Source organism: Ammospiza nelsoni, chromosome 1 (assembly GCF_027579445.1).
Source record: "Ammospiza nelsoni isolate bAmmNel1 chromosome 1, bAmmNel1.pri, whole genome shotgun sequence".
In the NCBI taxonomy this organism is placed as follows: domain Eukaryota; kingdom Metazoa; phylum Chordata; class Aves; order Passeriformes; family Passerellidae; genus Ammospiza; species Ammospiza nelsoni.
The window spans coordinates 118,921,166-118,993,254 of NC_080633.1; the positions used below are offsets into that span (position 1 = coordinate 118,921,166).

General features: G+C 39.0%; 1 pseudogene; it reads right to left on the bottom strand.

Moving 5' to 3' along the window:
• Positions 1 to 7,995: 7,995 nt before the first annotated feature.
• Positions 7,996 to 18,129, bottom strand: LOC132072133 (uncharacterized; annotated as a pseudogene).
• Between the last annotated feature and the right edge of the window lie 53,960 nt (positions 18,130 to 72,089).

The following is a 72,089-nucleotide window of genomic DNA, read 5'->3' on the forward strand; positions in this document are numbered from 1 at the left end:
TTGAGGTTAGAGAAGCTTACCTCCACTTGTTCATTGGACCGAACTTCCTGGTGTTTGGAATCTGTTTTTTCCCTTTTGCACCTACTGAAGCATAAGTCTGTATGTCCAAGAAGAGGCCAAGAGTGCCATTTTCATTGCCCTAAATTACACCCATGTACACACAGCCATGGATTCTACAGAGAGCTGTAAACAGAAAGGTTATTGAAAAACAGGCAAGAAAGACAGCTTTGGTAGCACCTGCAATTCTGATACCAATTCAGACAAAAACCTAGGACAATATTCAGTCCATTTTTAAGATAGGAGATTGTATTTACTGGGTTGCTTACTCATTTTCTCTACAGTACAGTCAGGTGTTTGTCCTTGTTTTCTTCAATCTGAGAGCAGGTTTTGCTAATCTTTGTCTGTTAACCTTCCAGCTGATTGTAGTAGCTCTACAGCTTTTCTATCATTCATACTCCAGACTCAGAAGATCCTCTGAATGATTGATCAAGTGTCCTGGCTGGGTTGTTCCGTGGTGCCTTGTTATCCCTCTCTCAGCTTAAACTTCACATGAGCTTGATTTTGAAAAGTCTAAACATGAGGGACCAGAACTTCTCTGCAATAGAAGTCATAATTAATTGTATGAAAAATTCTGTTTTGTTCTCTCTGTTGCATTTCTGCTTTGAATATAAAATGTGTATGTCTATCAATGATGCCTCTGACACTGCCTCAGTCTTAATCTGAAGCATGCCATTTATCTGAAATGAGTTTTTTAACTCCTGATAAAATTCTTGTATTCTTTTCCATGACCAGAAACCAGCTTCAGCAAATGTTGGAGGATCACAGGCCTGGACTCTGTTATCTTCTGTAACATATTACATAACATTTTGATTTTTCAAATTTTCAGATATAATTTTATACATTCAGATTTGCAATCTAAGAAGAAGGTAAATTCTTTGAAAACCAGTTAGCTGCAGTGAACAGGTCAGTTGTTGGGGTTTCTTTCCTACTTAGAAACATAAATTTACTGGTAGATACTAACTGCTTGCATCAAATATGCCTTTCTTTAAAAAACACATGTATGGAATATTCCAAATATTGTAAATATTTTAAATATTGTAAGTACTGTAAAAATATCATGGGTGACAAAAAGTCCTAAAACCACCCAAGGATGTTGTCGTCATTGAAAATCTCACAATTTTGTCTGCAAAACTAACAATAACTGAACTATACAATCTAGTTAAACTCACCAGCTCTTTCTACCCTATACAAAAGCCAAAGAGCAAAAGTGCTGATTTTGTGCTTCTAACCTATTAGGCAAGAATTTACTAAAACAATAATTTTATATAAAAAATCATTGAATAGATATGAAGAATTTTTAACAATGGAGAAAATTATCCTCCATTTAGTTCTCTTGGATTTTAGTAGCACTGTTATGCATAATTTGGCAACATATCCTATACTCCATGACAGAGAACTCTTCGTAAACATTAGTTTGGAGTAGATGTGATACCTTCAATTGTAAGTGCTGGAAAGGAAGGCAGAAGTTAATTCACCACAGCTTTCATTTCATCAACCTCTTCTGAAATGTTCTTGCTCTCCTTTATTCTTTCTTATATTTCACAACAGTACTGGAGGCTATAATAAAAAAAAACAAAAACTTTTTGAATGGTTTTTCAGTCTTGTTTGGTTGAGTTCCAGTTCTTTGATGTTAATGAGACTGCATATTTTAATAGTGATTATGACAGTCTTAAAAGCCTGTAATCTGTCAAATCCTGTAATCTCTTTTACCTAAGGTTTCTTACATAATTGTCTGGTTTGCTTATTTACTTACTTAATTATTTGGACTTAATGCCTTCTTGTAACATCTCAAGAAATAAAGCTGGCAATCAAAATATTTTTGATGACTAATCTCAAGATCTTTGAGGTAGTCAAGCATAAAGTTGTAAATATCATCTGAGGAAGGCAAACAAGCAGGTAACTATGCTGCCTCCGTTACTGTTATCAGAAGATGATAGTCCTTCTTTTTCTTTTTTGCAGTTATTTGGATTTTTTTTTTCTCCAGACAGTCTACAACAGGGTAAATTTTCAACTCAGCATGAATAAAGTCTGTGGTACTTTTTTCATCAGTTTCTAAATCGATGTAAATGATCTGTAGCCAGAATCTTAATGCAACCTGTTCACACCCAAGCATAAGTCTCCCCACTTACATTAAAATTTTGTTGTTTGAGGAGTGCCAAAGATCTTTTATTATTTATTTATTTTGGACTACCTACCCACAAAGAAAATAAAAAATGGGTGCGTGCCACAGACAGTTCACAGCCTGGCTCTCTGAAGAGACAGTACAGATGATGGAAAGATACAAATAGTTTGAGTAAGTGAGGAAATGAAAAAATGAAAATGTTTTGTTGCATAAAAATTAGACACCTTTCTCTCTGCTTAGTCACTGTCAATGGGCATTCTTCTGCTGACACTGTGTTAAAAACTAATTGTAAAGATGTAATTACAGGAGCACTACATGGCAGAACTCTGGATTTAGACAGAAACTTTTTCCCCCAAGCATAACAAGTGTTATTAAGAAGAGTAATGATGCTCATTGTCAAAATCACTAAATTTCTGAGTCAATATCAGTACTTTCAATGTGGTAGTCTGTGATTACCTTTTCAAATCCCAAAGTATGAATTCCTTCAGATAGCTTCCAACTTAAGGAAATATTCCCCTGTAACTATACATGTGATAATTCTGCAATTTAAATAAGGTCAAAGCAAATGTCTTTAATTATTCCTTCACACCCTTCTAGTCCATTTCCAATTTGCAAAGGGAAAAATCAGTATGAAATACATCAAATAATAACTTGGGTTAGTTTGTGCCCATCAATTTTTCTTGCATATTATGCCTCTTCCTTTTTTTCTCCCAGCTTTGTGACAGGCAGAATATGAAGATGACTGGCTTTCCCATGAGAAGATGCTTTAAGGTCAATCAACTGCCAGTGGATGTAGCAAGCTGTTTTAAAAACCTCCAATTGCAGGGGTACTCTAGGACTGCAAAGTTTCTGATGTTAAAAATCAAGTGCTCGCCTAGTTTTGGTGTTTGCAAATGGGGTGGCACAATTGTACCTCATTGATCTGCAGGAGTTAAAAGCGTGCAAATTGATCATCAGTAATACAAAGATGTTACACAAACCTACATTTCACTTGGCAGCAACTGAACCAAAAAAGTCATTAGAATTCAGCAAACATGCTAAAATAGTCTGACAAATTCTGTAAATTAACACATTAGAGGTCACAGTAATAACAGCCAATGTCATAATCTTACTTCAGAATAGTACCTTGTCCTGCTAAGACACCAATGGAAGGAAGAAAAATCTGTATGTTTTTAAATCCTCACCTATTGGGGATCTTTTTAACTACTTTTTAAGACCTCAAGAAATCAGTGTCCATGGGTCAGTAGAGTGAAAACTAAAATGTTCAGGAATGACTGCAAGATGTAGAAGGTATACTTCAAAATTATTTGGAAGGAAAATAGTGTGCTGCTTGCAGAAAACTCTAATCATTTTACAATAGCTTTTTAGCATGTTTTCCCTACCTATACCCTTTGGTCATTTCTTTATGAATAAAAATACTAGCATTCAGCTATATTTGTATATGAGTGCCATTATTAAGAAGCTAGTGATAAATAATACCTTTGTGTATGAATTTTTTGCTCATCTGATCAGAGAGAAGGAATAATTCAGGACCATGAAGCCCCCAAAGAGGGAAAAGACATTTCAAATAATTTGCAGTTAAGCAAAATAACTTTTGCTGTTTGCAGTATCAGGATACAGCATTTCATGTGCTGAAAAAAATCTAGAAAACATCAACTGTTTTGAGGAAAGCCCTTAGAAAAGAAGGGTGAAGTCTGTTGAATACATTTTCAACATAAACTGTTCATCCATTTCTATTTAGGATTTATTTCTTAGCACCCTGGTTTAGAAGGCTACAAGCCAATACTTGGTTGTAGTCCAACAACATCCCACATCCCCCAGGCAGATGATTTTACATTATAATAAATTAATATATTTTAAAACCAAAGCCACATATGAACCTAAAAAAAACCATCTGCCAAATAAGGTGCCCCTACTCCTATGGCAGTTTGGAGCCTTGCACAAAAAGGTAAAGGGAACATTAATTTTAAGGAATACACTTAAATTCAGGATTTTCTGGATTATCAGCACCTGGCACAACCCCAAATTTCTGAAAGCTGCATCTTCAGAAAAATGGGCTCCACAGCACTGACAGCGGGAACAAAGCCTCGTCTCCAGCCTGCGTAACGCAGTGTCCATCTGGACAGTGGCCACGGCAGCGAGTGGCGGGGGCCGGTGTGGGAGTGGGTCCAGCTCCAGGTCCCCACTCCAGTGAGCCGGTGGTAGCACACCTCAGCAGAAGAGGCGAGGCTCGGGCCAGCCAATCTGCCTCTCTGCAGTTGTATGGGCTACATACCATGACACCACAAGCTGCCAGGCTGCTGCCCGCAGTGCTCTTCCCCGGCCGCGCGTGCCCGAGCCCTGCCACGCCTCTGCTCTGCGGATTCACCCTCACCATGGAGGGGGAGCAGGGGCTTTGTCCTAGAAAAGGACAAAAACCCTCTCAGACCTGTTGGACCTTTTGTTACCAGCTGTAAAAAATGAAAATAGGGAATGAAATGCAGACATCATGGAGCAGTTCCACAGTTAGGATAAAAAGACATTTATACTGTGTCTTAAGACAGGCTCAGTGTCTAAATTCTAAATCTGCCTGGTGACCATGACATTCCCCAATCCAACGGTGTGCTGGGGACATATCTGCCACACAATCACAGCGTTGCTCCCTCTGACAGGGAGCACTGTTAGATTTGTCATATGTGCAATAATTGGCTTTTGTTTGAGCTACTTGGACCAGAAAAAAAACCCCAACTTCTCCTGCGCTGACCCTGGGCGCCAGCCATATTGAAGAGTGAAGGGTTGTTGGCCTGCGGTGCCAACATACTCCACCTTCACGGGGAGGCCGTGCCCCTCACGCTCCAGCAATGCCAGACGGCGCTCGGATGAGGCGGGCTGGGTCTGGCAGGTGGCGGCACAGGAGGTAGTAAGTGAGAGCAGCACAGCATAACTGGCTGAAGCGAAGAACTAGAATAATATTCTCGTGTCCTCAAAACTGTAGGAGTGTTTTTTACTTTGACTGCTTCCAATACCTAACAAATATGAGATCATGGCTTCTGGCATAAAAAGGACGAGTTCGTTGCCATGCCAGCGAGACTGCCAGTGGTGGGAGGAGGTGTCACCTACCCTGTCCCAACAGGTAGTCCATTGACTTCAAATCAACATCAACTCCTCCTCCTAATGCTGCCCCAAAGTGCTTTGTATCCACCCAGTCAGCACCCATGCAAGCCAGCAGCTCCCCCAGAGGGATCCTTCATGAAGCAAATCCCTCTTCCTTTTGAAGTGGATAGGGCAGTGTGCTATGCAACCTCCTAGTCTGGCTTTGTTTGCTGTTTTAACTCTTTGAAGCAAATAACTCTTTGTTTTCAAAATGTGCTCCTTCTAAGGAAACAGACCTACAGAAGCAAAAGAGCAAAAATTGAAATGTGAGAGTGCAGGCAGATGAGCTGACAAGCACTGGGCCCAAACAGCCAGCAAACTTCACTATGCAATAAAAATCCATGAATAATTGATTTCACTAGCTGAAATGAAGATTCGTTTTTGAAAAGCTGGTTTTGGTACAAAAATAGAAATATACTGGACAGAAAAATCTTGCAGTGCAACCTTTTAACGAAGTCATTCTCCAAAATGTGTACAAACACCCCATTTTCCAGTTCTAAATATTTCAACACCTGAATTTTTTTGCCAAAAAATGCTTGTTATTGCCAGATAATTTAAAGGAGAACAAGTTTGAAGCAGGGTTTAGCACTCTGGAGGATCTATATATTCCATCAGTAGCTGTGTCTGTGATTCATGGATGGGACTGCCAAGGTAGGATAAAGGGAATGGCTCTAAACTTCAGTGACACATATTGTTCTGTTGAATGCCCAGAACCAGAAGAGAGAGAGTACGTGCATGTGTGTAAACGTGTGTGTAAAAAATATCACAAATTCATATCATCATGCTGATATTCTGGGCTACCATTAGAAAATAGGATATATTTGAATGCACTGCAGTTATAGTGAGATTACAGTAATGACCCGTGCTTTATGAATCCTCCAGACCAATTTGGCCTTTCGTCTGGCTAAACATTTGGCCAACACGGTTCTGAGATGCTGAGGACAAGGACCCTGGTCAGAAATGTGCAGGCACAGTAATAGCACAAAGAGTGAGACATCCTGTTTGCATCAGGAAGAGCATCAGCCAATTAGGATTTTGGATGACTTCTATATACATCAGCTGAATCAAAGGGGGTGATTGAGGGGTCTGAAACTGGGGGGGGGGGGGGGGGGAAGGGAAGGGAATGAGGGGGGTGGGTCATTCTGTTATTGGTGTCTAAAGCAAAGAGAGAAAATAACATTGATCGGAAAAGCCAATTTCTTATTGTTCTTTCTGCAAAGAATTCACCCACCAATGGAGTTTGGTCCAGGCACAAGAACTACAAGTATGCCAATGGAAGGTAATCTGGGAGTTGGCCAGAAAACCAATAAAGGGCCCACAGGAACTTGATCTGGAGAAATTTTGGGTTGTCCTAAAAAAATACTTGCAAATCAGAGACTCGTCGCTGCTTTCATGGATTTGCTGCTGATTTGATCCATTTCCACTTGCAAGCCTTCATTGGTATTGGCTGGACTGATGTTTGCCTCTGAGATAAAGGTGCACAGTCCTTTCCTCTCACATCTCGCTTGGGAACATTTAGCAGGAAAGCCTGAGGAATTGTTTTGCACTTTAAGGGAGAACTAAAGGAAAGAGAGGAAGGATAAAGTAAATCACAGATAAAACCAATGAGATGCATCTGTTTTGGAGAATGAGTCAAATGCAAACAGAGGAGAAAAAAGGTTAAAGTCTGCAAAATGAGAAAGCTGATGTGTAGCTACATTTCTTGCACTTTATGCTTCTGTTATCTGAATCCTTCTGCTGGTAAGTGTCATGCATTATGGTCAACTTCTATGTTACCATGGAGAAAAAGAGAGACGGGGAGAGAATGGATGTAAAACGACAATGATGAAGAACAACTTATCTAAAATAACAATAAAAAAAAGGATAAAAACTTTGCTTTTAGAGATACATTTCTTTGAAGGTGCAGTAAAATCACTCAAAACCAGCTCTTTACCTTTAATGGAAAACTGTTGCTGAAGAATATGTTTAAAGTAATACCACAGCAGAAGGGTACTTCTGAAGCAATTCCTTGCAACTATTGAGCTATGTAATTGTAGTTTTGGTCAAACTACACTTCTGTTCTGGGGAAATATGCTTAAAAAGTACACAATGATTTTCTGGGGTTTTCTTTTTTAAGAATTGTCAACTGAATTTATTTAGTTCCTATGGAAGAAGGCACCAGGCATTTGTTGCTGATTATAAATACAATTTCTGCAAATGTTATCTCAGATCTGATAAGAAAAAGATATATTCTTTCTGGATTGAGTATCACTTCAAATGGCAAAAGGCTCGAAAGGCATATTCTGTTCCTAGTTTACCTCCATGCAGTGCAACAAAATTCAGATAATCTAGAATGCAGGATGAAAACAAAAATCCATTTTGCACTGATATCTGTGCTAATTCATCATTGACTATGAAAAGAAAGAGAAATCAAAGTGCACCCTTCTTTTTGATAAAATATGTATTATTCTGATTCAAAGCATGCAAAGATGTGATGCAAAAGAAGGTTCTTGATTTAGAATGGAATCAAGTTTTATGGTGCAATGAGATTACCAGGTCAGAAGCTTCATTATTTCCCAATGAGAATAATGTCTTCTCTTGTCAGCATATTTTCAGATTATAGAACCATGGAATCATTTTATTTGGAAAAGATCTTTAAGATAATTGCATCCAACCATTACCATAACAAACCAGGTTCACTATTAAACCATGTCCCTAAACACCACATCTACACGTCTTTTAAAATACCCACAGGGATGGTCACTCTATCTCTTCCCTGGGCAACCTATTCTGATGCTGAGCATATTTTCAGTGAGAAGTTTTTCCTAATAATCAATCTAATCCTCCCCATGTGCTACTTGAGGCCATTTGCTCTTGCCCTATCTCTTGTTAGTTGGGAAAAGAGACCAACCCCCACATGTCTACAGCCTCCTTTGAGGGAGCTGTAGAGAGTGATGAGGTCTCCTCTGAGCCTTCTCTTCTCCAGGTTAAACAACCCCAGCTCTCTCAGCCACTTCTCACAGTACTTGTTCTTTAGGCTGTTCCCTAGCTCCATTTCCCTTCTCTGGACACTCTCCAGTGCCTCAATGTCCTTCTTGTAGTGAGGAGCCCAAAGCAGAGCACAGGATTCAAGGTGCGGCATCACCAGTGCCTCGTGCTTGGGAACAATGTCTGCCCTGATCCTGCTGGCCATGCTATTGCTGACACAAATGTTGGCAAGTACTTGCATTTTCCTGAAATTCTGCACCAATATATATTTTTTTTCTATTTATAATATTGCATTTGGAATAATAACTATTTTATTGGGAAATAAGTTCTGCAAGTTTGACTCGATCATTTTACTAAGGTTGGGCCAAGGAGTGTACATTGGTTATCATGCCACACACTGGAGCTTATAGATCTGGTCTGGTATTTTTTTGATACACTAAATTCATTGGGTGATGAGGCCCTGCAATAAAGAGAAACTAATGGAAGCAATTAGGAAAGAACACCTGTCAGTAGAAGACTGCAACCCCTACATTGACCATAGCCAGAAATTGCTCCCAATTGTTATTCACAACAATGGAAGACCTCTGGACTGTGAATGCAGGCAATGATGGACTGCAATAAAATTTGCAAATGAGTTTTCACAGTGTCCCATAAAATTCTATGACTTTGTGAATCTGTGTTGATACAGACCAACACATGGCTAAGCAATAAAATGATGTAAGAAAGGTGATGATCACTATTTTTGGTGAAAAGTATCTTTGCACTTCTGAAGGATCTGTGACCAAATGTTCTGTTGTTCACAAAAAAGTCTGAGGATATTGTTTCTGTCCTAATCATTCCTAATCATTGGTGGCAATTTAGCCTTATGAGCAGGCTAGGTCAGCTAGCATTCTCCATTCCACATCCACAATAACAAAGTTATTCGTCAGTCAGCCAGAGCAGCAAAGCTATAAGGAAAATGCCTTTCTGCACTGCATGGTTTAGCCAGCAGATGACACAGAGCTGCTCATTTTACTAGAAATACACATAGACATAAACTATCCACAAAAGGATCCATTTTTGACTTTAAGAACTAGAGAGATTGTTAAAAGAAGTTATTCATGTTATTCAATGCATGCTTCTTTTGCAGTTCAAAGTTGGACAATAAATATTTGACACACATTTTAATTACTCAGTTTTCCCTGTGAAAATAGGAAAGTGAAGAGGAGGGAAGGGGAGGAGATCCAGCAGCAGTACTGGAGAGTGAGGAAGAGGTGTGGGAGAAAAGAAAAAGGGTTGCTAAGAGGAGTCTGTTTGCAGTGACATCCATGGACTCAGCACGCTGTGTGTGAACCACATGCATTTGCATGAGAGCCAAGGAAGACCTATGACCATCAGATCTTCATGTCCTTCAAATGACCAGGGTGTAGCAAGGGACAGACTGGTAGGATTGACACAAGATATCCAGTAGAAACCTGAGAAGTCAATCAAATGCTACTTTTGCAATTCTTGTCACCAAAATGTCCGAGAAAAATATTCTTCCTAGTTTATAATTGTGCAACTGGTTTTCAATTATTATTATTCTCCTAAAACATGTATATAGCATGTAAAACATGTATATAGCAATTGTTTTAAATAGAACAGGCTGTTCGCTTTCCCTTGCATATTCTTCCCCTTACTGCTGTAGTGTAACTAAATGAGACTATTTCATGCCTCCAAAAAAGCCCAACCACAAAATGAACATTTAATCAATAGACTTAATTTAATTCAATAACGATGAGCTGACTCTCTTCAGGGCCTAATTTTCTGTTCTCTACAAGATAGCAGGACCAATTTTTTTTTTGTTACTGCAACTGTTTACATACAATGAGACATAAACCTGTATATAGAAATTGATTAATTAGAAAATTATTAAAGAACTATAAATTGTAAAATAATTATAATTAAAACAATGCTGATTTTTTCTTGAGTAGAACCTTGCACCCATAATTTAAATGTGATTTTTCAGAAGGCAGATAGTTACTGCCACATTTCATTCTCTCTCCTCTTTTCTTCATCTTCTCTTCTTTAATTTCATTTTTCAGGAACCAGGTACAGAAAAGGGCTTCTGCAGATGTGCTCATAGCCTGATATATTTCACAGAACCTTGCAGTTCAGAAGACTACTACTGGGAATAGCTTTTGCTCACAATGTAGAGCAGCATCAGAAAGAGACTGTTCTCTCTGTCTTATCTGTTCTTTCTTAATAATTTTTTCAAATCCTAACAAACAGTGACTTGTAGAAGAAACATACTCTTAGTTCTAACCAGTCCAAAGTAAGCATATCAGTCTACACCTGTCTGGTAATTGTATAATTGTCACACATAGAAATACATTTTACTGAATTCATCCAAAACTTTGTCTTAAATTCCCACTCATAGTGAAGAGGAAAACAAAAAGTTACTTGGAATAAAAGTTTTCAACAACAAAGAATTCAAACAACAGATTACTGAATGTCCTGTAGTACAAATGAAGAAATCTATAAGTTTTTTGTGTTTCCTCTATAAGGTCTTTGGGTTTCCTCTGCCTTAGTCTTTATTTGTTGCAAGCTATGAAAGTGGTAAATAGTAGAAGGGAAATTAACATGTTCAGCTCCTTCTCCAAAATGGGGAAATTTGTCACACATTTTCTGAGATGAGACAAGTGCACAAACACTCAGCGCTGCACCCGTTCTACAGAGGTTCAGCCACACACAGTCTGGAGAACAGATCTTAACAACACACAGAGTCAGCACTTGGGCAACAGGCGGAAGCTGTAACAAGGAATGCTGAAATGAGATCCCAGGAAACAATGATTCACTGTGTAGGAGGTCAAACACTAGGAAAAGTTAGCAGAGAAAATGTGAAAACTCCATCCCTGGAGATATTCAGACTTGCCCAGACACGGTGTCTGATGCAAATAGTCTTGTGTTGACTATAAGTAGTCTGGGCTTTAGACCAGATAGGCAGCCTGATTTTCTTCCTAAATTGCTCTATGACTTTGTGACCCTGTAGAGTGACCTTGCAAGTTGCTGGAAAGGGGAAAGCCCTGCTCCCATACTTCTCATAAAATTTCTTTTAAAAAGCCAGTAATATCTTGAGTCACTGTGAGACAAATAAAAATTGTGTTCATAATGGAGCAATCTGCCTATAAACTGTGGTCAGATCCACAAATTTTGTTGTAGTTAGGAGGAAGATGAAGCCAAATTACTTACTGCTAATTCTTGAAATAAAACTAAGACTGAATAGGAATCAAGAAAAAAATACAATTCTCCCTCTTTTCCAGGAAGAGAGATCTATCACATATCTCTGGACATGGAGCTCTATAATGAGACCATGGTGAGAACACAAGTCATGATTAATATCACTGGGATTCATTTTTTTGTGAGAATGGTTCCCAATCTCAGATAAAGGCAATCACATTTAATGATAATTTCACTAAATTGGACATTTTAACCTTTTTTGTGTCTTTTTATTTTTCTTTAGGGAAATTCTCATGAGCAAATAAATATGAAAAATAGATGGATGTATGGATGGATGGATAAAAGACTGCATGATAAGGTTAATATAACCTTAAAACAAAAAATAACCATTGAAGTTATAGGTGGTTGTTTTACCTAGGCCACATGAGACATAATTGTTCCTCCTGGGAAAGTTTCCAGCATAAGCCTTATTCTGAGACATTCTTGCCTTCTTTGCAGCCTGGCTCTTTTTTCTGATAAAGTGCTAATGAGGAGCATGGATGGGTCTGTTCACCTGGAGGCTGTTGGAGGTCATGTAAGAATTTCAGTCTCCTCTCTTAGGTTTGTATCTTCCTTGGCTTAATCTAGGTTACAGCTGAACAACTGGGAATAGTTTCTTTTTAGTATCACAGGCTGGCAGCCTGATTCAAATTGAACAGTTCTTTGCTTTCAGCGTGATCCCCTAAAATGTGGAAACTCAGATCATTCTGCACAGGACAAGGTGTGAGGTTAGAGCTTGAGGTGGGACATCTGGCAAGCAAGTGTGGAACACTGCAGTACTCATGTAGAGTAAAATTGTGTAGAGTGAAATTACTTGTGATTTGCTTCATGCACAGAAGTCTTCCTGCATAAAATCTTCAAGAAAAACCTCACCAGGTACTGGAGGAAACAACTAAAAGACTGAGTTTTTATTTTTGTCACATATGTGTTAGTATTTAGAAGCATATGTATTTAGCATGCTAACTGATGCAGAAATTATGGCTAAACTTTTTAGTATTTAAGACAACAGTATCAAACTTACATTTTAACTTTCCACTAATGAAGGGGACTGGATCAGTTACAAGAAGGGGGAGAGAGAAGGGGACAGGGAATATGCAGAAAATCTCAACGAAAAGTATTTCTTAAATAGGAAAAGATTTTGCTAGTTCAAAAGAATAAAGAAATCTGGCAGTTGCACTGCATCTTCATAAGAGATGTATACCAGGAATCAAAATCAAAAATTGTTGGTTATAATAACTGTATGTTCAGTGTAAGATAAGGTATTCTTATGGAAGTAATGGAATTATTGAATCTGTCTGTATTTTGAGTTGAGTATATAAATTTATATGCAAAACATTCTTCCATTTAAATTTCATTAGTTCCTATACTGGATTTCTGAATTTATTCCTTATTCATAATAATCAAGAATTATGTCAAAAAACCTCACAATACTGAGACATCCCCGTAAGTTCCTGATTAGAAAGTATTTACTAGGAGTTGGATTAATCTCATCTGAGCATTAGCCACGTCTAATCAGTCACTCTAGTAATTGGAGAAGATCCAGGTTTTCCAGTGCATGTTTCGTCTGGTCTCTAGGACAAGAACTTTAGAATGAGATGAATCCCACTAAAGTACAATTTACTCAATCTCCTTTTGCTAGGACAGAAAGATTAGTAGTCATCTAGTTGTCTTCAATGCCTTCAGAGGAAGTGTACACAATTATTTGTGATTCAGTGTCTGACTTTCAGGTGACTGAAGTGTATGCATAGCTTAGTAAATATTCACCAAATGTTATTCCAAGAAAATCCCACAACTTACCAGCTGTGGTAAAACCAAGTTCTGTTTCCAGAGCAAAACTCATTATATCCTTAATATAAGCCCATTAGCATAATAAATATGATACAACTGAGCAAAGTAACATTGAGAGAGAAATAATTTAAATTTTGCCAGGAATCACATCCAGGTTTTGCATTACTCTTTCAGTACCCTAATGCATGGAGCCCTTTCCAATACGTCTCCTGTCCCAGTTGCCACCTACTGCAATGACTGGCAGGCAGCAATGGCTCCATATGGCCTTTTCATTTCTTATTGTCATTTCTGGCATGTGTCACAATAATTTTTGGCCCACCAGAAAGGTGTGGCTGTGCTGGCATACAGCAGTAGGACAGGAAGAGCTCACTTTTGTGCATGTTGAAAAGGGCCCTCATTCTGGTCACAGTCACCCTGGGCATCTGTGATTGAGCAGGCTTTGTCAGAAGCCTTGGATCCACTTGCTCTGGTGTCCTATTCACTGTCTTAAAAAAATAAAAGCAAATTATTAGCAGTAGCAGTTCCACTATATTATATATTCATCCCCATAATAGCAAGATATAAATTATCAAAACCAAATTATCGCTCAGGTTTTGAAAATTGTGTGAAAGACTTAATATACTTTTATTTAATTTAGTTCATGCATTTCATTTGACCAAGAATAATTTTTAATATTTAGTAGAATAAAACTTGCTTTTGCAGAGCATGGGAAGAATTTATTCCAGGCATTGACAAACAAAGAAATTTATACAGGATATCCATGCACATGGCAAAATCTCAGCCTGCAGTTGGCCTAGTAAGAGAACTACTGCTGAGAAGTCAAGGTCATTTCCAGTGTGTTAATCTCAAAGCATCAGGACATGACCATGCTTTTAGTTTGGTAAATATGGAAAATCCACGGAGTTGTCTGGGTAATTAAAACATTGGATGCCCCACTGGTCATTCCTAACTCAGTTATCAGCAAGAATCTCACTAATCATAAGTCAGGGATGAGTCTGTGCATGTGCTGTACATGTGGCTTTCTGCATATGTCTGCACATCATTTCACAGGAAACTATTTCACACTACACCAGCTTGGTGAGTAGCTGTTGTTCACACCCACCAAGAAATAAGTACATGTGAGAATAATACCTTTACAACTTTGAAATGTCCTTAGACAGACTTTTAATCTCCAGGCCATCAACCTGCTGTGAACTCTCCTCCTGACTCTTCACACTTACAGAGAACAGGAGTCAAGCAACACACCATAAGGCAATATGAAGAGACAGAAAAATTCTGGGAAGTGCAAAATTAGGTGCAAATAAAAATATGTCATCTTTTAAAAATATGTGGCTGTTTTATCTTATATTTACACATAAGCATGCATATACTGATATAAATTTGATTAGTAAATTAGATTGCAGTGCTCAAAATGCAAGATGATACTGATGTATTCTAACAATAGTCTTCAGTTCCATCTCCTTGGTGTCTGCTCCATATGTCATGGCTGGCACAAAAACACCAGTAGTTAAAACACCTGTGTTTTCACAGATTTCCTACCAACGGTTAAGTTTAACCTCTGAAGGTCTTTTCCTTCAGTCTGCTACTATTATTTGTATATTGAATGAAATATATATCTCAGTAAAGACATAGCACAACAAAGTGCTTGACCTCGGGGTTTTTCAGCTCAAGGCCTTGATATGGTGCTAGTATAAACCTTGGTATCAACATTGATTGATCATTTTTAGAGACAAAACCAAAAGAAAAAATAAGGCAATGCCTACTTGCATGCATCATTCTAAAGAGAGAAAATGCAAAAATGAAGGGCATATCATGCTAAGCAGGAGAGTTAGTATTTAATGATAACAGATGATAATATTTGCAAATCTTGTGTTTTAATTTATCTTTTTCTGGTTTTGTTATTTTCTTGGTGAGAGGTCTACAGTCCATGATATAGAGGAATGGTCACTGGCAGGTGAAAAGCATTAATGTGAGTTAAGGATGAATTTGAAAGGGGAGGGTCTTGATGGTTGGCACGGTGGAGGCAGAAGGTTGTTTCAAGGACATGGAAAAAGCTCACACAAAGGATAATGGGAGGAGAAGGAGAATGCATAGAAGGAGAAATTAAATAGAAGGCACACTAGTAATAGGAAATCAGAAAGAGGAGGAGAGAAAAATCCAACAATTTGAGCATGAAGAATCTTCATCTTGTAAAAGGCAAAGATTTCAAATGAAATGGAAAAAACTTGAACAGTGCTTTAAGGCCTTCAAAAATTGGGATACAGGGAAAGGGAAATGGGGAGCAGAATATTCTCTAGATAAAACAGGAGTGACTACAGTATCAAGAGGTGAAAAAATATGAGGCAATGTATTTTAGCAAGAGAATTACTGAAAGACTCAACTGAAGAGTTAGGTAGCTAAATTTCAAGGAAATTATTTGTGGGAAGTGAGTAGGCACGTATGTCATGTCAGGTTAGCTCAAAACCTAAATTTCTGTCTCTGATGGCAGGGGTTTACAAAACTTATTTTCTTAGGAGGGAGAGTTCTCTGTTCCTTAGTTTACTGCAAGGGAGCTGATCCTTGACCCTAAGACCCTTGATTCTTAATATAATTTGGATTCACAAAACCTGAGGGATAACTTTAATCCCTTTAACACATTAGCATTAAGTTTGCTAGCTGAATGGGGTTATTTTTGGGGGGGGGGAGGGTTTAGTTTATTTACACAAGACAGCAGAAAGTTGAAAATATGATTACCAACCAAGAGCAGCCAGGTAGAACTGTGTTTTGCACACACTGCTAAATGGCCCACATTCTTCAGATTTCTCATTTCCTTTTCCTCTCAAACTGCATCATAACACAAGCTGCATCATGAACAAGCCTGTGTCCCTAGATTTAGCAGATGTATAATACTTTCTAAATTACTCAGTTAACCCAACATTCTGTCTAAAATAGTTCTCACTCTTCCTTGCCACCATTGCCACTTGAATCATCCTGGTCTGGATAGCAGGGGAAGTGAACAGAACATCTCTCTGCACTCAGTGCACAGATGGGACAGCCCATCCAATTTAAAGAAGTCAAAATGGCAGCTGTTTCCACTGGACTTTAGATATTTTCCAAGAATGTCACTTGGTAGGACAGTTTTGGTTTACTTTAAACAACTCACAAAAATTCCACTCTACAATTGCCTGCAACAAAATGTCACCTCCCTGTAAAGAACGATTAAGACAGGCAACACTGAACTTCACAAACAGGCTGTCTGACAATCTTGCTCCGTCAATACATGCTAGGGAATCATCATCCAAACAAACTAGACAAGCTGTCTCTTTTGACATCTGCTCCTGTTTCAGTACATGAATTATACTCTTGGGTTATCCCATTTTCAGCTGCTTCCACACTGGTGCCATCTCACAGCTTACCTATTCCAACAATTTGTCCATCTTTTAAACTGTATGCATAAAGGAATAAATAGTATAGAAAGAAGACCCAGAGACAAATCACTGGCATTTTCTGGGATAAAAATTATATAAAATGGGAGCATAGAGGGCTGTAGGTTGACATGGAATTCTTAAAAATTCTGTATATGTCATTAAGAAAAAATTTTAAGCAGTCAGTGCTAAGAGTCTGTAAATTTGTGAAACAGTGAGATTATTCTGTTTATTGACATTGCATTAGTAATGAAAACCTCCGCCCTCCTTTTGGTACCTTTTTAAATTAAATAGTAAGGATTCTGATCAAGGACAATATCTCTCTACCCTCTTGAACAGATCCAGGGAATGATATTTCAATCTCATGTTAACTTTTAGGTTCTTTTAAGGCCATTGTTAGTTACCTTCATTAATGACATAGACAAGGAATCAATCACCCTCAGCAGATTTCCAGATGGCAGCAGCCTGAGTGGCGCAGTTGAGAACCTGAACAGCAAGGTGGACAAGCTTGAGAAGTGGGCCCATGGGAGTCTCGTGCAGTTTAAAAAGACCAAGTCAAGGTGCTGCACCTGGGTCAGGACAGCCCCCAGTATCAATCCAGGCTGGGGGATAAACTGATCAAGAGCAGCCCTGCTGAGAAGGATGCTGGTGGGTGAGAGCCTGGACATGAGCCAGCAGTCACAGGATCACAAAATCAATTAGGTTGGATAAAACCTCCAAGATCACGGAATCCAGCCTATGATCAAATACCACCATGTCAGCTAGACCTTGGCACAGAGTGCCACATCCAGTTTTTCCTTAAACAAGGTGACTCCACCAGCTCCCTGGGCAGTTCATTCCGATGTCCAACCACCCTTCTGTGAGGAAGTTCCTCCTGAGGTCTAACCTAAGCCTCCTCTGGCACAGCTTAGGACTGTGTCCTCTTGTCCTATCATTAGCTGACTGTGAGAAGAGGTCAGCCCACACCTGGCTACAGGCTGCTTTCAGAGCATTGTCAAGACCGATAAGGTCCTCCCTGGGCCTCCTTTCCTTCAAGCTAAACACTTCCAGCTGCCTCAGCCATTCCTTACTGGACTTGTGCTCCAGACCCTTCACCAGCTTCATTGACATTCTCTGGAGCCATTCCAGGACCTCAATGTGCTTCTTGTAAGGAGGGCCCCAGAGCTGAATGCAGGATTCACTGTGCAGCCTCACCAGTGCCGAGTACAGGAAAAGAATCATTTCCCCGGTCCTGCTCGTCGCGCTGTTCCTGATACAGGCCAGGATGCCCTTGGCCTTCTTGGCCAGCTGTGCACATGCTGGCTCTTGTTCAGTCAGCTGTTGACCTTCACCCCCAGCTCCTTTTCTACCAAGAAAAATACCCCTGTAGTGCTGCAGGGATATTTTGTGGCAAGTGCAGGACCTGTCACTTGCTCTCATTAAACCTCATGCCATTGTCTCAGCCCATCTATCCAGCCTGTCCAGGACCTTCTGCAGAGATGTCCTATCCTCCAGCAGATCAAAGCTCCCACCCAAATTGGTGTCATCTTCACATTTGCTAATGGTAGACTCAATCCCCTCATGCAGATCACCAATAAAGATGTTAAAGTGAACTAGGTCCAAAACTGATTCCGAGGCGACGCCACTAATGACTGGATGCCAACTGGATGCAGCAACATTCACCACCACTCTCTGTGCCCGGCCATCCAGCCACTTCTAAACCCAGCAAAGAGAGCATCTGTCCAAGCTGTGGCCTGCCAGCTTTTGGAAAACGGTGTCAAAAGCTTTGCTGAAGTCCAGGTACACAACATCCCCAGCCTCTGCTTCATCCACCAGGCAGGTTACCTGGTCATAAAAGGAGGTCAGGTTGGTCAAGCAGGACCTGCCTTTCTTAAACTCATGCTGGCTGGACCTCACTCTTTGGTTGTCCTGTATGCACCATGTGATTGCACTCAAGATGATCTATTCCATAACTTTGTAGGGAACCAATGTCATGCTGTCAGGCCTGTAGCTCCCCAGATTTGCCTTCCAGCCCTGCTTGTGGATGAGCATCGCACTGGCCAATCTCTAGCTGTCTGGGAGCTCCCCAGTTAGCCAGGATTGATGATAAATGATGGACACCAGCTTAGTGAGGTCTTCCACCAGTTCCCTCATCATACTAGGGTTAATCTTATCCCGTCCTATCCCATAGACTTGTGAGTGTCTTAGTGGCTCAGCAGGTCAGTAAATGCTTCCTTCTGGATTATGGGAGCTCCATTCTGCCACTTGTCCCTATCTACCAGCTTGGGAGGCCTGAGGATAACCAGTCTTGCAATTGAAGAGGCAAAGAAAGTGTCAAGTAACTCAGTGTTTTCTTCATCTTTGGTGACTATATTCCCCCCTTATATCCAGTAAAGAATGGAGCTTTTCCTTGCCACTCCTTTTGCTATTAATGTATTTATAAAATCACTTCTTATTATCCTTTACAGAAGTGTCCAGATTATGTTCTAATTGAGATTTGCCTTTCTACCATTCTTTCCTCATGACCTAGTGATAGCTTTAAACACTTTCTGATTCACCTGCCCCCTTTCTCCAAATGATACACTCTTTTTTTCCCCTCAGTTCCTGCAAAACTCCCTACTCAGTCAGGATGATCTGCTCCCTTGCCAGTTCATCTTTCCACACAGTGGGATGACCTGCTCCTATGTCTTCATGATTTCTTCCTTAAAGTATATCCAGCCTTCCTGGGCCCCTCTGTTTTAAGGGCTGATTCCCAGGGGACAGTCCAAATAGGTGTCAGAAGAGTGTTATAAAAGAGCAGATTGGTTGTTTGAGGGAACTTCAGTCAGTTGGCTGCTGCAAGGACAAGGAAGAGTCTGTGCCAGAAGAGCTGCCTACAAGAAACATTAAAGAGGTATGAAACTCTTGCACTAATGTGACAACAATATAGAGCCTTTGCAATATAATGACAACAAAGAATGACCAAGATTACTGATCCACAGCTAAGTGAGTTCTGCAGGGCTACTTAACTAACTGGAAAACTGAAAGATCAGGTCTGGAAGCTCAAGTTAGCAGCATCCAAAATTAAAAGCTTATCTTTTCAGCACAATGCAACATGCCTCACAAAAGGTGCTGACAAGTGAAGTTTCCTCTAGCAACTGAATGACACAGCAAGCAGGGCTATTAACAAAATGTACTTTTAACTGGTATCTAAAAGGTTCTTTACCATTTTTTCAAATATTTTTGAATTTGAAGTTAAATGACTAACAAAGGTAGTGTGTTGGTGAGTTTCCATTTTAACATGCCTTAAATTTTCCAAGGGGAAAATGTTCCAAATGCAAGACTGCAAGCAGCAATGCTTGTTAATAACCCTGCCAGGCCAAATGACCCAGCCAGAATATCTTACCAAGAGTGCTCACTATGCAGCAAGAAAAATTTCTTCACATTTAATGACACTCAAAGAAATGACTGATAAGTTATTTTCATTTTTCACTCAGCTTTCAGGCACTAAAGTTTGGAAAACACTGAGAGTTGGAAAAATTTTATTTTATGCTTTTCAGGAGGTAGTTTGTCTTCTTTCTTATTTTCCTTGAAGTAGCACTGCAGGAGCTAAAATACTACAGTTATGTTTTGGCCATGAAGCATGCATGGCTGAATTAAGACTTCAGGAGATGCTTTGCAAAGCAAATCCAATGAGAACCAATATTGGTCTATTATTTTTCAACTCTCTTTACAATGACATCAAATCTATGTAGCAAAACTACTTTCATTTACACACACTTTACTCTCATAGTCATCACAGACCTGGAGGTGAAAATTAAGTTACAGCAAACATTTCTGCTTTAGTATCTGTAAATTAATGCAAATGTAATTAATTCTGCAGCAAAAAAATTCAAGAGACTACAAGGCATTATGGAAAAGTAAAAATGAAAAGCATATCCAATGCACTCACTGAAATTTTAAGTCCCTGTGATGAGACTTTTTAATTTATAGCAACCCATTTTTTAGGGTATTTTTGCTCTTCTTGGGTAATCAAATAATTTTTATACTGAAAGTGTGGGTATACTGCCAGATTTTAATTGTAAAAACTGACCAGATGAATGCTGGTCTTTATTCCCCAAGAAGCGATACAAGTTAGATAAGAGAAGATGTGACTGGCTGGGTGGATGAAAAAGACAAACACTAAAGTTAAATAAAAGCTTGTGCAAAATACTGTCAGTTTCTCAGAAAACAAATGAATATTGACAATGCTTCTTTTCCTGTTTCTAACTTTTTCCTTCATCTCAACAAACTTCAGCTTCAACAAGCAAGATCTACCACAGCCTAGAGCTCATTGTCCAACCACCGAGAAGAGGAAAGGGAGCATTAAGCCTGGAAAGCGTAGCAGAGCTGGCAAACAATCCCCAAATTCCTTCTGCTGAATCCCCAAAACCCAATAATCTCCATAGAGCATAAATGACAGATTCAGCAGGCTCTGACTGCAGAATCATGAAAGAAACATCCTCTAAGAGTGGCCAAAGATTCCTATAAAAAGGGTGTTTTAGTTGTCTAGTAGGAAATATTCCTAAGTGTAACAAAGATTCAAGTAACACACTGTGTAGAGGAAAGGTTCAAAGTCACAGGTGGACCTGGCTTAGTCTGAAACCAATGATGTGAGTTCAAATCCACCTTATGAGGTGGCATTACCGTAAGTTTTGCCCCAATTCTCAAGATGCACAACCCCTGAAAAAGTCTCAACTGCCCGGTGACTGAGAGAAGTGCCATGATCTAAATCAACAGGAAAGGGTCATGGTGTTTCTGAGATGCAGTAACAATACAGGTAATAATCTTAGGTCTGAATGTTATCAGCCTCTCCATTTAGTATTAAATTGTTAAAAAGTGAAGTGTTGCATTGATTTTTTTCATTGTCTGTCTAATTTCTTGATTATTTCCCTCTTGTAGATGGAGAGATTGGGCCAAACAGAACAGTAAAAGTAGAGATCACCTGTATAGAATCAAATTTCCAAAGTCAATCACCCAAAGGGAGCAGAATACCAATACTCCCTTCTTAATTTTCTTAGTACTAAGAGATTTGTATTATTGCAATTACAGAGCAGGACCAATTAATGGAATTAGACTGGAACAAACCCCACAGATAAAACACTCTTTTTTTTTTGTTTTTCTTTTCTACAAGACAGTCAATAAGCTGAGTAATTTTCATGCTCTTTTCTTATTGTTTTTCCCTCTGCAATGGCACGATTCCATCCAACACTAGGTACACCTTACAGCGTGAAATAGGATCACAACTGGAGCTACATGGGATTAAGAGTTCCAATGGAAGGACTGAAGCAAAGAATTTGGGGTTGGCCACTTGTATTTTCGATGGAGGCTGACATTGTCAGATGAGGATTTCACATTAGTGAGAGACAATTTAATTAGACATACACATAGTGCATTATTCCAGCACTGAGCCAGAGTGCAACAAGGAGTCCATTCTGCCCTCGCAAGGAGGAGTACAAATAATAAAAGCTACAATGGAGTTGTACCAGTGCACAAACTATTCTGGGGTCAGAATGGAGCCAGACTTTCATCAATATCTACGGTTTTCCCCTGTTGGGTGCAAATGTTTCTACTGGTTCACATTATCACATAACCTGCTAATGTTCTAGTACAGAGGAGATCATTATTTTCTAGTTTTCTTGGCTCCTGAAAACTTCTGTACTGCTCTCTTGTCATTCAGCACAACTTGAGGTCCTTATTTAGCACTCATTTAATCACCCTGTTGAATAGGTTACAAAAATCAACTCAAGTTTTCTTTTTTCTCTTGAGCCAGAACACAGATTCTTGGACTGCTGCGTGGGTTGAGAGTTTTTCCACGCAGCTATAAATGATGCAGAGCAGTCAGTGTGCATCAGAACTAGTAAAGTAATTCTCTTTCACTGATCATTTTACAAATTACATCAGTCTCTTTCCAGGAGGCTCTGTGTATTTACTTACTTCCAGTTGACAGTCTCTTGAAGCCATTGCATGTGCAGTAGCTCTGGAGCACGTTCTGAGCTGGGTGCTAGCCCATGATTCCAGTGGCAATCTCTCACAAAAAAGATTTCCTCCCTTAGATATCACAATGTTTGTGACAAATCTATATATGTTTTAAATCTTTTACTTGATGGCAATATTTGAGATTGAAAAACCACAAGGTGAGGCCTAATTAAGGTTTGCATGTATCTCCAGAAAGGAAACAAGGAATATGAACAAATAAATGCTCAGGGAGATATATGGGCACAGATATTCTGAATTCAGTCTTGCTTGAACCATAGAGCCAAATACAATGCTTCTGTCCTTAGTATAATTCAAAATCCAGCCTACAAGTCGTGTTAAATTTTATATATTTAATTACTACTTCCTTTTTCTAGCACTGAATTCATCATTAATTTTTCATTCCTCTCAAATTTCTGTTTAGAGAACTTTATAGGCAGTCTTTACATAAAATTAAAGTTTGCTTACCAAAATCTAAAATTATGCTTTTTACCACCTTTTAATATCCAAGTTATATTTTCCCTATTAAGCTGAAAATTTTCTATTTTTATGATTTTAATTTTGATGCGAACAAAGAACATCGTTAATATGAACCTATAAACATGTTATTACAATGGAAAAGGCTACAGACAATAGAAGTTGTTATTCCTTATACCAAAACTCTGCCTTAGGAAGGTTAATTATCATATTCTACTGAATGTGACATGTAGTGTTATAATGAGAGTGCCTTGGTACTAGAGGATTAGAGTACTGTACACAGCTCTAGCAAGCAGAATGAATAATTGAAATCCAGTGCTTTTATGCTTGACTGAAACAAAACAATATTTCATGGCACATAAAGTTATTCAGCTTATTTGCATTAAGGTTGAATGATCACCACTGACCAAAACAGAAGAAATGATGGTACCTTGATGTAAGTGGCAAAGAACATACATAAATATTCTTAGGAAGCAAGATGTACCTACATTTAATCAGTACTTATTAAAATTTTATTCCCTATAGTTATTCAACAGGATCTGTGGTATAAAAACATAATTACAAAAATCAGATTTGAGCTCATTTGACAACAGAAGGGTTTTATGGTGACCTATCTCCAAATGTTCCTATTTGTAATTAAATGCAGCGATCAGCAGTAAGGATTTTGAAGCTGTTTTAGTAGTTCCGCTATTCTGCTTAACATGTGGCACCCGTAATAATTAAAATGATACTAACACATGCACAATTTTATGGCCCTTATGGTGCAACCCATTATGCCAAATAAGGGCCTCTGTTTTCACAGCATACTGCACATGGTCTCATTACACCCACTTTTCTTTTCCTGTCTTCACACTAACAACTGTTAAAGTGAATCAACACACGAAACGTACTATAACAGCTTAGTGTTTATGATATGTGTGCTGTTAGTCAGTGAACAGGAAAATCTAAACATTTACTGTTTATGTAAAGAATAGCGTTAGTGTTAGTGAATTGCTTGGGTCTGCTTCCTTTATTATCTAGATCACAAACATAATGATGGGTGTCAGTGGTACCTATATTTCCCCTTTGCTTTGCTCTCCTGTGTAGATGTCTGTAAGAATTAGAGGAACTTCACATTTACAGTTCTAGAAATGTTTTCTCTTAAGTAGTTTTCCTTTTCTGCATTAAAGTGCAGAAAAAATACTTCTATTACAAACTCCCTCCATATAAAAAATATTTCCATACATTTTCTCTTCCTCTTCACCATATTGCACTTGGACCAGTTTGGTTTATCCAAGGTGTTACAAAGTTACACATTGTTTTTCTGCGGCACCTCAGGAAATTCTACAAGATACCGTGAATTCTAGTTTAGTGCTTTTTTATCATGAATAATTTTGCAATTACGCAGCTACTCAAAGACCTCCTACACTCATTTTACAGTCATCAGTTTGGAATGGCTTTCACTCTCTTGGTCTGGGATTCATTCCAAGGGAAGTCCCATAGGTGGGACACCAATGGATTGGACTAAATCTACCCTCTGCATTTCATATTATAGCTTTGTGTGAACATTAGTTGAAAGTTCATATAAAGAGTAACAACCTGTCCTTTCATTTTCCCCCCTTATCCCCAGAGGACTGCCACTTATTCCTAACAGTTTCAGGAATTTGCTGTATTATCAGTGCTAAGGGGAAACTAAAGCCCCTGAATGCAAATGGCAGAACAACTCTCTTGATTTCAAAGTCATAAAGTGAAAATCATCACAAAATTACAGTGGTTGGGCTCCAGATATCATGAAAACAGAGAAATCAACGAGAAAACACACAGGTATGTAATATGTAGGAGGCACATACACACTGAAGTGCACCTTTTTAAAAAGTACATTTGGAACCATGAGATTTCAAACATGAGCAGCAGTGCCATAATGCAGAAAAATGGAGTAAAAGCCAGCACTGGACTCCTTTCACTGTTGTCTTCATGCCCAGTGGAGAATGATACTGAGCAGAAAACTTGCAGTTTTGTTCTGTGAAGATTCGGGGGGAGGATGTTGTGAAGGATATGTGAGGGAGAGGACCAAGGCAAAGAAAGACAACATCCATAATATTGTAACAACTTCTCCTTGGCCTGTTCTGAAAAAACCTTGCTTAAAAAACCAAATAAAACCCAAAACCCAAAAAACAAAACACCCTTATCACTGACATTCAAAAAGACTAAGAAAAAAACCCACTTGATAATTACCTTCTGTCTGAACTTCAGGAAAGTTGAGTTCCACGATCTCTTTTTCTTTGATTAAAATGAATGTTTGTTATCAGCATTACTATTTACTACCCCATGATCAAAAACAAATAACCCACTTTGTTTGTTTCTTACTGGAAATGAATTAAATTAGACGCCATTAGGAGCACTAGCTGTTTATATCCTTGTTTCAGCAGTGGTAGTATTTGAAGTTTCCTGCGGTAAGTTCATTACTCGTATTTTGTCCAGAATTAGTGAAGCGTGCTGAAAATTGCTAATGACAGATGTTTCTCCACTCTGTCACACTTCTTGTATCATTTGATTTGGAAAGCAACATACGGTGTTCTGCTCTATCAGTATGTCACAGACTGTCTGTAAACAGCTGGTCATAACTCAGTTCAGTGAAAACCATTACTTTCCAATGAAGTGCTGGACACCCTCCAAATTGCGTTTTGGCATGGCCTGAGCTGCATAATGCACAAAGTTCTTCTGTTCTGAGGTTACCTAAGGAAGGATTTTTTCCCCCTTCCACTAGTTTATTGTGTTTCAGGAAAAAAAATATTTTCAAATGGTTAAATAAGGGATAAAAAAGAACAAGAAATAAAAACATTTTTTCTCCTCTCAGGAACCATAAAAGCTGTGACTGGAGCTGTGCTAAGAGAAAAAAATGCAACCCTACCTCACCATTTCTGTTTGTGCCTCAGGTTGAATGGGGTGTATTATCAGGGTCAGGGCACACAAGATGATGACAGATTGAAATGTCTCCTATCAAATAGTTGTGGCATTCTAACATTGCTATGACTATGGGGCTATTCCACAGCTCCTAATCACAATGAATCCTATTAAAAACACCACCCTGCAGTTTATGCATTGGTCAGATGCAAAGAAATCCATTTCACTTATGCATGTGAGAAGCATAAAATGCAGAGGGCAGATTTAATGCTGCACACATGGGGATATAAGGGACAATCTGCTGTTTCTTTCTAACAAAACCACTGCCTTGGTTGTTTTAAGATGATATGATATGTTATTAGCATATATTTAACTGAATATATGTATCATACATTTCATGAATGCCAATATCCATTTCTGAGACAGAGAGAGTCTGGCATAGTTATGTTATTTATAAAGTATAAAGCATTTAGAGAGCAGGTACTAATAACTGTGTTTACTTGACAATAACTACCACTTGTATTACATTTAAGTGAAATCTTTACATAGATCTTCTTGGTTTAGAGCATGACAGTAGGAAAAAACATCAAAGCCAGCTGCAGACCCTGGAGACTTCTTCAATGCTTGTACATTCCCTAGTGAAGAGCATCAGCATCTTTCCAACTACTATAAAATGATGATTTTGACACTTAAATTTAGGACAATGAAACAAACATTTGAAATCAAGAAATCTGAAACTCAAAGATCCCAGTGGAAAGGGTAGAGATAGATGTCTAGACATCCAACCATTACTGGAGCCTATGCCAAGGTTAACATCAAAAAAGATTGGGGAAAAGAAAAGCAACATTTCCAGTTAATCTGGATTTTCTAACATTTGATAAGATAGCATAACATTCTGTCCTATCATAAGATGTTATCAAAAGCTATCCTTAAAGAGGAATCTACTCAGAAAAAAAAGAGTTCTCACGTGAGAAATAAACTTTCCAGAACACTAACACTGAGAAAAAAATTACATCTCAATGTCTCTTTTGTTTCTTTGAAATGTATCAATCTATAGGACAAACAAGGCCATTGTATTAGGTCTGGGTTTTTTCTTTACATGTTGAACACAGATGAACAGATGGGCTTTAGCGAGATATAGTCTTACAGAAAATGTTCAGCTGAGTTTTGTTGAAGAGTATACAGCTTCACTTTTGGTGTAGGAATTTTACTGGGCTCAGAGTATGAGCTTGCTTTGAGAATCTGGAGGACTTTACAGTCAGTAAAAAGAAAGTCACAAAAGTCTCTACCTATTTTTAAGCCTGTCATACATTACTTCGGCAGAGAAATCATGCAGAAAATGTTCCACAGGCCAGCGCAAAACTAAGAACCCTGCCCTTAAAAATTTATTATTTCAACAAAATAGGCAGTATAGGAAGAAAAAGGTCTCACAACAGAACCACAAAAACCGGAGCAGCTCAGTTTTGCCACGTGTTAATATATTGACTAATGCATAGGCTACCAGCAAGTGTTGATTTAAAGAAAAAGTTTTCTAATTACTATTGAATTTAACTCAGTAAGTAGATGAGGCAATTTACAGTATCAAAAATTTAAATAAATAAATCCACTCTTGCTTGTCAATAAGTGGGTACCTGTTGTTCAGATTTACAGAGGCTGCCTAAAACAGGATTATTCACTCCTACAGCTTTTACCTTTGCAGAAAATGTCAGAAGTTTTTTATTTGTCATGGTACCCCATCCCACACAATAGGTCAGACATATTGTTGAACTTATGTTATAGCTTATAACTTATGTTGTATAATAAAATCTAATTAAGCAACTTCATTTTCTTTTACATCTATTTTCCTGTTAATTTTGTGATTGTGCCCTCTGGCCCAAGCAAACTGCTGTAACATTTGTAATCCAAAACCATTGTAATTTCTGTTCATCTTCTCCGTCAAAAATAATTAGTCATATAGTTTTTTGAAGTTCCACCAAAATTTGGGTAGAATATTTAATTCTTGTTTTGGAACTGCAGTGAGTTTTTTACATATGAAAGTCCAGTTGTATCAATTAAAAAAAGCCAAACATTCACAAAATATTACAAAAGCAGATGCCACAAACTCTGTCTTACACTTACCACTCAATGCACACCAGCCAGAAGCACAAATAACCAACCGTGGTAGACTTCTGTGCAAAAGAAATCAAAACCAAGCAAGATCACCCAACTAGAGGTCTCTTATTGCTTTACCAAACCATCCCCTTGTTTGTCCACTTAACCCCTTAGACTTCTGGCATTCTCACACTTATTTGACCCTCCAGGACCAACCATGTTCTCTGAGGGTACTGAAGAGATCTCATTTAATGGCAGAAAATGCAAAAGAACCTGATGGTTGAGCTGTCAAACCATTGCCTGAGATCTCAGCAGCTCTCTCCTCCATGCTACCTCCAAGCTTGACTAAAATAACCTCCAATGCTACAGTACCACTGAGTCTCCATAAGTTTTGATCTAACTAGGCTGAACACATTTAGGTAGCCAGTACTATACATTACTGGGCTGAGTTTCAAGTTCTTTGTTCACCATATGGAGGCAATCATAACAAGACACAAAAGCATGCAGAGTAAGGGGGGGGCTGTCTCATATCTCCAATAAAATTTTGCCAAAGTGTGTCAATCTCAGCACAAGTTGCAAAGACACATAAAAAGGAAACATATTCATGAGTGCACCACAACAAGGCAAAGCTCGGATGATGTTGATACCAAAACAGAGGTCTTTGTTGGGTCTGTTGATCAAAGCAAAATTCTATAACAGATTGGCTTTGTGAAAATGGAAATAACCAGTCAAAGTAAATTTCAAAATAGATACTGGAGCTAAATACATTATCATCATTCTAAGCACATGCAAAATTAAGATTGACCTCCCAGTACTGCAAGCAAAACCAAAGTTTTCCTCATAAAGCAATCACAAAAAGTAGGGCATAGAAAGTACAAACTCATACTGGCACAAGATATCTGTTGAAAGATATAAGATGAAGAGAAGTGGTATAACTGTCTACAAATCAGTGTTCAAAAGCTATTCTTAAAGAATCTGATGAGGCAGTTAGCAATCTGCGAGGCTCTAAGAATATATCACAGTTGCAGAGATTTCAGTGTGCCATGAAAATGCTTGCTCTGTTAGTACTGGGAGATAGAGTCTGAACTTGAGTGAATGATAAAGTGAGAAGTTACTGGGCACATTCACACATCAATTGGCTAGAGTAGCAGTTATGTTGCCATAACAAAACTAACAGTTAAAGATTGTCAAAATCTATAAGATTCCAACATGATTATCAAATATTATCATTAGCCAATAATGACAGCTGATACAGAGTAGACCCTGACACTCAAAAATATTGTGATTTCCAAATCCAAGCCATAAGCAGTTCACACTGAGGAAAAGTCACCAAACTGAGAAACTTCCCATGTCCTCCTGGTATCTGCTTAAACAGAAGACTTTTTTTTCAGACTTCTACCAGTCTTGAAGGTTGCATTCTTACAGAGGCGGATTAAGTCCTAACACTTGTTGTCTGAAGTCTTAATTTATTGATTGTGTTGTAACCCAGAATACTTTATACAAATAATTTTTACAAAAACGTCCCTGACTCCAAAAATGTAAAAGCTTAAGTTTTTGAACATTTAAGTAAGGAGATGCTTGAAATGCTTTAATACAGAAAATAAAGTAATTTTGCATTTGTTGCGTCTTTGTAAGTTTTCATTGTCCAAAGCAGTCACATATTTGACCCAATATTGTGATTCAAACCAGCTTTTTGAATGCTGGACTTTTACCATTCAGCCCTGTAATATGTACAAAAAAAAAAAAAGAATCTAAGAAAGGAGACCAGTGCAAAACAAAAGGTCCAAGAACAATTCAAAAAATGTCATATATATTAGCTTATATTCATGGAACATGTCTAACTATGAAACTTGAAGAAGATTTTGACCTAACCTTGCATTTGTACTAGGAGAACAAACTGCATGTGACAGGTTCTACTCATATTATTTAATGCTCTAGGGGAAAACTCAGGTACCATGGTGTGATATGTGGTAAAGAACCTGAACAGACTACAGCAGCTTTGAAAGACATTTGAATTACTTGTACCTTCATCCATAACAAAAGGCTTTTAGCAGGTCCAGCATATCCTATTTACCTTGTAAATGTGAGTCTTGCCAAAAGAAAATCCAAAAAATGAATATTACACCGTGGGATCTGATTGCTTTGATACTGTGGAGATGTGTGTATCCTTCTTGTACTCTCTCTTGGATTTTTACATGGTCCATTATAAGGAGGTCAGATGCATGAAATTCTCAGGTAGGGTTTTCTTCTGTCACCATGGCATTGTCTGAAACAGGCAACAATTTTCTTGGTCTGAGGAACTAGTGAATTTTCCCATAAATTATTTGTACATTTTATTTAAAAGCTGTCAAATGGTACTTGGCTCAAGAAAGGAACAACAACTCATTTGAAAGTAACTCCTACTCAGAACATCAGGTTTTATCCTTTTATACCCTACATTTTTAAAGAGCAATGGAAAAAAAAAATACAACTTATGGAAGAAAATATGATAAAAAATCTGCTAGGAAATTTTTCTTTTTGCCCAAAAACTGAACACGTTCTCTCATTCCTCCTTACATTGCAGGGTACTGTTTCAAGGACGATTGCATTAGGCTGTTTTGTTCCCTCCTTAATTACTGTTGCATAGAGTTATAAATAGCAGACAGAAGGTGAGCGGAAAATGACAAAACAAGTTTATTCTGAAGTCTAACATAAAACACTACAGGCTAAATATGTACAGGGAATTACACAAACAAGTGTTGAACTATATACACACGTTATAACAGAAGGAAAGACGTTTCATACATGCAAGGAAAATCTTCCCAAAATAACTTCAGTGAAAATGCCTACTTATCCTTAACTAAACTGGTGACTGGGGAGACCAGAGAAAGCAGTCACTTTCTCTGGAGACTAACATCTTCCTGAAGGTGGTCTTTTGGTGGCTTCCCAGCCTCTAGAGGGGTTTCTGCAAGCTCCTCTTCTAATCTACCCTCTCAGTCCTTTTGATACCGTGCAGTACCCAGGCACCTGTACCCAGGTAAGGCTGTCTTGTCTCTGGGTTTGCAGGCAGCATAGATGAGTTTGCCAAGCTGTGCTGGATCCTTCCTCAGACCAACCAGTTGTACCAGCTGGTCTCTTCAGGCGCCTTCCAGGCCCATATTTCAATTATTCTGTTGCCCCTAGTAGAAGATTGTCATTTCAACTCAGTGACTCACAGCAATCAACCAACCTCTTAGGCTGGATTCCTGGTACAAAATAAATGTTACAAGATTTGAACTATCAGATACAATGATGCATGGAATCTGCCATCCTCAGTTTCCATAGAGATGCCATAGGGATGCCTCCTCAGGTCCGCCGGTCACAGCTAGAGGAGCATTCACACTGCAGAAAGAAAACTCTACTAAATTTGCGCCTTGTCTACACAAAAAAAGCAAAGTCACTAGGATCTTTGCTTTCTCTTGTTCAAGAGTGGAAGATCTCCACAGAGTTCTGACTACAGTACAAAATAGAATAGTCATAAACTGGCAGTGTAAAGGTGCAGCACTCAAAAACTATGCAGAAAACCCACTGATTAATTTGACATGAATTATTAAGCTTGGAAAATGCCGTCTCTAAGGCACAAAATGAAATGACAGAAAATTTCTTGACTAGGAATCAACTAGTGACACAGCTTTTGCAATGGCATATGTGGATTCATTTCCTACAGTCAAATTCTCTTTCTAGATGTGATTCTGTAGGTGACTGACTGTACTAGGACCAGGGTCTGGATTAGACACATTTTATACCTTGCCTGACAAAGTTTCCAGAAAACAGACTTCAGAAGAGAAGTTTCATGAAACGGAGTAAAGCAAGTTAGGAAGATACTGGTTTAAAGAAAAAATGTTTTCAAGTTCCATCTGATTTGGTACTAGAGCTGATTTGTCTTAAAGTATGAGAATTTTATCTCTCAATAGAAAGTACTTACTTGCTTAATAGAAGTATTAAGTATTCATGGAAGTATTATCATGTTTATATCTATAAACATGAATAATCTAAAATCCCAAATTTGTACGCCTACTAATATCCTGCACTTTTGTAATACCCTACACTCCGATGTGAGTGATGCAAAGAAGCCTCTTATGTCAGATTTAAATGCATCTCTTTTCATACCTATCTCTTTAAATATCCCTTTTGCTATTATGAGGAAAGGCATATGAATGAATGGCTTGTTCACCTTCTCTTAACCATTCATGACTTACAGATATGTAATATTTTTGCTTCTATTCACAAACCCAGGTACCCATTCCCTCGTCAGACCAAAGCTTGACATACAACTAATAATTTTCTTCATTTATTCCAAGATCTTTTATCTCATATTATTTTATCTCATTTATTCCAAGATCATTTATCTCTTACATCTTTTTTATAACAAGATTTATCCACTACCTTTGTGGTAAGGTGCATCAAGTGGTAGATATTTATATGTGGGTGTAGAAAGTTTTCCTTTTTTTTCTCTCTTACAATTAATTTTATGTGCCACAATTTTCCTTTGCTATAACAATGTATCAATATCATACATTAAAAAGAATTTTTCAGTCATATTTTACATTTTGAGCCTGGATATGCAAATTGAAATTTTTACCATTCTTTGCAGTACATGGAATTTCACATTTACCAACACGGCTCCAAACTGGTATTTTTCATAATTCTTCTCAGATTGGCCTGTACTTGATCCATTTTCTGTATTTGATTATCTAAATATCATCATCCTACTTACTCTCCAAATCTTGCCGCAGAACTCAGATTAGATCTGACCTAGGCATAAGATGAAGCCCAAGGAAAAAAGTGATCCCTATAATAAAAGACTGCATATTAATGCCTGCCCTTGGAGGTGCCACAGCTTGCCAGACAGCTTTAGTTCTGACATTCAAAATTCTACTTTGCTGTGCTAATAAAATTCTTTTAAGCCAGGGGGATTTTCCTGGAACTCTTCCAACCAACTCCCCCAAAATTCCTGAAGCAAATGCCACAGTGTGCCTTCAGAAATGGATCCTAGGAATGGCTGCAGCCCAGGGTACAGACCCTGGTGCAGCTCACTGAGAGTGATGGATGTGAGAGCAGCAAAATCTCCCCTCAAGTGCGCCAGCACAAGGATGGCACTCCAACAGGGGATCAGATCCTTCCCCCACTAGGGCCACAGATTCCTGCCTGTAACACAAACATGGTGACACTCAGGAACCTCACTCCAACACAGTAAAGGAAATGTAATGGGGGCTTCCTCTTTCAATTTCTGTTTTTTTATTATGTTGATTCACCATTTAGCAAATTAGTTGCAAAAAAAAAAAAAAAGTTTGAAAGCAGCTTTTACAAAATATTTGGAAATTATTTCCTGAACAATACAGTATTCAGGGTGAAATAATTTATAGTGCTTAATGTTCATGTTTTGTATTTTTTTATTTATTAAATACTATGTTAAACCATCTTTCCTATATCCTAGATTGTGTCTTTACTCACATTTGTGCTTTTGGGTGGATATCAAAATTCAATTAACAATGCAGAAAATTAACATTGCAGGTTTATGGTAGTTAAATAAAATTATTTCAAATATGCAGTATAAAAATATCAATACTGACTTGCATTTCTAAATGATTGATTTTTTTATAAAAAGTGTTGATGATCTGCAATTAGAAATCCTTCAAGATAAGAGAACTTACTGTTCTTAGACTCTTAAACCAAATTTTAAATCCTCTAAAAAAGGAGTAAATTATAACATTTCCCAGAATTAATTTTATTATATTTTCTTCTTCTAAATAGCTTTTCTAGTTTCCATTCAGTTATTCAAGAATTTTTTAAAATCTGACAATATTGAAGTCAAATTAGTAAAAGCTCCAAAAAAGGGTACAGCTCTCCAAAGCAGGCAATTTTCCCCAATTTCTTCAGAACTCATGATTTCTCCAGGTTTAATAATCTGATTTACTCTAAGAGATATGCTGTTTAAGTTCTACTGATCATAAGCTATTTAAACAGATTATTGGAAGTTATGTCTAAACATATGCTGTCATAGTTTCTAGTTTAAGTTTTAATATGTTTATATTTGCAAGTAGAGATGTATGCAAAGGCAGTCAAATTGCAGTAAAACACATATCTTAAATAAATGATTAATTTATTCTGCTCCACAGTCAGCAGTTATGACACAAGCTTGCAATCATTAGTGCATGCACAGTGATGTATGGAAGGACCTCTACCAAGACACATTTAGTAGGATGGCCTCAGCTGTACATCAACTTCCCTAATGAAAATCTAGACACTAAAAGTATTCTAGCTAACATGCTTAGTATAAGAGGATATACAGCTTACATATCAGCTCAGTTAGTTCTGTAAAAGATAGGCTGTTTATCCAGGTTTTGCTATAAGATCAAAGGGTGTGACTGATAACAAAGCCATCTTGCCAGTTTTCTAAGAGGTCCTCAAAACTATTTCCTGAGAAATACTTACAAATACTGCTAACACCTAAGTATAATGATTTTATGATCTTCCCATTTCAGGACAAGTAGTTACTTTCCCCAAAACTTGAGAATTATATGCACTGCTTACTTAGAACCTTATTTTTGATGTACAAAAGCACCAGAAGTCAAACACAAAGTCCAAAAAATAAACTAGGACAGTAACACTGAAAGAATATAATTCATTTTAATGGCAGGTGATTTGTCCTAATTTATTCTTTCCCAAGCCCACAACATTAAGAAGAAACAGCAGAAATCAAATGTGTCCTATAAAAGGCAATTTAAAGGACAAGTAGGGAGGTGTGGCTTCTGTTGGAATGAAAAAATGATTTATTATTTGCAATGAAGTTGCTCACATTATAGAAGTGCTATGTAGAATCTCCAGAAATAAATAATCAGATTTAGGTGAAAAGAAAATTAAGTTATGGAGGTTTGCCCCACGCTTGCTCAGTACAAGACATTTCTCTATTCAGTACAGATGATTTAACACATAGAACCATGGCCAAAAGTTGAGGCAGGTTGAGACAAGAGCTTTGTGTTTAATGCAGTTGCAAGCACCTTGAGTGTGTCACCTCCTGGGCCAAGCACGCTAAAAGCAAATTGCAGTCACTGTCTCATGAGGCTTCTTAGGAGTTGTTGAAAATAGACATTTTAGCCATTAACAAAAATACCATGGCAAAAATACCATGACCTTGGAGACAAGCAACAGGACTGCAAAAGGTCAAGAATTTAGTTCAGCTTCTTCTAAAATGTGGCTATTCAGCAGCTGCAGAGCTTGCCTTGGTATCAGGCAGCTGCACTGATCTGGTGCCTACAATGGCAGCACAGCAAGTGTGAGTGATTTCATGAGCCAAAATTTGTGAGTGTCTCCATGACCCAAAATGAGAGGGAAGAAGGAAGCAAATCAACACACCTTTTTACCTTTTTCCCCTTCAAGAATCACAAAAGGCTGAATTTGAAAGAGAAGTGTACCTTTATCCACTGGTTTATTAACATATCTGTCATAGCAAGTGGCAGTCAGTATCTGGCAAATAATTGTGCTATCAGCCCATCCATTATGGAAGTGAATGCTCAGCTTATACAACCAAATCCCTTCTGTTTGGGCATGTAGGAAAATTGAGATTGTTGGAATGGTTTCATTCTCTGTGTGACATCAAAGCTAAGAAGCCCTCACCTGTACTCATTACCACAGTACATTTCTGCTTGTCCAAGAACCAAGGGGTGCTAATCTCACCTGTAAAACAAAGCAACTTGTAAAATGAATGCTGCACCCCACCACCCCCTGGAGCCTGGACTGTATGACATCAAGCACACCAATGTGGGGATGGGGTGCTTAGGGCTGAGTGCCAGCTCTGGCAGACCAAAATTGTAACTGAAATTATGTTTGTGATATGTTTGCTGAGGCAAAACAGATGTATTGTGAAGCCCTTTGGTGTCCTTGTCCAAAAATAATGGTGTCACTTCAGAGACATGGTTGACATGCAGAGGAAAACTTTGTGGTCACTGAAAAGACCGACACTCCTAGGATGCTGAGTAATATTAAGCAGGATAGAAGACAAGAGCTTAACTTTTGATACCCTGAAAGCAAATGCATATAGTTTTGGGTGCCCCATGGAAATATTTTTTCATGCCTTGCATTGGACATATGGCCCAGAGAGACGCTGTGCTCCCACGTTGCACATGGAGTGAAGGATAGCCCTGGGTGTTCAGTGACACTCAGCACCCAACTCACTCTAGCTCACATGCTGGGGTCCTGGCAGGCTGAGAAAAAGCTTGAAAGAAAGCTGTGATCCTAGAATAACAAAAGCAGCATCTTCTAGGACACCTATATACGGTGGAAGAGAGAATGGCACAGATACCCTCACCCCATAAAACCCCAACAAAGAAGCCTGTATCACACAGTGGAGCTAAGCAATTGCATCAGCCCATGTCCAAGAGAAATTTAGTTATATTTGTGCAGCTCTGTGCCCAAACCATGAAGCTCTGCATCCCAGTATGACCAGATGGCTGAGAGTAGTCTGCAACCACCAAAGCCTTTGCACACACTTGTTTTAATCATGCTGATGAGATAAGTTCTCCTCAGATTTTAAAGAGCTTCAAATTTGTCTGTATTTCCTGTATCTGCCACTTATCTTTTCACAAGACTATTCCCCCATGCCCTCCAAGGGCTAAATCCATTAAAATATGCAGATGGAATGAACTGATTCTCTGATATTTTATTTTCAAGGAGACTGCAGTCCCAGGTCACCCTGTAGCCATGGATATTCTAGGTTACTGGTGAGCACAGTTTTATGTGATAATGAAGATACCTCTGTTTGTCCAGAGACGCTCTCAAATAATGGAAATCAACACAGATCCTCATTCAATAAAATAGAAATTGTCACCATTTTACTGTGCTTCCGCCAGAGCAACATATGGTAGCACAGCTGACAAATATAATCTTTTCCTTTTTTTTTTTTCCATTTCACATGCACATTTCATTTTGCAGAATACTAAGACTTTACATAAATTGCCTGTTAACCCCTTGTAGTCACAGCATTTGGTGCTTGGGCTCCCTTGAGCTCTCAAATATTTGAAAGATGGAGTTAAAATGCAGTCAACAGTCAGGGAACAGTTCATGCCTTCAACATACAACCCACTTGCACTTTTCATAGGGAAAATCTGCTCTTTTTTACCTTCTACCCTACCCAATCCTTCTTTTTAACCAGAAACAGTATACTCTGGCTACATGAAAGCTTATTGATATAATAAATTGATACTCGATTCCCTTGCTGCTTCCTTAGGTGTTTTTCAATGCCACAGGCCAAGTCACAGGTTCCCAGTGACTTCACACTGATGGCACTCATTTACATGGGTTTTAGGAATTTAGTTGTATAAAACTGAGCAGTGCCCAGTTTCCAGTGCCAGTTCAAGATATTTTCTTTGTTAATCATTGCCTCCACATCAATATCAGGTTTTCCCCATTCCAGGCAGGTACACCCTGGTGCAAAAACCCTCTTGGTGCTCGTTGGCCTTTTCTGCAGTGGAATGCCTGCAAGGAATTCTGCATCTAAAGAAATCTCATAGGCTTTCTTGATTCTTTGCCAGACCTGATTCAATGACTTTACTCATGCCAGTTTGCAGCTCTTGTCCAGCCATCCAGGTGGCAAACTATGAAGGCTCCATTCAAAATTTTCATGGTCACAATAAGATTCACTTGAGTTTGACAAGGGGAGGGAGGTGCCTTTGCTTTTTCACAGGACTTTTTGGCAGCCAGTAATAAGGCTTAGGGCTGCAGAGGGCATTGAGAGAAGGTATTCACACTGTCTCACTGGAAGCAGTGACATGGCTGTGTGAATTTGCCTAAGCAAATTTGCTTCTGCTCTGAATCACTCTATTGAGGATCCTTTCCTCTGTCTGCTAGATATGCAGGGAAACCAGAGAAACTAGCCCCTAATTTCGGTGTTGTACAAGAACCTAAAGCTGAGCTAAATTAATGCCATCTAACAAGGGTGGCTGTGCTCAGAAAAGGTGGTTGGATATGAGGAAAGACTTAGAGGACTTTGAAATGGGCTAGAGTGACTGAAAAGCAGAGAAGACCAACATAAGGTGAAGCGGCTTGCTCCAAGAAGGATGAATAAAACTCTTAAAAAGAATAAAACTCCTCATTTCTTTGGTTTAAAGTCAGATTAACCCCAATTACCATTGTTTTTCTTGGTGTATACTCACATATATTCAAAAAGTAATGTCTTGACACAGATAAGGCATAAATCATATCTCTGACCACTTCTTAAGCACATTTGTGTTCAATTTGCGAGCAGAAAAGAAAAACCTGCTTTTCACAAATGTCATTTGCTTCCTGACAGTTTGCAAAAGCACACTCCAACAAACAGTTGCTTTTAAGGACTGAGAGCACCTGCACAAGCTAAAAGGGAAGAGTGGGGGTTGAATAACAAACTTCTGACATGCATGCTAAGTATTCCACAATTAAAGGCTAACACCACACGCTACAGAACTGCTAATATGAAGAAGAAATATGAAGGAAAGTCTAATTAGGCTAAAAACAAGAGTCAAATATGACTTAACTGCTTGCCCAGATTAAGTGAGTTTTAGGTTCTTTCCTCCATTCAAGTATTAGCCAGCAGTGCCATCATCACATCAAGCTGGATGGGACCTTTGGTCTGCCTCAGTGTGTATGTTCTTATGAAGTGCTGTTCTTATGAATGCTGTGGCATACCCGAGAACTTGAGTTCTCTGTTCGCTACCTGAATTTTCACCTGACTGGAGCTAAGTTTTGCCTAGAGTAGGAAGGTCTCTGTCACAGTAAAACACAGCCTCATTAATGGGAATCAACTTCAAAATATTAGACACTATCAGAAGAGACCCATTTTAAGGGAAAAAATATTGTTGCTGAAGCCTCTGATTTTCACTTGAATAAGTGTTCCTGAACTTGCCGTTTTGTTAGCTAACATACCCTGACCATTTGGTTACTTTTTGTGCTGTTCATTTCACAGACTGATACTTTCATATTATATCTAAACAAATTCCCATATCCCATCTCCATGAAAAACTGTATCATATTTTATTACATACTGTAAGCAAAACCTTTGGGACAATAGGCACATTATGTCTTTTTCAAATAACTGCATTTTTCCAGATGTACGGTATGTTAGAAAACTGACACAAAAGATGTGAATTGAGTTAACGAGCCCTGCTATATTTCCACCAAAATGAACCGTTGGTTCATTTGAATAACTTTGACCTTTTTTCTGTTTATTGTCTTTATAAAAAAAAAAGAAGAAAAGCATGAACCCAAACCCCCCCCCCAAAAAAAAAAAATCCACAGCCAATCATTATGATGACCACAAGTCTACTCAGGCACCTTGACAGCTGAATCACCATCTCACATCAAGAGATTTAGCCTTGGGCATCTGGCTGAGCTGACACACATTAGTTGGTCCTTTTTACACATTAAATATCTTTACAGTTTTCATATTTCTTCTGTTTTTACACTCTCCAGCTCTGCATTGTTGTAGAAAGGAAACCTAAAATACACACTGCACAATAAACACCACTAAAACCTTCCAATTCTTTGTGGTCTTTAAAAAACTAGACACAAGGGGGTTGCCTAAATTTTAAAAATACCAAAAAGTATATGTACCATATATTTAAGCAAGTAGAGAATGATAATAGCAATCTGATAAAAGCTTAGAATTATACAATTCACCAGTTTTCTTTTTAGTCACATTGCAGGAAAGAAAACTGAGAGAAAAGCTGGAAGAATATTATGTTTTCTCCCCTCCTGTACTTTGCATTTCCAGGCTTTTGTTGTCTGGTGCTCCAGAAGTTTTTTTTTTTTTGCTAATGAGATGGGAAAAAAAACCCTTTGGGAGATAGAAAGATTCACACATGGGCCTGATTCAGCAACCTGACTCACTTCACATGGGAATAGTCCCAACTGGTTTCATCTTCTAGTTATGACTTCAGTGATAGCCACTTTAGCTGGTTTACTCATGCAAACAAACATTATTCCAAGTGAGCAGAGACTGTAGACTGGAAACGTCCCCCTCTGAGATATGACCAAATAGAAGAGAAAATGGAGGGAGGCTGAAATATGAGCATTGAAAAGTATTTTTCGAGGTAAAATTCAAGGGAATTTTTCAATATAGTCAGAAATCTATTTAGTAGTCTCTTTGCATTTTAAGATCTTTGGAAGGAAAAAGTCACTTTTCTTAGATTCTACCTCCTTGCCAAGATTTGCTTATTAGGAATAAGAGAGAAAACAGAGCAGACAGAAATAGATGAACATATATCATCTTGGTCAGGCCACACTTCCTGACTGTAATCATTCAGATTTTTCTGACCTTTGGAAAGCCTTTACTCTAAAACTCACAATAAACCTTTCCTTTTTCTTCAGTGCCATGGTTTTGCCATCCATAGCTGTGTTTTTTGCAGTCAAAGCTGGAGACTGCAAACTGCAAAATGCATTGTGGTTCTGATTAACTGAATCAATTAACAAACATAAATACCAGGAATGAGGCTGGCAAATTTGTTTACCTGTATTTATTAATTTAGGGAGAAGGCAAACTGCACTCTATTTCTTGAAAGTTAATGTATCACATCCAGCTGATACAGCATGGTTTCATCTTGGACTATCTTTAATTCTGGGTATGTGTGAGTGAGACAATCTATATGGGCTTATTTCTTTTACTCCCACACATGGATGTGTCTCACAGAAGCAGGAAGCAGAAGGCCAATTTAGGCATTTTAGACCTTTTCTGATTTTTAGTATTTCAATCAAACTTTTTTCAGTTGATGTCTCTATTCTGTGGGAAAGATGTGAATAACATAAAAGCAAATTACAAACTTTCAGAACTGAGGTTCAGCCTGTTCCAATTTAAACTGTTCTGCTCAGATAAATGAAAAATACTTCCCTAACACAACATTTCTCAAAATCAACAGTTTATTTTTCTTCACAGCATGATCACAAAATTACAAGATAATCAACCCAGGGCAGGACTAAACTGTCTTATTTTTCTGGCAAATTCCTCTGCTATTTTCCAACTTGGTTTGATTGCAGGAGAGAACTTCAGCAAAATAAATAAGTAAATAAATATAGTTAAAATAAGCCGTACGGACTGCAGGGGAGTATTTTTCCAGCACCGCTGGAATCTTATTAAAATATTTCAAATGTGGAGGCCCAAATTATCAGCCAAATGGGACTACAGGAAATACGGGGGACTGTACGAACAGCTGTCATTTTATGTTTGGGATAACTTTCATCTGTGTCGGGGTTCCTGTTGCCAATTTCCCGACCCCTGAGACTCTGACTAGGCCCTCCCAGGAGGCTTCCCTGTCACAGGAGACCCTCCTGGAGCAGTTTTGTGTCAGGAAAGAGAGACACACTGGATTTTTTCAGTCTTCAGGTTCTTGTTTATTGTCATCTTATCTAGAGTTTTGCATGCTGTCCACACAAGGCTCAGTGCACCGGAAAAGCACCGCAAAAAATGGCTAACAATCTATTATTACAAGGTCTTTTAAAGCTAAACCATCCAATTAAGAACTGACACCTAGATTATTTCCCTTTTTAACCCAATAACTGATCCCCAAAAGCCCACATTACAGATTTTCGACCCAATTACAGAGTGCCACCCAAACCCATGAAGAAGAAGGAAGAAGAATCATGAAGAAGAAGCCCAGGATGACACCTTGTGCCCTCCATCTTGCTTCCATCCACTATATACTAAAAATCCCAAAACCTCAATGTCCCACCTAAGTGATACATCTACACTACTCTCTACAATCTACTTCACACTCTAGTGGATTCTAGTCTATTCTGGTGTTTAGGAAATTTTCTCCACGAATGAGGGTCAAAGTCAGTGTTCCCCTGGGGGTCAGGCCACCCCAGATCAGACAGGAAAATATTCCCAGTGCCCTGGGTTTCCACCATCTGTTTCGTGTACATCCAGGCTGTTCTTCCCCCAGTTTAACCCCTCTGCAATGCTAAAAAGTCAGTCAAAAGTCATGCCCGCTGGTGGAAGCTCGGCAAGCACAGCCACTGCCTCCTTGCTGCCTCAGCCTCAGCAGGAGAGGCTCCCCGGCACGGCCCTGCAGGGACCACCACCCAGGGTAATTGAATTTCCTCGCCGATTCAGCCCCGGCTGACACCGCGGGCTCCGGCTCCGTTTGCCTCCGCAGAGCGCTCGGCACGGCGGCTCCGAGGGCATCTGCCGAGGGACGGACAGGCCCTTCTCCTGCCAGGAGAGTGCTGAGCAGCAGGAGCTTAACCACGATAAACCACACATTGCAGGAGAGCTCTTTGGTAGGCTCTGTACCAACAGTCTGGCCACTATTGACTTTAAGTCTAAAGGATACATCTGAGGGACCACACATTTATTTTTGGTTTCTGTGGACTATTTATTCCCATCTGTGTTGCTCGTCCCTGTGTACATACACCCCGTTAGATTTTCTTCTTTATTCTCATAAACCTGCCAAAAGATAATCCAAAAATTTAAAAGAGCACTGTTATTGGGACAGTGGAGTAATTCTCACTCAACAGGAATGTTTAAAGTTTAGCCCAATAAATACATACTTTAACTGCTAAATAAAAGCATTCAGTGCAGATGAAAAGGGATGTCTTTCTTCCCCCTTATCACCATGGCTAAATATCCCCTTTTTGTAAAACAGTTGAGCTGTTAAGTTCTATGCTAAGGCACGTACACACTTTGGAAAGGTAATTTGAAAGCGAGTTGAGCCATGACAAATAGGGACAGCTGGCCTAATTGAATCATTTGATCTAAGACAGCTCAACTTGGTTATCCTCACTGCAGCCCACATTGATATTAGCGAGTGAATCATTAGCCATGAAATCATGTCGACTTTCCCGATGCAGCGTTCTTGACATGACAGGGAACGCAGTCTGCCTTTCATTACAGCACCAATGAGTTCTTCAGTCTGTCATGAAGGGAGGAAAAAAAATTTAAAAAAGAAAAAAAAAGTGCTTTGAAAACTTTTAGGCTCAGCTACAGAAAGTAATTTACTCCTCTGTACATCGTAGAGCAGCTAAAGGAGGAAAGATCCTTTCTGGTGGGTCTCAGGTTACCAGTCAGCCTCAGCCTCACTCAGCCTCCTGAGGCAGGCACAGTCTGCAGTGGGACAGCAGGTCACCATTTAGTAGCTGTTTCCTTATTTCCTAGGGCTTAATTCCTTTCCTTGTGCCGTGAGGATAAGAGAGGCTGCAGTGTCCTATGCATTTGTACAGGCTGTTTCTAGGAGCAACTTGTTATGTCATAACTTTTTTCTAGATTAATTAATAGCAGGCTAAAGCTGCATCTATGCATTTGGACCACAATTTTTGGCTATTCTGAATGCTAATGGACCTGCTCCAAATCCAACTCTCATCTCAGCTATTCTAACAAAAATAATTGTCACCATTATTTTCCAAACATCTCTAAGGTATTTAGGAAGAGATATCACTCTTTGAGGTGCTCCCTTGATTGGCAAACTAAGGGGCTCAGACAGCTGCCATTGAATGGAATGGAAATTTTCTACGGACACAGCCAAAGCCAGATCCCAAACTCCTTCAACAGGCATAGGTTGACAAAATTACCTGATGGTCTAGGTCAGGTTATTGGTGGCAGAACCAGACAAACATAATTTCAACAAAACTAGGAGCCTGATAAAATTTGCGCAATGTCCAACTAAGGAAGAGAAACAGAAGCAGACTTGCTTTTTGCAAGTCATAGAGATGCCAGTACTGGATAGGGATGAGACTCAGACCTTGGAAAAGAAAACCACCATATCTTATTCTGCCAATAGTGGTCTGAATGCTATATCTGCAAACTACTGGGGAAAGAAAAGAAAGAAGAAATAAGCATGAGGACAAGGGTGTTTAAAAAACAAAGCTATACTCTCCTTAAGACAAAGTTGAACAAATTGCAAGCCTGAAAAATATCAGAAAGTCTGATAATGGCCCAAAAATCTTATTTTCTTTGCGGGGGGTTTCTAAAGAGGGGTTTTTCTTCCACTCAAAATATGAAAGGTAAGTGCAAAGATTTCATTTCAGGATCTGTTTCCCTGTAACAAGTGGTATCAGTTTGGTAAGTAGAGCTCTTTCCATCCCAAATGTGGAGTTACATTCTATGTCATGACATAGGGAGGTGATCATTATTTACCAGAAGGGGAAAACCTTGTCAGTCTGCCTTCTGGAGAGATGTAAATATAACAGTAGCAAATGGGTAAAAGCTAGTCAACATAAAATTTAGACATACAGAAGGGGGACAGACCTTTTTTCAAATAAATAAAATAGTGAGAATCTTTCAAGTCGTTGACACCAGTGTTCTTCTCAATTTTTGCATTAAAATAGCTTTGTCAGTGTGGTTACTCGGGTTCAGGGTAGGATTTCTGTTCAGCACAAATCCCTGAATGCTTAGGAAATTCATTTCACTGAGTTAGTGTCCTAACTGCTTGGTTGTAATGGGGTAGCAACCCTTAATTGAGCTGTTTTGTGTGAATAACTATATAAATCATAGAGAAGGCAGCTATTTGTCTATTCTGGTGATTAGACTAATCACCTGGGAAGTGGGAAACCTGTCTTCAGGCCTCCCCTGTGCCTGATAAACCATGCTTACACTTCAAATACCACTCATACATCTCTGTGGTGTTTCAGAGTCTGCATGGGAACAATCATGCGGATTTGGGAAATGTTCCTGGTGTTGGACCTGAATTCCTAAGTCCTGCATAGGGGCTGTGCTGCAGCCAGCAATTCCAGGCTGTGCTGGGGATCTCAAGCCTGCTTGGTCCAAGCAGAAATGCTGAAAGTCGGGTGTCTGTGTGCCACACCCCGTTGCATGCTTAAAAGTAAGATCAGCACTATGGGAAACTGCTTCCAAGAGCTGTGTGTCTTAAAAGCCTTCAGAATTAGAGCTACCATGTTTCCTATATGTAAGCTATCCCATGCTTATCCATTCCTCTTGTTAGAAAGATTTATTCACTCTGCAGCATTTCTCTCAGCTGTGCAACAGCTTGAAGGCTCTTGTATTTCCCCAGTCTTTTGAGTGAAGATGAAGACATCCCTTATTTTCCCAACCACTTGGCAAAGATAGGGCTGAGGTAAGTTTGTAAATCTAAGTTACGCATTTTTAAAAGTTTGTTGTTCCAAGGTAGAAAAAAGATAACATATATCTGCAAAGTTTTGGAAAAGGATTACTTCTTCACCCTTTGCAGACCAGGTCTCTAGTGAAAGATACTTACAAGTTTCCTGTCATGGCTCACACTTTCTAGCACCTGATTAGCTGATGAGGCATATTTGTTAGTATGTTAGTTTGTCTGCAAGAAAGGCACAAAGATTATATGTAGGTCAGCCCAAATGTGTGTCAATGAAACTTTCATGGCATCATTGTCTCGCATTCAGTAGATGTCAACATGCCAGAGAAAAGCTGGTCCTGAAAGATTTTATTAGTTCTGAAGTTTTTCATTAGCAGTGTATTCGTGTGTGTCTGTAAAATATGCCAGATTCTCCTATTTCCTAGGGACAGGAAAACATATACACTTCAGAAATTTCTGGAATGGTCTCAGATGCCTTCTTTAAACATCAGGAAAGTGACAGTCACTCTCCTGAGTTCTCCCAAAACAACCTATGCACAAACATTTTAGTTTGAAAAGTACATTTCCTGCCTTTCTAAAACACAGATCAAGACCTTTTTTTCACTTTGGATCTTCAGATGGTGATAGACCTTAAATCCATCCAAAATCCCATTACTATTTCTGTCTCTGAGCTGCAGTACAGTTTTTTAGTGCACACAGCCAGCTGCAAGGAAAAACATTTCTCTGTCAATCCATTCAGACCAACTGCTGAAGGAACCAGAATTTGGGTTAATTTATGGTGAATGAGATGTCTGGGCTGCATGGATCACATGACTCTCATCCACATGAAAGCTTCCATGAGTGCATGAACACGTGTGCACCATTATCAACTCTAAGCATTCGAGTCCCAGTCATAAGATCAGCTAAAAATTAATAAATCTTATTTATGTCTAAATATATATTTGACTGTATTTGGGAAAAGAGCTGAACCTTCAAATGAATGAAATTGCTGAATTGTTATTGACCTTTTTCACAGATATTGCTGTTGGAAAGCAGTTCCACCAATCCAGCTCAGCCAGCTGAGCTCCTGCTGATTTTTCACCAATATAGAAGTAGAAAAAAAATTAGGTTAACTATTCCCTTCATGCCTAACTTTTTTGCTGCACAACTTTTTAAACTCTAGCTAAGATTCCATTTGGTTTGTGTTTTCACTGAAAAACAACAGGCATTAGTTTCCTGTACCTTTCTGCCCTCCTTCTCTATCAACTTTCTGATTTTTAAAAGCTGTAAAAGAATGTCCTCAACAAATACGATTTTCACAATGTTTTATCAAAAGGTACTTACAGCTTCACTTCTTTGATGCTAACAGTTAGCCATGAAACTCAGTCAATTTTATGGACTTTCTTCAAAAACCTTTCAAAACTGCAGAGATAGCACTGGCCCTGATTTCTTCCTCTGTCCAACTTCCTCTAAGCTAAAGATGCAAGGTTTATTTAGCACTTAAGAAAAGTGTTCAATGTCTTGGACGAGTCTGATTTAGTAGGTTGTTTCAGCATGAACCACAGTAATGTAATGCCTTTATTCACTGATGAATTTGAGCAGTATAGTGTTAATCACTCTCACTACCGTATGCCACTTGAATAATCAACAAACCCCAATGATACATGTTCCCAGATCCTGCAGAGTGCCATTTATCACCGACACAGAGCCTGTTTATTCCTGACATGTCTTATTTGTGCAGAATAAGCAGAGAATTTACTGCATAAATAATGTTAGGTGGGTATCATTTAAACCAAAATACAAGGGGTTTGAACCTCCTCAGAACCAGATATGTCTGAAAGGGGTAGAAAAGGTGGGGAAATGGAACTTCAGCAGTAATCATAAAAATACATTTAATTGATTTATAGCTTTCAGGAACGAGCTGATGAACTCCTCAGGGCAATTCCTACAACTTGTGTAGGTCATGAGATACCCCTGTGTTGACAGTCTCAAATGTGGTTCAGAAGAATGTCTCTCACACAACCAGTCTCAGCTTTTACACTTCATTGTGGGGTTTTTTTGTAATGTCACTTGCATATCTTTGCCTGCCCATGTAAAAATGGTTTTATTTTTTGCACAGTTTTTGAGATGGTGGCAGGCAAGTAAAACAGGCACCAGATGACAGGATGGGGACAAAGGGGACAGTGACACTGCTGCCCACCTCTCGTGCTGCCTGATGCACAGGGCTGAGCTCGGTCTCTGTGTCCGCAACCACTCCACCTTCCAACACAGATCACAGCAGATGCAGGATGTCACACACTCTATGTGTCTAGTTTCTTAATTTCCTACTGGAGTTAGGTTCCAGTCTCCAAACTGGAAATCTAGCTCCAGGCTTCTGTCTCCTAGAGATTTAAAATTGCATTTCAAGAAGAAATGATGCAAGATATAATGGTGTCTGTCTTAATATTGAAAAATAGCAAGAGGGGATTATGAAGCTTTGGCAAAGTGACAAAATTCAGGTAAATTTAGCCAGTTTTATGTGTGAGTGTGAAATCATCCAGTCTGGCAACAGGGAATATATAACAATACTAAGGTGACCCATCAGATAAAGTACAGCAAAGATGGACAAATATTGAAACAACACATTTTTATCACCAAAACCTCTCTAAGCATCTGATTCAGGCATTGCCTTTAATAAGCATAAATCAAGTATTTGGTAAGCCCTCAGCATTTGTGACTCTCATATTTCTTAATGTCAAATATTTTCTGAGGTAAATGCTGGTCCAAAATCTCAAACTTACTATGTCTGAATTATGCTGTAAGCCTAACAAGGTTACTTGCAGTTAATGAAAAGGCAGAACTATGGGAACATGACCAGCCTTTGAAGGGGCAGCACTGAACTCTATAGTTTTACTGAAAAGTCCTTCAAATGGTCTTGAAGAAGTCTCTCTACAAGCTCTGCAGCCCAACCTGGGATAAAGCAGTTCATTCTGCCACAGATAAACAACTTTATTTAGAAATTTGAGGGCTATTAAACAAGGTGAATTTCCCTAGTGGATCAGCGCAAATTTATTAATCCAGGTGTTACTCTAATTGTGATTCATTGGGGATGGAAACTGTTCAATGGTCCTCAAACTTGCTCTTCCATTTAGTGCTGTGCGGGAAAGGCAGCGCTGGGAGCTGCAAGCTGCCTAAAAATCCTTCATATTTTGTTATATTTTGCCATTATTTGTACTTAATTGTTTTAGCAATTCTATAGCAATTGTTGCAGCAATTGTGGGTTTATTTGCCTAATTATGGAAAGGTTTTTCACAGTCGGGTTTGCTGCTCTGGTGTCTTTAACCTGCAGAGCATGATTTTTCAATATAAAGCAGTACTTAAAAAGAGGAAAATCAACACCCCATCACAAAACAGGACTGGAACAGACCTCAGTCAGTCAGAGCAGCCTTTACTATCACAGAAAAACGTGTAACACTAATCCCACTGCACTTAAAAAGCACAATTCCTATTCCTTCATTTGCAAGGGTGTTTTAAAAACCCATCCCTACTCTAAGCATCTTGTCTGAGTTCCTGGCTATGACTTTTTCACTATGCTGTTGATTCATTACAATCTATATCTTCACCCTTTTAAGTGCTGGGGATTTTTCCCCCTACACTCCTCTGCTGTGACAAGGAAGATGGACAAAGTGGTCACTTTCAAAAGCATCCTAAAATGCCACTTTACAGCTATGAACCTGCAAAACCCACAGACACCATAGAGTGGGACCAGATATCACAGATCATGATCACTCAGTGGGATTTTGTTTCATATCTGTGCAGTGACAGAGTGATCCAATGCCTTATTTTCCACATATGTGGAAAATGTTCAAAGCAATGGTGTTCAAGGGAGAAGTAGATGGATCTACCTTGCATATGCATACAGGTATTCAAACTAAATTAGAGGGGAACAAAACATATATAACAATTCTGCTCCATTGGCATCCCGTGTAAAATGCTGAATATAGCTACAGCACCATGGAAATGGGGAGCTTGGAAAAGTCCAGTTGGACTCAAACATTTACCCACTAGGCTGCAGAAATCAGGCTACTGAATAAACAGATACATTCATGATAATGGCCTTTCTGTTGCTCACCATCCATTTACTCCCTAAGCACTGTGTATCTTTGGGTTTAATTTTATTTGCTGAAATCATTAAACAGAGAAATATCTGTACCTGGAATGTGTGTGAGGTAAAGAGAGACAGAGATTTAGCACCAATATGTTAAATATAAGGAGCCATCACTTCTTTTAAGACCACCTCTCACGCTACTTGAATCTGTCTAGCCTAGCTGTAACTTGCTGCTGTTGAGAATACACTTCCAGATGTAGATGTTTTGAGTCTCCAGTACAATTTTCCCTGGCTCAAATAGGAAGTTTATTTCAGTATTATACTTGTCACTCCCAATGATTCATCTATATTGCTTAAATGAGCTGTGTAGGAAATTTATTAAGAGTACAGGTGTACCTAGCTAGGTTCAGCTGTACAGACAAGGCAAGGAAAACTAGTGCTCTCTGGTGAAATAACCACATGACACTATGAGGTAAAATCTCCCATATCAATGCACTTAACTCAGTGTGTAATAAGGGACTCCAGCTCTCTGTACTTTCAAGCAGGTTAACACTTTCAGGTACTAGCTTTCTTCACGTTTGCTTTAAAGTTGCTAATACATCATGAATATACCATAGAGTGAACTCTAATTTAATTCCTGGAGGCTAAAAGAGAGCAGGAGAGGGACTTCTGACAAGGGCATAGAGTGACAGGACAAAGGGTAATGGTCTTAAACAGAAAAAAGGCAGATTCATGTTAGAGACTAGGATGAAATTCTTTACTGTGGGGGTAGAGAGGCACTGGAGCAGGTTGCCCAGAGAGTCTGTAGTTGCTCCTTTTCTGGAAACATCCAAGGCCAGGCTGGATGAGGTTTTGAGTAACCTGATCTAGTGGAAGGTGTCCTTACCCATGGCAGATGGTTTGGAACTAGGAGGATCTTTTAACCCAAACTTCCCTGTGATTTTGTGAAACCACTTGCCTAAAGCATATGTGTGAGGATCACTGCAGTCTCCACTCAGTCAGCCAGGTATCCCATTTGCCAACAGATCAGTGGCCTCAGACTTCGGCTGATAACCACTTTTTCTGCTTCATCTCTCATAGTTATCCAAAGCCAGGACAGGCCAGAGGGCTCTCTTACCTCATTGAAGAGTTTGAGGATTTAGAAGGATTTGTGAAACACAAAACACTGTTGAGTTCAGCCCAGAGCCTCACTGGCTCCACCAGATTAAAAAAATAAATAATTCTTTCTAAAAGTGGTATCTGGTTTGACACATGGTTCCCCAAAGTCTAGGAAGAAGAAGGTGTTTTCAGAGGAGCTCACAAATTCATATGTAAAATTAGAAAGCCAGAGTGCCTCAAGAGAGGGAGAGAAAAATAGGGAAAGGCTGTGAAAACTGAAAGTAAAATGAGACATATGATTTATCTATAATGTAATGTTGCCTTTTTAATAAATTTGCTTTCATGCAAATCCCCAAAATCCCTATTGCAGATTTTTTCTTAAATTGCCAATTTTTGCTGTTTGTATTTCTTTGTACCTGATAAGGAAATGAATAGGATTTTTTATTGGAACTACATTTTAGTTATATCATTATAAACTTCCAAAGAAGATTTCTGAGCCTGAAACAGCCCACAAAGAAAGCCAGTCATGTGCTCATAGATACTGCAAGGAACTCCAAATGAAATTTCTTTGTACAATATTAGCTAGTAAAGAAATTTTCATTCAACTACTTCCACTTTACATCATGAAAAATCTCTCAAAAAATTAGATGTAAAAAATCATACCCACTTACACCATTCTCCTAAAGTGCAAGTATTAGAAATTGGGGGGAAAATTCCTACTTTTCCTTGTCATTTCCCTGTAATCTTCTAGGTAGTATATGAGTGAAGACATTCACTTTCATTTTGCACCCCAGACAGAAGATATAGCTGGACTCTAAGCACATATTGCTGCAAAATTTTAGATATATTTTACTTTTATCAGTCACATATTTTGTTCCTTTACAAAGTTACACTAGTTTACTAACACTTCAGGATCCTACTAAGGATTCAAGCAAGACCAAGGATGGAAGGGGTAAACTTGCTTTGCCTTCTGCTTAAAGTAAAAAAAAAAAAAAATCAGAAGTGGAATAAATTGATCCTGTTCTACACGTTTTTCACCACAGCTAAGATGAAAAGTTTGATGCCACTGTGAGTGCTATAACATTAATGATTCACCATAACACACAAATTTTTTGTTATGCTACTTTAAACTAAAAACTTTTCATTTCCTAATCAAACTTACTATCACTGCAAAACCTAAACACCAATAGCTCTATTCAAATCTCAGCTAAATGCAGTTTAACATCCTAAAATTTGAGAGCTTCATTAAATATTAATTTAATGTGGGGAGGTTTCAGATTAATTTCAGATTAATTTGCATATAGGTATTTGTGTAGCTCAAGCAGTATCTTTTCTTTCTGTCATTTCCATCATCTGATGGATGGTGGAAAGAAGAAAACGTGTAGAGAAGATGTACAGTGATAAAGTAAGTTGAGTAAGATTTAATTACAGACTTTTATTACATATTCTGCCCTGGCAAGCACTCAAAAGGTAAGAGACCAGCATAAATTTGCTAATGACTAGAGTGATAGAAGATACTGGAACATCTTAGATAAATAAAGTGGGCAGTTTGAAATAGCAGAGCAAGGTACATCACTGTTAATGCTACTGCATTCTCTGTTGAAGTTTAAAAATGGTTTGACAACATAGGATGCTTTATGCACATCAAATGAATTGAATATTTCTACTAGCACAGTTAAAAATACATAAGAAATTTCAGAAAGTGGGTTTATGGGTGTCTGAGGGAAATCACCACAGATGGATATGGGAATTCTGAACTGTTTTGAAAAATTGCTAACACTTGCAAAATACTAGCTGAAAGAAAACAGAAAAATATTCTTGCAGCTCCCAGCACAATCATTTATTTATTAGGGACATGGCATTTGTGTTCGGAACTTTTTCATATGTTTCCAATAGAGTATGTCTACAGGGAGGAGTTAGAATGAAGTAAGCCAGGGCGGAATATATATAATGCAGTACAATTCAGACCCAGAATCTCACTAATTATTTGTTTGGAGGCCCTGTCAGTCTGACAGCTTGGATTTACGTTGGTAGCAGTAAAACCCAAATTCACTTGTGGGGAAGTTACTCTTGCATCATTTGCCCCCTTGTATGTTCATACAATACAACCTTTTAGATTTCTGCCAGAGACTTCATAGCTGGTCTTCTAGAACTCATTAAGCACTTCAAGTTCCCATTGCAGGTAAATGTAATATTATTGTTAGTGTTGTTATTGACATGTGTTGCAAAAGAGATGATAATTCCTTAAGAATAACAAAATTTGTGCTTTGCCCATTGGAGATGTCAGGGATGGACACCGCCTGAACCTCCTGTACAGAATCTTGGTGTGATGGTGAACCTCCACACTTGGACATCATCTCTCCTTTCCTCTTTAACATCTTTAAGATCAGGGCATAAAGGAGAGCCACAGTTGGAGCCCAGAGAGCCACATCATCTCTTCCATGTGAGGATATTGCAGACATAATACCAGGGGCATGGGAGGGAGCTCTCTCAAGAGTAGATGATATGGTTTGTCCCTTAAAAAGAAAAAACCAATCATGTGCAATAGGGACAATGGCTTTAATCACCAACTGCCAAGAAAAACATTGTTTTGATTGGGGGTTACAAGAGGAGAACATAAAGCAAAATTCATTAAATAGCTAGTGTGGAGTGGTAACTACAGGAAAACAATCTGCTAAAAATGGAAATCAAGATAAATCATTCTTACCATTTTACCCTATGAGCTATCAAAATAGCTCATAGCTCACAAAATAAAACATTGTCAATCTGAGTAACGATAAAACAAACAATGAAATCATACCACAATATTGACAAAATGCAAGATAATCAACAAACTATTAGAATGGGCCTGTTGACTCAAGCAAATGGAATGTAGTAGAACAGCTGTTCGCTTTATCCTGCCCATAAAGGAAAACCTTGGTGACTCATTGAGGGCTTTATAAATTACTGGCTTCTTTTTTTCCCTTCCCTGATATAAATAGGATTCTTCAGTCCTGTCTCCTGTGCCCAGCTTGCACCTATCTCACCTCTGCTTGCCATAGCAAGTGCTGTTAAATACTCCCTACCTTCCACAAGGAATTCAGATAAGGAAATCACTAATCTATTTTCAAGATTGTTAACAGAGAGTTAAGTGATTTAGCTTCCACCAACAGGCAAAAAAAAGCCTAAGAGCTTTTGGGAGCCTTTTCAGCTTCCACATCAAAATGTAAAGAGGTCCAGTGGGAACAGAAATGAGGTTTCGTTGACTGATGCCAGAAAATATTCTTGTTTGTGTTTTCAGGAAGATGGTATGGTAATCAACATGACTTAGGGGAAACTACAGTCCATAGAGTCAATTCTAGATCACTGCAATAATCTCAATCATAATTTTTCCTCATTCAGGAACTTGAAATGATGCAGATATTGTAGCCCAAAACAGATGCTTAGAGGTACTCCTTAGGGATTATGGACTTTCGAGATTTTTATATTTTTTTTGGAAATGAGTCACAACATGGTGAAAAGGCATTTATTTCCCCAGCAACTTGCACTTTCTAGAACAACAAAAAAAAAAAGTTGTTTTTATCATTGATCTCATTGCTAAACCGACTTTTAGTATACTATGTGTGAAAGCACTCAATCTCTAAGATGTTGCACAGCAAAATAGAATATATCTAAGTTGTTCCATCATTACAATTATAAAAAACTAGTCAAGGTAGGAAAATTAAACTAGAATCATTCATTTATATAAGCATGACTACATTCAATTTTGATGGCTGATACAGAGTAGCACAGTGAAGATCAAGCCCAGAAGAAGGCAAAGACCTGGCCCTACCATTTGAGAACACTGCTTTGAGGTTTAACCCAGCAGCTCTCATGGGGAGCTGTGAAGCTGAACCTAACATTTTAAAAATGAAGGGTTTGGGGAGAAACTAAGAAACCAAAACAACTCACAAAAAATCACCTCATAGGGCATTGTAGCTCATAAAGTAATAGAGTAAGGAGAAAATTCTGCCAGTGTAAGATTGAAGAAAAAATCCTGAAAATCCAAAACATACCAAAAACCTCAAACAATTAACAAAAATTAAAAGCAAAATACTTTTGCGAACATTTTTTTATAGCGTATGTAACATCTATAAATGTTCTTGTTCAGCTTGGGCAAACAATGCATTGATGTGTGTTAGTTTGTGCACTGAGCTGCTGTAAGGCTCAGGTGAGGCTCTTTATCAGGTAGGAGCAGGCAGCTGAGTCTCAAAAGACATTGTGTCATCTTCAGAGCTTCACCTTTCACAGCCAGGGTTGGGCAGGTCAGACCCCCAACCCAAACCAACACATCCTTTTTGTCCGGAGAACAGAGGTGGTTTCCAGCAGGTAATTCCAGGAGTGGTGGGAGCCAGGCGGGCCCCACAGCGCGGAGGCGGGGTGGCTGATGGGCAGGGAGCCAGGGGCAGCCGGGACCATCCGTCTGGCAGTTGCTAAGAGACAGCACATGGATTGAACGGGAGCCAGCTGAAGCGGCAGAGCTGCGGGATGCAATGGCTCACACCCGCTACACCAACTCCTGGCATCCTTTCTCTGAGCTCCCCACCGGCTCCTTACTGCGGTGGGAGCTGGTTCGGATTGGGGAGGCCTTTCTGGGAGCAGCAGCAACTTTGCCAATTCTCCCCAGTCCTGCTTCATAGCATTTATTGATAATAGCAATGTGTTAATTATAGGAGTCTCACTCATGGGCTGTGAATCCAGCAGGAAGGAACACATTATGGTACAAAATGTTCCTCTCCCACCAACATGCACTCACTCACCCACCCACCCACCTACCTACCTATTTTCCTTCCATTTGAATTACTTTCCACTTGTCTCTCAGTGCTGCCACTTCTCCTTTGTGTTTGCCAAGGAACCAGGGCTGGAGTCGGAGGGCAGAACGAGGCCTCCAGATGAAAACACCACAATCACCTCCCCAAGAGCTCTCCAAGAGAGTGCCAGGAAGCAATCAGGCAGCTCAGAGAGATCTCACAAAACTCAAGAGTTCCTGGAAGTTCAGCCTCGAGGCTGGTCCTCAAAGATAAAGCAGAAACAGCTCATTTCAAAAATTTCAGGCATGCCAACAAGTAGTCCACTTGTCCACTCCTTTCAGCAGACACATTGGTATAAGTCACAACTACTTGGAGAATAAACAACAATATCGTTCTCTTATAAAGATCTTTCCAACTGATGCAGATTCTAGCCAAGAGTGTTTCTGAGTTTCTAAATTCATTCACAAACTTGTGGTAGTGCCTACGGCAAAATACCTGTTCAGAAGGCAAAATGCAACAATGGAAAAGGAGATAAATAAAGTGAAAAAAGTATTTTAAAATTTCTTTTTTAAAATAGAATATTTTATATATATTTTGTATATATTTACACATATATATATATGTGTGTATACTACTGAATACATAGTTTACTGCCGATCAAGATAACATCTTTGGGATATTTCCCTACCATTAAATTTTATACAACTTATTTTTTTTTCTAAGATGCTATGTACCCTACCGCAGCAAAAACTTAAAATACACAAAACTTAAATTACAGCGTCTTAAAACAGATATAATAGACCTTCCATTAACAAACTACTGTTAATATATCTGTATAATCACACATAATTCACATGACACTATCCTAAAATAAGGCTTCCTAGGAGCTAATCTTTCACTCACACACTCAATCATTTTTTAGATTGTTTAAAAGCCTACAAGATAGAAGTTTTAAGAGCTTTAATAGACACTTTTGCCATTGTAATAAAATTCCTTTTCCGGATTGCATATCATCTCATAAAATTTTAAAAATACAAACTAAATGTCCAGGCCTGCAATTCTTTATCAGAGCAGACCCACTGAGCTAAATTAAGTGTTGCAGTGGCAATGAGACAATGGAATGGATTGTTCAAGTCTTATGAAGGCTTGCCCTGAAAACACATCATTTTCCAACCTTATAGAGACAGAATCTTTAATTCACCCTTGGTTTGGCAACTTCCCCCAGTGGGGAGAGTTATAGACAAAATGACAGTGCAATAAGGACACAGTGGCAGCTTTATTTCTGATTTCACTGGTTTTTGTCAGTTTTTGTTACAATATTAAAATTATTTAAATCTGGGGTTAGTTTTTCTGTGAAGCAGACAGGCTTTTGACACTGTGTGACATGGGTGACTGGGGGAGATTTTGCATGTCACAATATATTTGTGCTTTGACTTTTCTACCTATAGATAGATCTGTTTTCAAAAGCTTCAGTTTATGCTACATTTCTGCAGGCCATTTCTTTGAGTTGATGAAGCAAATAATGGGGTTTTTTGGCTTTTTAAACACAGCTTTTAAGGGTTTGTCAGAGAAAGGCTGATGAGGGGTTAAGAATTTCTATTTGAAGTTGTACAGAATTACTAATGAGTTGATTTCTTTGATGGGTCTTTTATATTTGGCTGCAGCTGTACAAGAATCAACCACAAAGGGATCTTGATTTTGTTCATCGTTAATTCCAACTCAACAGATGAAGCCTGGCTATCATTGTCACCTTCTCTGTTTGCCTTTCTATTATGTGAAGCTCATGTACTCAATTAACAATCTGATTAGCAAGTTCTTATGTTCTTCAAGTAGCTTTCTTCATTACTGCCAACATATTGGGTCCTTCAAGCAGGATTTAAATGCATAATACTTTTTGGCTATGACATAATTTATAATCCTAGCATTTAAGGTACTAAAGCACACAGGCCAGCAGGGGAACATAGCAACAAACTTAAGAAAGATATTAGGAATCATGAAGATTTAGAGAGAGTTATTTCACTATAAGCTATATTGAATCAATCTTTTTTCCTCCTTTCCTCCAGAAACAATGTCAAATGAGGTTCTTAGTTTTGCCACTCTAGTTTAAATTATTAAGGTCTTACAGAACCAAAACAGAACAAGAAAGTTCTGATGTTCAGGACTCTGGTGCAAGTTTAAATCTTGCTCTGGACTGGAAACAGGTACTGATGAGTGCTTCACTACAAAAAGATGACACAATCTTCTTGGCCCCTCTTTTCCCATGTGAAGCCTGGAATCACTGTTGCAGGAGGTCAAGCCAAATGGAAACAACGAGGCAATGGCTGAACTTAACATGGTGTAGAGCTTTACTTAACATTTGCCTCTTCTAGAAATAAGAGTAAATATCTGAATATTGAATAGCATTTTGATGGTATTTAAAACTTATATCAGACTTGTACCTGGAGGAGGTACACTTGGACAGAGAAAATATGCATGAAAATGTTTTAGTTCCTTTTATGATCACATTGAGCTGAAGACAGAATGAGTAGCTAATGCACAGAAGATGTTTATGATTTTTTTAACCAAGTCATCTTATTGCAAGCACACAAAGAAAGAAAAAAAAAAGAAAGACAAGAGCATGGGAGTGAAATCCATTGCATTTACAACATAATTTACAATCATGTGTTAATAATTACGTCTTTTTTGTATCACATCTAGCAAGTACAAATAGAAATATTCAATTTCTTTTCTCTGATTAGCTGAAATTTTTGCATCTGCTAAATTCCACAAATATTCAGAAGCTCCTGATGGTTTGATCACTCCTGCAAAATAACATGGAAGAAGTATGAAATTTCTCTCTGTTCGCTTTGTAACATCACTTCATGTCCCCATAGCACATGATGAGGCTCCCCTGCTACACTAGTGTATATAGGTTAAATTCACAAAATTTTAAATACAGCACAGTGCAAGCAGTCCCTTCCTTCACCCTGTCCTCCAGCATAGGGCATTGAGATATGATGCTAGGCTGGATCCTGTGTGCTTCAGAGGATGCTGTATTCCTTGGAGAAACATGAAATGACAAGCCTTTCTAGAAATACAAAGGTGAAAAGAAATCACAGTTTTTCAAGGAAACACTAGCCCTTTTATTACTGCTTCTAAAGGTTTATATAATACTTTGCACTTGAGCTGCACTCTCTACTCAGTGATCCCAAAATCCTTTGTCACAGTGTATTTCACTTTGTGACAGCCCAACGAGATAGGCAAATAACACCATCTCCTTTATATAAATTGGTCAGTGAGTCTGGGAAAGTTAAGCACCTAATTCAAAGCCCATTAAGGTAAATGAAAAGACTCCCAACAGGCTTTTGGTCAGTTGTTAATGAGACATCTCAGGTCATACAAAAAATTTGTGACAGAGAGCAGAACTCAAGTGTCCTTATTCCGATTCATGTGTCTAAGGTAGACATCTTCCACCTTCCATATAAAAAGATTTTTCAAAGGGCAGATTTGTGGCTGCCATAGCAGTGTCAAACCTGTAAGGTGATATTATGCCTATTAAAAAATAGCTACACAGCAGAAGGTCCCAGGTAGGCAAAGAGGGGTCTCTCAATGAGCAGCTATCCAAATCACAGTTCCAGGAAATTAAGGCCATATTTCAGACCAAAGTGACCCAAGTGTGTGCTGGCCACTTTTATAAGTACAGGAAATCTTCACCAACTGAAGCATGGAGAAATAAGAGGAGAATAATAATCTGATGGGAGGGGGTAAAGGCAGCATAGCCAGACAATTTTCAGAGATTTCCAGTGACAGAACAAGAGGCAATGAACACAGATGGAAATGCAATAAATTTTGTTTAAACACATGAATTTATTTTTTTACTGTCAGAGTAGTCGAACACTGGCTCAATTTGCCTCGAGAGGCTCTGGAGCCTCCATCCCATGAGTTAATTAAAAAATAACTGGACAGAGCACTAAACAACTTGCAGTGACCACACTTGTTCAGAGTAGTTGGACTAAATGACCTCCAGAACTAACATTATGATAAAAAAATTCAATGGTACCTAAAGCAGAAAAAATCTTCTGGGGCTGCTCAACGTTCAAGGATGGTGTGCTGTAGCAGAAATCCTTGCAACCAGTTTACAACCACAATAAGTAGCTTTGAAGAAGATGCTTCCCCCTCTGCTGGCCTCTGAGCTCTCCCTGCACCTTGCACTGGGCCTCCAGGTCTCCCAGCAGTGCCCTGACACTGCACTGGCTGCTGGGGAGCAGGGGGCATCCAGGGGCACTGCAGCCCTGTAATAAATGCTGTGCTTTAGGGATGCACCCTACCTAGGGTGACAAATTGCTCCTATCCAGCTGCAGTGAAATAACTCTCTACTCAGCCATTTTTCGTAACATGCAAAATGGAAAACACTTTTTCAAATAACCATTTAAGGTAAACAAATGGTGGGGGATTAGGAGCAGTAAATACCTTATATTTAATCTGCCCACACTTTAACTGGAAAGATTTGCTTTTTGATGGCTTTCATCTTCCTGCATATCTTGGTTCTTAGGTTGCATATTTCAGAAAAAAATCTTTCCTTATAATATGTATTCCATTATTATTCCATTATTAGTTTAACTAAGTACCAGGAACCTAGACAAGTTCATACTTTATTTCCAAAACTTGTCTAGTTCTTTCTCTTTAGAGACAGAATCAGTTCATTCCTTTGGGGATACAAATGTCTTTCATTAAACTAAGGAGCTTCTGTAGTGACAAAGTTTGTAGTCACTGCAATGATTCTTAAGTCCTTTTCTTACATGTATCCTAATCCTTTCCCTCCTGAAACAAACATATTTGTTCAGTAGAAGCAGAATTTTTCCTTTCCTGCAGTATCTGACCTAAGTTTACTTTCATCAGCATAAAGCTTGAAAAAAGGTGGTCTTTACCCATGAATGAGCATATCCTATAGATACTGCATAAGTCCCACCAATTTTTTATTTATGAAGAGACTTATGAAGTATACAGTTATAAGGAACATATTCCTTAGAAAACAACTCTGCTAACAATGTATCTCTGCAGATATTAAGCATATTATCAGGTTTACTAAAAACATAAGTGATTGATATGCTTGCATCTACTTAAAACTAGCTACAACTACACTGCAAAACCCAGCTTTTTGAAAGTCATGCCCCCACCTCTCAGGAGTGTTTTAGTCACCACAACCCCATACTGAGTGCTAAAGGTAGAGTTAAGCAACACAATTCCCTGAAATGGCAATGAAGTGCAGCCAAAATAGAGATAATTATTCTAATTAATGGTAATGATTTTAACGGTTGAACATTTTAACTAATTAATTATGATTGATTGCTTGTTACTAATCAGGAATGTGATTCAAAGTTCTAATTGAAAACCTGAGAGCAACGTGCACTAAAATATGATATACTTCTGCAGAGAGAACAGGCATTTATTTTTTATAGGAAACACTTCAAAGTAAAATTCATTTTGACATTTAAGATGGCCAGAAAATAACGTTCATCTCCTCCACAGGAGGCTTTTTACCCTCAGACACGGGAATCTGAAAACACCTTGATAACCAACCTGAAAAAAATGGGGTAATCTTTCTGATCTTGTTTGAAATCTGTTTGATCCTCCTGTGTTACATCCCGTGTTGTTCCCTGTCAACATGGCATCACACTGTTGTACTTTAATACACGGGGGAGAAGCTAACTGCATAATATTTATTCAGGATATGAACTCACTGAAGTGGCTTTATAGATCTGAAGCTGCTCTAAGGATCTCAGTGAGGCATTTATTGAATTAAGTAGCCCCGCAACCTCTTCTCACAGAAACATCTCTCACCAACATTCTACTCCTGCTTTCCTCAAGCCTGCAGTGAGGACCACATGAGTAGACCAGCACCTGTCCTACCAAAAACTCTCACGTTGCATCTGCACACCTGGTGGCACAGGCAGCACTGTGCTGTGTGAGGGGATGCTGCTCCCCAGAGCCATAGGGATGTGTGCCAGGAACCAGGGGCTACAGTTTGCCTTCCCACCAGTGGCCAGGGTTCTGGGGCAGCAGCAGGGTTTGCAGTGACCACTGCCTGCACAGCACTGCTAACCAGAGGGCTGGGCTGCTCCCAGAGCAGCTGCTGGACCACACAAATGAGAGCAGAGACACTTTCCAGGGATGCCAGGGCTGGCACAGCTGGGCCATTAGTCCTGCAGGCTGGGCACCACCATGAGGATGGCTGCACAAGGACTGAGAGCACTCCATCCAAATTCTTAGGCTGCAAGGAGAGAATCCAGTGCCACTGGGAACAGTTTGATATTGTTCCTTTCATGTAAAGGCAGCCTACCTCTGAAAGGGGCAGCCCTGCTCATAGAGTTATCCTGGCCTCTTTTCACTTCTCCCAGCTTCTCCTCATCACATCTAAACATCCCATGGCAGCAGGGCAAGTGATTGCAGCAAGCTGATCTGGCAGATAATTTATCTTTGTGGGGAAAGAGAGGCAGAAGCCTCTGTCAACAGCTGCCCATAGTCAGTGGCTTAGGTGGAACAGCCAAATGTCAGCACGGAGAGGATTCCACAAGAGGCAGCAGCCCCAGGAACAAACACTCAAGCTGGGAGCAGGAAACATTGCAGATCAGGAAGGTCATATCATCCCCCTTTCCAGGAGTGGGGCATCAAATGTTGGGCTGAAAAATGATCCTCTGTTAAAATTACAGTCAGAAAAGTCTCCCTGCTACCAGTGCTTCCCTTCAATGCGAATCTTAATAAATAAAGAAAGAAATAAGTGGTCTGACCTGGGCAGAAGGGAGTTGTAGTGCCACCAAAATGTTTATAGAAGAACCATGAAGCTGTTTCACAGTTTTGAGAGAGGATTTGTTCCCTTGTTAGCTGATTTTTAAAAAGGAAATTCCCCAAAGTACTACTTTTCATGTACTATAAATAAATATTGCAAATATAATATGGCTTTTGTCTTCCAAAAAAAAAAAAAAAAAGCATTAATTCACAATACATGTATGGGTTAGAGACATGTAGAGCTGGAGTAAGAGAATGTGACATTTTAAACACAGGCTAGATACTGCTGGTACCAGTGAGATGGCCTGAGGTAGGCAGGGCCTGGTCTGAGCTGGTGGTGGTTGTGGCAAGGCAGGAGGCAGTCCCACACTGAGTGGGCAATGCCACAGGACTGCAGCTCTGCTCGTGAGCATGCTGACAACAAGCACCACGCAGAGAACGGAAACATGAGGGCTCTGGCCTCCTCCATCCTGTAACCAAGCCCCCAGCTTTGGGCCTTTGTTGCCTTTTTGTCTGGTTTGGGGGTCTGAGGATGCCTACCTCCAAGTTCAGACAAACCTCTGCAGTGATACCCTGGGAACATGATTTTAAGACTGTTCTGAGAACCTGAATGTTGTTTTAATCTAAACAGATATTTTCATCATTGTTCTTCATGTGTTTTGTGAGAAGCAGTAAGCCCAAAACTCTAGATGTTTTAAGTCATGAGGCACTTTAATGCAGAGCCTGAGAATCCTTGGCTCTTAAATCTAAACCAACACAAATGACCAAAACCCAGGTGTCTCATCATGACCCAGGCTTAAGGTGTCATTCCACCTGAGCTCCACCTAAACCTTCCCAAAATCCAAATATTGTCAGATTTATGCTTAATTATGACAGTGATGACTCTGGGATTGAGAGGCTTGACTGCTTACGTGTGCAGGTGCCCCCTGCCCATCACTGCACTTGAACCCCAAACCCAGCCAGGAGTGGCAGCTCAGGAGCTGATTCATGGGTGGACCAGACAGCCTTGATTTAGCCATAGCCATTTCCATTAATGGAACACAGGCAGGAACAAATTCATTCCTCTCAATTTCCCATCACAGATGTACCAACACCCCAAACTCATCCCTTGAAGTTGAGAGGCTGAATTCCACCCCAGACACTGCACATTTACCTGCTGTGCTAAACCATTAAGTCAATCTTGAAACAAAACCCCAAAAAAAGCAAAATAAAAGGCAGACAGCTTTGCTGATCTAAAGAAGAGAAGGGAGTCAGTGTCAAAGACAAAACATCTATCTCCCTCTACTTACATCACAGGCAGAAATTCAACAACTTGACCATGCAAACATCTTTAAAGATTCTAGCACATTTCCTCCATAACTAATTGCATAGTAGAGGTATGACTTTTCTTCCACACCACTCCTATAGTATAAATTCACTGGCAGAGCTAACTAGCAGACACTAATATACAATAGAGCACTTGCAATTTTACCTTCAGGAAGAGACAAACCAGCATGGATTTCATCCTGACATTATCCCACTCTACCTCCAAACAGCAAGCTGAGAGAACCAGAATTCCAAGGAGCATGGCTGCCAGCTTAAAAAGAGGGGGAAAATAGCAGTACAATGTGGAAAGGACTGTGCCCTTCAGCTTACTACTTGCATGTTGAGCTCTTTAGCTGGGAGGAAGAAAAGTCATATTTGCTGATTGCATAAATAAGCCCCAAAGCTGCCACCCTATGCGTTCTGCTCCTTTGAAGGACTGCCGTATCATATTAGCAGTCATCAGAGGAAACCATGCCTAGAAACTTCTCCGAAAGCTGCAGCACTTCAAGAAGGATCAGAAAGAAATGTCACCAGGCAATACTCCCTCTTGCCCCTTTAGCATAATGGCTCAGGAGAGGGAGATTACAACAGGTTTTCATCATGAATATTGTGAGTTTGAGCAAGGAGCAATTTCCTGACAGCTTTGATTCCAAATTTCAACATTATGTCACTTGCTGAAGTATCAGACACATCATTAACCAGCTCTAGCAGGTTTTGTTATGATATGATGAGTCAATATCTGCCTAGAAAATTTAACCCATTTTTCTCTCACACACACATTTTGAACAAGTTCCTGGAAATGCCTTCTGAACAGCATTTCATCTGAGTCATAAAATACCCTTTGATGCCTTATTATTTACAGTGCACTTGCACATGCCCGTGCCTTATTCTCCATCATTTCCATGAAGTAGCTCTATGCCGGATTCAAGGTACTTTCCAGATTTAGCTTTAATTGTATTCTTTATTTTAGGCAACTAAGCACTATCCTCCCACCCCTAACTTCAGAAAGAGGGAGAGAGCTGTGATATCTCACTGACTGCTGCTGGATGTCTGTGGGTTCAGGCCCTCTGAATGGGGCAGCTGCTGGCATGCACAGCCAGGCCAGACCCCTCTTGCTGTGCTCCTGCTCCTGGACCTTTTCTCTCTCATTGCACAGTTTCTGTACACTATCCCAAATTAAAGGAGTTGACTTGCAGGAGATTTCAGTTCATCTAGCAATTGGTGTCTATTGTTATGTACAGAGCTTTGCAAGACTAGGAACTAGAACAGGTGATTTTTGAAATTCATATGTTTTAATTATGAGAAGGGCTAGCTGAAGACAATGACTACTCATACCAGAAAAAGATACATCAACATAGCACTAAATCTCTCTAAACTGTATTCTTTAAATTCAGTTTCAGCCAGGCTTTATTAAAAACCTCTGCTAATCTAGGAGCAGGGAGGCCATCCAAAACCAGGAGTGTAAAATCATATTTTCCTCACTACTGTGTTCATTTAGTGCATCTTTTTTGTTTCTTTAAAGCAACTACATGAAACATTTTCATCAAAATATGTTTATCTGTTTAAATGCTCTGGAATGTGCTTAGAGCAATGCACTTGGGTTTGTGTAGCTGTCAGCCCAATTTTATTTTCAGCGGGTTAGGATTATTTAGAGAACTGCTTTCCCATTTCAGAGCGGGTTTGGGGAAGGAAAGCCTGGGAGGATCTTCTCCTGGGAATCTCACACACCATCTTGTAGACCACAATAGCCTGGGTATGTATTGAGATAACATTGTAGGTTATGCTCAGACAGCACAGCCAATTCCAGACCATTAGTCTTGAGCTCTACTGATAAATACTTTTGGATAAGAACATACATATTTTTAAATGAAACTGGCCAAAATCTGATTTGGATACAAATTTAGTTTCAGGTTCTCCTTGCTTTTTCTTGTATTGCTTCTGAATAACCTGGTTATTCACAAAATGCACCAAAAATATTTCTTAGCTAGTAGACTGAAATGTCAGTGCAAAAAAGCAGGACTTGGGCAAATATTTTTCAAGGTTTTCACTTTTTTTTTCTAGCTCCAAATAGAGCTATTTTTCATCAGTACTGTATCTGCTGTATTTATGAAATTGCTTGACCTTTTTTCAAAGTAGAAATCAGAAAAATAGAGCCAGAGGTAGTCAAAACACAAACCTAATTGTAAGTTGAAACATCAGCTTTACCAATATCAGCTGCTCTCCTAAAAGGTGTTGCAAGCACATCACCTCTTAAATGAACAGTGAGTAGGAAGTTAGAGGTACAATGAAGAATCTAGTTCACAATTTATTCCTGTTAGGTTACACCTACATCTGCTATGTCTGTTAATCGTTAATTAATATCTCTAAAAGTAGCTACCTAAATTAGTTTTATTTGCAAAGAGAAATATAATTGCATTTTTTTTTTGAGTTGGCATTCAATATGTCAAGATGTTACAGAAGAGTGAAAAATAGATTAAAATTCAACCTGGTGCCCTTTCTCTCTTACAAAGCTGCCTTGAAATGGGCTTGTTCAATACAACAGCAGCCTAGATCTCAAGTTTCTATTGAAAACTGCCTTGGAAATGAGCATCATACTGCAAAACTCTTGGAGAAAAGGTGAAATAGAGACAGAAAAAAGCTCTGCATTCACCTGAGCATCAAGGAGATACAAAGTTCTCAGACTGAAGCATTATTATTTCAGCAAATGACTGGCAACTGAAACGGAAAACAACAGCTTGCTGCTAGCCTCAGTAAAAACACTGATAATTCAGCATATTAAAGCTGCATTTCAGCCTTACCAGTGACTCATTGGTGGGGAAACTGAGGCACAAGGCAGCTTTTGTAATCAACACCCAGGCCAGGAGGAAAAAACCTTCACCAGGCTGCTGGCCTGAAGCTTTCCAACACTTCCAACACTGAATATTTCCATCCCTCTTGCAGGTCCCTACCCCCACAGGACTGGAAATTGTTCCAGCTGGTACACAGATTTTCACCAGTTAACGGAAATTGGGTCCCAAAGGTGAAGTGGTAGAAATCCATGACTGTCAATAGAAAGCCATTTCCATTTTGTTAAACCTAACTGTGAACTTACTCTCATTTCTTTGGCTTTTGTTTTCCTCACAGAATAAAACAATACTGAGAGCTTTCAAAATTTCTGTGTAATTTGGAACATCATCTATAATAGCCAATTCTCTGATAGCTGTATTATTAAGTCAGTAGGATGTCACCTGATTAGATCATCTCCCCTAAAATATCCCAGTAAGAAAGAGAGGAAAGCAATGAAAAGAGGGGGAGTTGGAAGGAGACAGAACTTGCTGTGAAGAATGCAGAAGTCTCTTTGAGTGTTTAATAGATAGGAATGAATGCTGCTGTTTAACTAGATCCAGCCACTGAAATATCTAATTAAAACTGATGTGCTTATTTAGTTTCCAATTCATCACAGGTGGGCCCACATTAATGTGAAAATGAAAGTAAATTACCAGCATTTGGCAATCTCACTGAATGTCATTCACATTATTAGCTCAAATCTCAGAATGCATTTTAAAATATGGTTCATAGGTAATAATGTGCCTGAGAACCACTGAGACCTGCAAGTGTGAATTCAGACTACACCGGGGGAGCTGCCGAATAACGCATGTGATGTTCTGTACAGAAGTGCCTTTAGGCAGAGTGTTCTGGGGGAGTTTCACCCACTTTCCTGCCACTAATATCACTTGGGAATGGTTGTTTATATTGGCCCCACTCCTACCCGTCCCCCTCCAGCTAGAAGCTCATAATAACTTCAAGCCATTTAATTGTAGCCAGATTTCAAACTCACACTCAGATCACGGAGACCCCGAGTGCTTCAACTGCGCTGTAATCAGCTTCATAACTGCAAAACAAAAAGGGGAAAATGGGCTTGAAAATAACATGTCTTCCTAAAGCTTTTGATTTTCTTTTTTGTACATATTATATTTGTAAATTTTACCTGTTGTATGAGCTTGAGATGGTTGGAAAAAAGAAAACTAAAATACATTTGAGTTTGACTAACAAAACCTCTGCAAATTTTCAAAATTTGCAAGGTTGTATTTAAGCCACAGGTTTTGATAAACTCAATGCTTACCCAGAGCTCAAAGGGGACTGTCCAGAAAAATAAATAAATAAATAAAATTTTATATATATATATATGTATGCATGTATATCCCTTCAAATCCAGTTAGTAGGATTCTACTAAACTGAAACCATTATCTATCTTTATTTTTGTTTGGGTCAAAGTAACCAACATCTCTTAAAATGAAGTGTTACAATTAGGGACTTACCTCAGGTGCTCAAAGTCCATGAAATGACGTGATGCCAAGCTTTAGATCACACTTCTTAAGCAGAGAGAACTTGATTTTCTTTAACATTTAATCACACCATTGTCTTGAATATTATTGGCAACTTAGAATTCTAACACATGGTTACTATAGTGAAAAGGGCAATTTCTATTTCTATTTCAAGGCTTCAAAATAGTTTTTCCTGTGCTGCTTTCAAAAACACCATTTTTTCATTTTACAAAATAATTGTAAAAATGTTTTACTGGTTTTGAAAAATACTTTTGCAATCTTTTCCTGTTTCAATAGTCTTCTCCATCACCTCTTTGCCACTAAAAAGAGGAACTTAAGGGAATTTATTAAAATGTGGGGAGAGATATATAGACAAATTTCCTCACTAATCAATTGCTAATTGCAGCCTGTGGTTTACTATAAAGAGCTCTTTTATCCTTGGCCAAACTCCTATGTCAAGTCTCTGCAGCCCCTTGCAAGCACTATTTTTAACATCATCTCCCATTATCAACCACAACAAAACATTCCCAAGACTTGTATGGCAAAGCCAACCAGGCTACTAAATCTCTTTTTTTGTAAACAGAGAAAGTGATGAAAGGCATAAGATGAGGCAGAGCACACAAAAGAAGAGAAAGGAATGGGAAGAGAGAGAAAAGGGCTAAGAAGAAAAATAGTGTGCCAAAGAGAAATCAGCAGAAACTTAGTTTAAGAAGAGAAAGAAAAAAATAAACCAACAAGGGTGTTACATCACCTAAATAGTCTGGGAAAAAAAACCACTATGTGGTTTAATAAGCAAAGAAATGAAGGAAAGGCGTAAAATCAGCAGATTATCCAAGGGATGTGGTGGACCACCATTCTGTGTTTGACAATGTTAAAGTGATCTCAAGCTGACGAGTTGCCAGCCAAGCCTTTCAGAGTGTGAGATGAGAACATCCTCCAGCTCTATCAGGAAATTCAGTCAGGATGCTGCCAGTCTTCCAGCAGGGTGAGGAGAGGGCACTAACATCCCTAGAAATGCTGACTGGACAGCAGCTGGGGACCAGGCTTTCTGCCTCCACCCCACCACAGACTGTCCTTCCAAAGGCTCATTTGCAGTACATGTAAGGAGAGGAGGAGTAAGGCCAAGAAGCTGGTGGGAAATAATAGGAAAGAAGTGCTGCAGTTTGATGAGGATAATAACCTCTTTAACTGGTGTCCTATCATATTAGTTTCCCCATGAAATTATTTAAAACAGCAGGGAATCAAACATCCCCACATTATTAACCTCTAGCTCGTGCTTATTGAAGAAAATCAGGCAGATATTTTATGGGTGGCTTCCCAGATGATGCCACACAGCACGGTGAGGACCACGGGACCAGGCTCTCACGCTGATGAGGACAAGCCCAGGTTGCCCAATGGCCACCACCATTCATTGCTCCCTGTCCCTTCCTGACCAAATGCTCAGGGCACAAGGTTTTCCCCATTTTCTCTGGGAAGGCAAATACCCCCAAGCAAGTGAAATCCTTAAAAGCAAAGTGTGTGCTTTGAATCCCATCACAACACCAGGATGACACCAGACCTGGCTGTCAGCCCCCACTGCTCCATTAACTCAGCTCTTAACAAGGCATTTGAATATGGCTTTTCAGCTTTTGAAAGCTAGACTCATGCTAAACATTTCAGGGGAAATATTTTTAAAAGCAAATGAAGACCATTTATGAAAAAATCCGAAAGCTTCAATCCAGAAACTGGCAAAGCTGGGAAACCAAAGCACTGCATCATCTGTCTTACATCACTTGCATATCTTCCAATGTGCGACAAAAGAAATTTAAATAGTAGCCACCTTCAAAAGCAGTTATTAGATAAGTCTGTGAATTTATATCATTTAAAGACAGAGCTGAATCATCTCAATGATAGGCTCTTCCTACTTATTCACAGATTGTGTTGGGAAATAATTTAGCACCTTTTTTTTTTTGTAGTCCTCCCTCAGAGCAGTACATTGCTTGGCTGGGGATCCACCACTGCTTTTTGTGTTTAAACATTCTATTTTACTTAAATGCTTTGTAGGAAATATTTTTTTTTTCTGTTGCCAAAAATTCTTTTCTTTATTCCCAGCAAAACCCATATGATGTCTATTTTTCAAATGCTTATGCCTATTGACTAAACCTGCACTTTTGTAAAATACTAAGGAATTTAGTAGTACAACAGAAAGTCATTGAAGTGCTACTTTGAATTATTTAAACCTTCAGAGGGCAGGTTCTGTTTTTAAAGGTTTATTTTTGACATTTGTGAAGATATACATACATAAATTATTGGTAGCATTGAATTCCAGCACTGGAAATGCAGCGAAGGACCTTGGTGGCACCACCATGAACAGCTGCTTGTGAGGAGCCTGCCTTCCCAAACACCCAGAGGAAGGTAGGGAGCACTGAAGTGTTGGCTGAATATTCAAAAAAATTGCAAAGAATAAACTTCACCATGAAGCAAAATGTGAGGAATGCACTTCTGTTCCTAACACCCCTTGGGCAACACTGCAGGAAGGACCTGGCTGTACATTTTACACCTCTGCGATGTGCTCATACAAACACGCTCTTCTGAAAAACAAAAACAAAAAGAGCCTTATTACTATTTCAGTGTCTCTGAAATAGCACTGGTGTCCCATAGAAAATAAGTATTTCTCATCTACAGCACGGCAGGAGGTATTTGCCATCTCCTGAAGTGTCACTTATTAGCCCTGGCGGGGCTACAACTGGCAGAACAACAGAATGACTCCTGTACAATCAGCCGGGTGGCTCAAAGGTGCTGGGGCCAGGTGAACGAGCAACTTCTGAGAGCAAATGCAGTTTAGCATTAGGATGAGAAGGGCAGGAGAGCTGTATGGTGGTGAAGGGTCATTTCTGAGAGGTACAGTATTGATCACCTTGGAGCAAAGAGATGCCTGTCAAGAACAGGGACTGTCGCTACGGCTGGGGCTGTGCGCACTCGCCATAATAAAGACGGATTCCTCCACAGAGATTTTACAAGCCAGGTTTATGACCAGACAACACACAGATGTAATACACAAACACAGAGGAAGAGAGGAAAGGAGATAACAGTAAAATGAGCATGCATTTTTCATAATAGGCAGTAATTTCATGGCTTAATTTAATCAATGGTCTAACTTAGTGCAGTACCTTGCTCTGCTCCTGTACTCATAAGTCTTAAGGCCTCATTAACATGGGATGTGTATGGAATATTTTATGGGGTCTTATTCCATTTTAAGTAGTGGCCCCAATAGAAAGTATTTACCAACCATCATTTCAAGAGGAAGGTGAGGTGTTCTGCAATAATTTACATTATCTGTAGTAAGAGCAGTGTATGAGTGCTGAATTTTGGACTTAGGTACGTGGCAAGTGTAAGCCAAGGCTTTTTAGAGTATTCACAGCATTGTATCAAATAATTTCCACTTATCCCTGTCTTACATCGGGAAAGGGCTTTGGGAACTGCTGGCAAAAGAAGATATTGCAGCACCATTAAGTGCTGTTGTAATGAAACTGTTTCTACAGATAAGAGGAAAGCATTATGTCTGTTTAAAAAGTGTAGTTAAGCTCTGGTCCTGAGCATTCAGTTTTTGCTAGGGAAAAGTGCTCACCACGTGTCATTGTTTTCTGTAGAAAATCAGGTTGTGTGTGACTTGGCCAAAAGGTACTAACATGAATACGTGTACAAGGTGAGAGTCAATAGCCTTTTATGTTTTACATGCCATCACTATTCCTATTCTTACCTTCCATGCAAAGATGACCTCCCATCTCGGGCTTACCTGCACAGGCCTGGCCAAGAGACTGACTATGGATATATATGACCACACACCTTTAATTTTATTTCAATAGATTACCTAACACATAAGGAATTTTTTAGTAAAAATCTTGATAGGTCCACAAGACCCTTAAATATCAGAGGCAGAATAATCATCCTCCTACCTGTGTTGAGACCAGAATACACATTTGTGCTACCAGAATTGATATATTTGAAATTCATCATGCAAATTCAAGATTTAAAGAAATTGGAGCAAAATCAAATCTGCTGCCTGCTCTATAGGGCAGCAGAGTTAAAGGAGAATCTAATTTGGCCCAATTATTTTAATGAGAATTTACTGCTCCTGAAAGACACTGCATTTATGATAGCACTTTATTTATCCTAAAGAGTACAACGTGAGTGACACAGAGGCTCCAGGGAAAGTGTTTGCATCCCCTTCATCATGTTCACTGGCATCTTTGGGCTTCCTAGTCTCACCAGCAAAGCCATCATCATTTTATCAGCATTTTTCACACAGTGGGGAGTTAGATTTACAGAAAAGAGATGAGATCAACTGTTTTTTAAAGGCTGTAAAAAGGATTATAAGAGATCACAAAATCTCAGAGTTAAACTAAATCATGAGCAGAGTAGAGGCACATTTCTCCACAGGCTGCCACTTTTAGCTGCATGCATGTCTCGACTTGCTTCATCTTGCCAGTAGTGAGAGCAGCAATGGAGCTGCAATTTTCTGAAGAATATCCCAAACTTCTAGAAACTTGGTTTGGAATCAGGTGTCCCCTCCAATGAGAACACACTGGCTGGTCCTTTACCAACATTAACAATTAGGTTTTAA